At 39.2% G+C, this 60948-nt stretch overlaps 7 protein-coding genes, 3 long non-coding RNA genes and 1 pseudogene across 17 annotated transcripts; 4 read left to right on the top strand and 7 right to left on the bottom strand.

Annotated features, from left to right (window-relative positions):
• Positions 1 to 4526: 4526 nt before the first annotated feature.
• On the bottom strand, positions 4527 to 9717 carry LOC116200138 (magnesium-transporting ATPase, P-type 1-like). 5 transcript variants are annotated; one of them, XR_004155666.1, is made up of 9 exons: positions 9305 to 9713; positions 9073 to 9189; positions 8457 to 8683; positions 8151 to 8362; positions 7926 to 8028; positions 6991 to 7361; positions 6170 to 6668; positions 4796 to 6069; positions 4527 to 4713 (listed from the first exon to the last, which is right to left on the bottom strand). XR_004155666.1 is itself a non-coding variant. In XM_031530854.1 (9 exons), exons 1-9 carry the CDS (start codon positions 9480 to 9482, stop codon positions 4915 to 4917), a joined length of 2781 nt encoding a protein of 926 aa, XP_031386714.1. In that variant the 5' UTR covers positions 9483 to 9717; the 3' UTR covers positions 4681 to 4914. The 5 variants fall into 5 exon arrangements, 4 of the variants coding, with proteins under 4 accessions (XP_031386714.1, XP_031386713.1, XP_031386715.1 ...); XM_031530854.1 differs by having other exon boundaries at positions 4681 to 6069; positions 6170 to 6255; positions 6337 to 6668; positions 9305 to 9717; XM_031530853.1 differs by having other exon boundaries at positions 4681 to 6069.
• Positions 9718 to 15387: 5670 nt separating this feature from the next.
• Positions 15388 to 16112, bottom strand: LOC116200358 (annotated as a pseudogene).
• Positions 16113 to 18223: 2111 nt separating this feature from the next.
• Positions 18224 to 25819, bottom strand: LOC116198647 (pleiotropic drug resistance protein 1-like). The gene is made up of 24 exons (XM_031528845.1): positions 25434 to 25819; positions 24983 to 25103; positions 24772 to 24860; positions 24549 to 24633; positions 24141 to 24300; positions 23973 to 24049; positions 23783 to 23836; positions 23589 to 23679; positions 23198 to 23499; positions 22820 to 23101; positions 22399 to 22715; positions 22148 to 22308; positions 21949 to 22052; positions 21696 to 21852; positions 21532 to 21609; positions 21276 to 21436; positions 20699 to 21031; positions 20267 to 20557; positions 20085 to 20168; positions 19854 to 19987; positions 19550 to 19777; positions 19281 to 19452; positions 18824 to 19078; positions 18224 to 18707 (listed from the first exon to the last, which is right to left on the bottom strand). Exons 1-24 carry the CDS (start codon positions 25769 to 25771, stop codon positions 18450 to 18452), a joined length of 4332 nt encoding a protein of 1443 aa, XP_031384705.1. The 5' UTR covers positions 25772 to 25819; the 3' UTR covers positions 18224 to 18449.
• A 2158-nt stretch (positions 25820 to 27977) lies between these two features.
• LOC116199183 lies at positions 27978 to 29675 on the bottom strand. The gene is made up of 2 exons (XR_004155485.1): positions 28669 to 29675; positions 27978 to 28530 (listed from the first exon to the last, which is right to left on the bottom strand). It is a non-coding gene; the product is annotated as an uncharacterized LOC116199183 (long non-coding RNA).
• A 4393-nt stretch (positions 29676 to 34068) lies between these two features.
• Positions 34069 to 35650, top strand: LOC116201197. The gene is made up of 3 exons (XM_031532335.1): positions 34069 to 34133; positions 34235 to 34281; positions 34876 to 35650. Exons 1-3 carry the CDS (start codon positions 34121 to 34123, stop codon positions 35296 to 35298), a joined length of 483 nt encoding a protein of 160 aa, XP_031388195.1. The 5' UTR covers positions 34069 to 34120; the 3' UTR covers positions 35299 to 35650.
• Positions 35651 to 38230: 2580 nt separating this feature from the next.
• LOC116198819 lies at positions 38231 to 39678 on the top strand. The gene is made up of 2 exons (XR_004155388.1): positions 38231 to 38534; positions 39091 to 39678. It is a non-coding gene; the product is annotated as an uncharacterized LOC116198819 (long non-coding RNA).
• A 1930-nt stretch (positions 39679 to 41608) lies between these two features.
• LOC116199295 lies at positions 41609 to 43547 on the top strand. Its single transcript, XR_004155514.1, has 3 exons — positions 41609 to 41853; positions 42735 to 42855; positions 43173 to 43547. It is a non-coding gene; the product is annotated as an uncharacterized LOC116199295 (long non-coding RNA).
• A 4494-nt stretch (positions 43548 to 48041) lies between these two features.
• On the top strand, positions 48042 to 50031 carry LOC116200085 (cyclin-D3-3-like). Its single transcript, XM_031530770.1, has 4 exons — positions 48042 to 48690; positions 48790 to 48991; positions 49091 to 49227; positions 49583 to 50031. The coding sequence occupies exons 1-4, from the start codon at positions 48229 to 48231 to the stop codon at positions 49862 to 49864; spliced, it is 1083 nt and encodes a 360-aa protein (XP_031386630.1). The 5' UTR covers positions 48042 to 48228; the 3' UTR covers positions 49865 to 50031.
• A 1022-nt stretch (positions 50032 to 51053) lies between these two features.
• Positions 51054 to 55500, bottom strand: LOC116200088 (ADP-ribosylation factor 1-like). 4 transcript variants are annotated; one of them, XM_031530773.1, is made up of 7 exons: positions 55258 to 55500; positions 54638 to 54708; positions 54243 to 54362; positions 53995 to 54113; positions 53777 to 53858; positions 53116 to 53186; positions 51054 to 52562 (listed from the first exon to the last, which is right to left on the bottom strand). In XM_031530773.1, exons 1-6 carry the CDS (start codon positions 55403 to 55405, stop codon positions 53163 to 53165), a joined length of 564 nt encoding a protein of 187 aa, XP_031386633.1. In that variant the 5' UTR covers positions 55406 to 55500; the 3' UTR covers positions 51054 to 52562; positions 53116 to 53162. The 4 variants fall into 4 exon arrangements, with proteins under 4 accessions (XP_031386633.1, XP_031386632.1, XP_031386636.1 ...); XM_031530772.1 differs by having other exon boundaries at positions 51054 to 53186; XM_031530776.1 differs by lacking the exons at positions 51054 to 52562; positions 53116 to 53186 and adding an exon at positions 53354 to 53634 and having other exon boundaries at positions 55258 to 55499.
• Positions 55501 to 55767: 267 nt separating this feature from the next.
• Positions 55768 to 56534, bottom strand: LOC116200089. The gene is made up of 2 exons (XM_031530777.1): positions 56305 to 56534; positions 55768 to 56206 (listed from the first exon to the last, which is right to left on the bottom strand). The coding sequence occupies exons 1-2, from the start codon at positions 56323 to 56325 to the stop codon at positions 55976 to 55978; spliced, it is 252 nt and encodes an 83-aa protein (XP_031386637.1). The 5' UTR covers positions 56326 to 56534; the 3' UTR covers positions 55768 to 55975.
• A 225-nt stretch (positions 56535 to 56759) lies between these two features.
• LOC116200087 (microtubule-associated protein RP/EB family member 1C) lies at positions 56760 to 59034 on the bottom strand. Its single transcript, XM_031530771.1, has 6 exons — positions 58794 to 59034; positions 58546 to 58701; positions 58340 to 58446; positions 57571 to 57784; positions 57383 to 57496; positions 56760 to 57299 (listed from the first exon to the last, which is right to left on the bottom strand). The coding sequence occupies exons 1-6, from the start codon at positions 58899 to 58901 to the stop codon at positions 57021 to 57023; spliced, it is 978 nt and encodes a 325-aa protein (XP_031386631.1). The 5' UTR covers positions 58902 to 59034; the 3' UTR covers positions 56760 to 57020.
• Between the last annotated feature and the right edge of the window lie 1914 nt (positions 59035 to 60948).

Below are 60948 nucleotides of genomic sequence, written 5' to 3'. Positions count from 1 at the left end.
ATTTTTAAAATTTTAAATTTAAAACTATATAAATATAGATTTGTGGAATTAGTCATTATTCTTGATTTTTTAGCTTTTTTATAAAAGGAATTTTTTAATTTTTATTTTTAAAAGCTTTTATATATATAAATATATATTTGTGAGATTGTCATTATTTTCTTGATGTTTATAACTTTTTAGAAGACGAAGTTCTTAATTTTTTTAAACATATAGATATAAATATAAATATAAATTTATGAGAACAATTGTTATTTTTCAATTTTTTACTTTCATAATTAAAGATATTTTATGAAAAGATCTCTATAAAACAAATCACGAAAGATCATATTTGTTTTTCAAAAAGTAAATCAGATCATATATTCTTTTATAGATATAAATATGATGTGTTATCTATATATAAATAGTGGACATACCGATTTGGCTATGAAAGATATTACCACCACTAGATGCGAGTTCTTCGATTTTTCGTATGCACACAGCCTTATTTTGGTACGCCTTCCATTAGACATGAATGTGAGTTCTTCCATTATTTGCTTTTCTAACATGTAGACTTTTGTAAAATTTTTTGATTCTCCAATTTATGTATATAGTTAATGTGAGATACGATGTATTACCATGATGTAACCTGGTTGGAATTCGTTTTATGCATCTCATCTCAAATTTGCAGACATGAGTTTTTCAATTTTTTATCTCTTTCATTTGTACTAATGTACTAATTTTTTTCGTTATCTTACTTGTAAAATAATATTATCATTAGTCTTACATGTATAATAGTAATATACTATATTGTTATTGCTTTTAAAATATTATTTTTAACAACTTATAACAATATTTTGTATAATTAAAATATAAACGAATCATGTTCTTTCCCGTATAACACACGGGCACTACGACTAGTATATATATATATATGAAAGTAAGTATATGGTGGGCTCAATCAGATGGCCATATAATGATCCACTGCTGAATGTAATTTTCTGTATTTTTTGAGTTGTTTTTCGTTTTTTTGAATTTTTAAAATATAAAATATAGATTTGTGGGGTTGTTCATGATTTTCTCGATTTTTTGAGCTTTCTTTAAAAGATAATTTCTTTTTAAATTTTACGATTTTAAAATATGTAGATATAGATTTGTAGGATCATTCCTTATTTTCTCGTTATTTTGGCCTTTTTTTAGATTACACATTGATTTTTTTTAATTTTTTAAAATATATACATATATATATTTAGGACCGGTCGTTAACTTCTTGGGTATTGAGCGTTTCTTAGAAAAACAAACTTTTTATCTTTTAAAACATATATAAATTCCTTAGAAAAATGATTTTTTTTGTTTTTTTGTTTTTTATATATAGATATAGGATCAATCATTATTTTTCTCCTTTTTGAATTTCTTAAAATTATGTATTAGAAAAATAAGGGTACTTTCAACTTTTCAAACACATCCTATAAATAAATTGGTAATTACAAAATTGAACTTTCACTCGAATAGTATAAAATATAAGATACAAGATTTTATGAAAAGATCCAAATAAAACAAATAATGTAAGATCATATTTGCTTTTAAAAAAAAAATGCAACTTAGGTCATATTTTCTTAGATATGATGTATTATATATTTATTTTTATAAGTCAAATCAGATCATGTCTTTTTTTTTTTTACAGATAGAGATATGATGTATTATCTATATTGTATTTTATACGATATGCTATAAATAGTGGATGTATCACATATAAACTATGATCAATCTTATCTTACAAATATTGTTGTCACTATAATTCTTCAATTTTTACACGCACACGAGTTAATGTTAGTACATCTACAGTTAGACTTCTGGAGGTGAGTTCTTTAACTTTTGGTTTTTTCTCACACATAAACTTTTATAGAATTTTAGGGTTCTCCAATTTTGTGTATGTAACTCTTAATATAAGACACAATATAACACCATATGAATCTTGATAATGTTGAAGATAAAAATTCATCCTGCCATAGTTAGAATTTTTCTTTTTAATTTTTTATGCTTAAACTTGACAATGTTAGATTTTTCAAGATATATATTGAGTTCTCTTCTTTTATTATGTAATTTTTTTCCCTATCTATACGAGCTCAAATTCAGAAGTTTGTGTGTGCTCCCCGGGACCAGTTGAAAGCCCTTTTACATTGGAATCGACCCATATACAAATAGTGGATTCCGATGAAGGGAATTTGGTGTAGCGGCACAAGTCGCTGGCCGGAATCATGAGGTTTCGGATTCGATCATCGTTAGTGGGACTTTCGTGTCCCTTTATTTAACTTTGCTATTTTATTCTTGTACTAAATCATAGACTTCTTATATATATATATATATACATATATATATATATGGGAAAATGGCACCATACATCATACTTTGATAAACAATTTCACCCCACATCATACTTTCAAAAATTTTCATGACATATTACGATTTTTTTTAAATTTTCACTGCATATCATATTGTTACTTTTCCATGCAAAATTGGATTGAATGGTAACATTACGACATTTTTAGAGACACTATTGCATAAAAAAAACTTGAGGGATTTAAACAAAATTAAATGAAAAATGTTTAAATAAAAAAGGGAAAAGGAAAGGGCTGATTTGGGGGGGGGGGGGGGGGAGGTCGTGGGGCCCCGCCGACCACCCGGCACCCTCGCCATCAGTCAACCCCCAATTGGGGTCGCCGGCCTGGTCTGAGCCAGACGGCGACCCCAATTGGGGGTCAATTGCCGGCAGGGGTGCCGTGGCTGGCGAGGCCCCACGACCTCCCCTTCCGATCAGCCCATTCCTTTTCTTTTTTGTTTTTTTTAAACATTTTTCATTTAATTTTGTTTAAATCCCTCAAGTTTTCTTTTGCGTAATAGTGTCCCTAAAAATGTCATAACATTACTATTCAATCCAATTTTAGACAGAAAAGTAACGATATGATATGCGGCGAAAATTAAAAAAAAAATCGTGATGTATCGTGAAATTTTTTGAAAATATGATGTGGGGTAAAATTATTTCTCAAATTGTGATGTATGGTGTCATTTTTCCTTGATTCCCTATTATCGCACTTAGAGAAGGATGCATATGCACTTCAGTTGCTTATAACCTAAAAAAGATGGTTCAGTACTCAGTTATAAATATAGTTGACTCCACGACCAATATAAGTACTTAATAAAGCGTACTCCCTCGCATATCAATGAGGACTATGCAAGTTTGATTCTCATAGCGGAATTATGTGTACTTTTTTATTAGCTATTAGAATTTTCATTTCATTATACTAGGTTCATGAGTGTCTGTTATAACTAAAAAAATAAGATCGTTACGAAACCTAGGTAAAAAATGGCTTGGCTTAGTGCATATATTCAACACTGAATTTTGAAGTAATGCTTACGTTGACCTCTAGCAATTCCCCGGCAAACATTTATGGTGTGTTTGGATTCAGAGTTAAAAATAACTTTAATTTTGATTTTGATTTTGATTGTGAAAAATGACAAATGAGATGTGATTATAAATTTGACTTGGAAAAAGTGTGTTTTTGTTGTATAGTGTGTTGAGTTAAAGTTAAAGTTAAAATTTTTGACTTGAGAAATATGTATTTTTGTTATGTAATTTGTTGAGTTAAAGTTAAAGTTAAAGTTAAAATTAAGATTAAGTGTTTGAAAATCCAAACAGGATTTTAAATCTTGTGAAGGCTTTCGACCTCTAGTAGGCTTTTGACACTGTGTGTTTCATCCTTTACTTTTTCCTTTGTAGTGCTCACGATGATGTGCTGTATTTTTCTATTATTATAATATTCTCTTGTACGTTTTATCTTGTACTCGTTATTATTTTCAATGAAAAATCATTGATTGTTGAGTTAAAAAAAAATAAATCTAAATCCTATATAGGGTTGCTTTATATTGTAAGTCAATCGTGACGGAGCTGGAGGCAACGTGAAAGGTCGATCTGTAAGCCCACCAAACCCCATTGACGTTTACTTCTAATACGGCCAGTTCTTTTCTTCACAAAAAAGGACACTTTTGTCCCAAAGCCTTTCCTCAAGGGTTGGTGAGTCAGTTCACGGGATCGGAAAAAGTCGATCGTGCTTTCCCAGGACATGCACGTGGCTAGCATTTCAAAGTTTGAGTTAATTGCGTTATATAGTCTAATATTTGAAAGAATTCTTAATTTTTATCCAAATTTAATTATTTACCTGATATATCTCAACGTTTACGTGTTGGTTTCATATATAGCCCGACATTAACTTTTCGTCCAAAATTGACGGAATTGCACACGTGGCACGTTAATTTTGTAACACATACAATATTAAAGTGCCACGTGTGCAATTCCGTCAATTTTGGACGAAAAGTTAGCATCGGGCTAGATGTTAAACAAATACGTTAACGTTGAGATATCTCAAGTAAAAAATCAAGTTTGGGTTAGAAATAAAAATTCCTTCAAACGTTAGACTATATAGTGCAATTATCCCTTAAAGTTTATGGTAGAACTCAACTCGAGTTTTCAATAAGAGTTTGCTTGGATCCCGAGTCAGAAAGGTATTTTATTAAACAACGTAATAATCCTCCATAACCCTCCCGCGTCCGTACCGGAAAAAAAGCTACAAATATTTCTTGTTCCTGTTGAGATGTGGAGTGCATGTAATTTCGGACAAAATGGATCGGAGTTAGCTCCTGACAGAGTTGAAGAAGACAGAATCTATGCTCCGTTTTATTCTGCACAAATGCAAATGCATTATTTGCAATAACAAATGTGAACTCTAGCAAACATCCTACGAAAATGTGTTGATGAATCTACCTGAAAGAACCCAAAATTGTCGACAAATTTGAGCCCAAACTCGTAGTCGATGTACAACTGGAGAACAAAATCGTTAACTGTACTGACTTCCCCAGGGACTTCATTGGTCCAAAGAAATACTATAGCCACCTTTTGTATACGAGGATGTAAAGCCTCTTGATCACCTGCCCTATCGTAAAATATCCCAAAAATAACACGACCAAGAATCCGAAATACGACAACGGGACCGTGCCAAACCCCATCACACTCCCTATAATTGTAAATTGGATCGCTATCCCGATTGAGGAAATCACCACCGTGGACAGAATCACGGGCCAGGCAGCTACCTCCTGGATAAAGGGGATTTTCTCAGTTCGGATCAAGTGGATGATTAAAGTTTGCATCAGGAGGCCCTCGATGAACCAACCCGATCGAAAGAAGACGTCCTGGGAGACCTGGTCAGCATTGTAATAGAACCAGAGGAACATGAGGGTCGCCACATCGCACAGTGTGCAGAGCGGTCCGTTCCACAGTATGAAGATCGGGAGGTCCTTCTGTGACCACTTCTGCGGTTTCTTGATGTAGTCCTCCTCCATCTTGTCCCATGGGATTGCAATCTGACCGATGCTGTACAGAAAATTTTGGGCGAGAAGCTGCCTTGGCGTTAGGGGCTCAAACTGGAGGAACAAGGTTGCAATCAGGAGGGACAGGACACTCCCAACATTCGCAATCACGGACAATTTTATGTACTTCATGGTGTTTCCAAACGTTGCCCGTCCCCGTTCTACCCCCGTGACCAGCACGTTAAGGTCCTTCTCAAGCAATATGATGTCAGATAAGTCCTTGGCTACGGAGGCTCCAGAGTCGACAGAGATGCCCACATTCGCTGCGTCAAGGGCTAGGGAGTCATTAATCCCATCCCCCAAAAAGCCAACAATGTGGTTCCCAACCATTTGCAGGGACTGCACAACACGGAGCTTCTGGGACGGGGTGAGGCGGGCAAGTACTGTGGCACGATGGACCGTCTCATGGAAGGACTCTTGGTCCATGAGCTCAAGCTCTGGACCAGTGATCACATGGGTTGTCCTGATCCCGACTTCCCTGCAGACCTTTATCGCGAGGGAGAGGGAGTCGCCAGTCAACACTTTGGCCTTCACACCCTTCTCAGCTAACCGCCATAGTGCTTGCTTGGCGGTGTCCTTGGGTGGGTCGTAGAATGTGATTAGGCCAAGGAACACCATGTCCGACTCAGAGTCTACGGTCCCATCCTCATTCTTCCTTTTATTGTTTGGCTGCTGAAATAAAGAAAGCAAACCGACTCCTCAGCATTGTTAAATACTAAATGGACAGTCATACTGTTATCTCACTAAGAAGAGAGAGAATTTTGATACGTACCATAGCTATTTTCTTTATTGCAACTCCTATAATGCGTAGTCCCTCATTGCTTATTTCTTCACTCAAATTTAGAATCCGCTGGCACTCTTCGAAAGAAAATGGAATAATCCCACCATTATCGAAACTATCAATATATGAACAGACTTTCAACACTTCTTCAAGCGCACCTTTAGTTACCATGAACCTCTCGAGAGATTTCTTATTCCTCCCTGTTGCAGCAGATTCTGTTTCTATGATGACTGATACCCTTCTTCTTATGAAATCGAAGGGGATCTCATTTACTTTTGCCCACTTGGAAGGCTGGAACCTGAACCCATTTGTGTAGACGTGTGCCAATATTGCATCATCAAGCGGATACTTCTGCTCCATCTTAAAATAAGAGTTTAGAAATGCAAACCGTAAGACCTCTTCCCTTTGAGTACCCCAACTGTCGAGATGGTCTACCATTATTGCCTGGTTCATGGTGAGTGTACCAGTCTTGTCGATACACAAAATATCCCTAAAGAACAAGCAAAAGAAAAGCGAGAAATTTAATAAAAACTATCCAAACAGATCCAGAACTATAAAATGAAAAACTGTAAATTATCAGTTCCAGATGTTCAAAGAAATCGACCAGATGGCGGACTTGATGCATCCCATGATGTAATGTGGTCAGGTTTTATCTGGCTCCATGTTTTTATGGGGTGTTCCATGATTAGCCAGGAGTCTCTCACAGTTTATGTAAACAGTTTTATCAGTTAATGATTATATTCTTGACGGTGTTCATGCATTTGTCCTAAAAAAGATAATATATCTCATTAATAGCGTAGTATCAAGCTTACATGGATCCCATATCTCTTATTGCAGTCAAGCTTTTTACCACGCACCGATCCTTCGCCATAGCAAGCGCCCCTTTAGCAAGGCATGTGTTGACGATGAGGGGAAGCATCTGAGGGGTGAGGGCACATGCAACTGAGATCCCGAACAGGAAGCTCTCACTTAGGTTGCGTGATGTTAAAAATACGGTCAAGATGATAATAGTGACGACTACTAACATGACCCCAACAAGGACATAAGATATTCGCCTGACACCCTTCTCGAAGTCGTTTGGAGGTTTTTGCTTTCCAAGGCTTGAGAACACTGTGCTCATGTAAGTCTTGGACCCGGTTGAAACAACTAAGCCGGTCCCACAACCAGATACCACGTTTGTTCCCTATACCGGATTAAATTAAAGTCTCAGCTTCTTAACTTTCAGCAAAGAAGTCACATAAGAAGTTGCCACCATAGAAAGTATCATAAGCAATTCAAAGACTCAGAACACATAAATGTTGGGTAACAATCCTGCTGGATAGCCTTGTGACATGATTAACCAAACTGTGCAGCATTTATATGTGTTATGCTTCCGTTTATGCTAAAAGCTTGAACAAGTTTATGAAGGTATATGATAATGTAGCCATATAGGTCAAGAGGTGCTGGCAGTCCATCTGATGTGTCAGTCAGGGCATTCTCAAATAACTTAAGGGAGAAACAAGAATAAACAAAATAAAAGTTACAAAGTCAAAAGCAAAACCAACTCTCTGATGCCATGGAAGGATATACTTAGTTTACATTAGCCAAAATGGCGCGGTGCTTATAATGTTGCTCAGCCTACTTTAACAACATGCACACTATCCAAAAGGCAGGATAAGGGAACTGAATTGGGACAGCTGCTGCTAATTTCTGAACTAGTTTAAAAGAGGACGTTTTTGAAAGTTGAAACTCACTGAATAAGTCATACCATGAAGCAGATATTCCTTAAATCGAGCAAGGGGGTACTGTCGTCTTCTTGTATATCAGCTGTTTTCTCCGTTGTTACGGACTCCCCTGTTAAGGAGGCCTGGCTGTGGGATAAACAGACATAGTTTCAATATTAGCCGTAAAGAGCAACACAAGAAAGAAAACTAAGAAACTAGAATTTCTCCTTTATCCATCTTGCACAAAATTCTGCATTCACTATACATACCTCACAACAAGGTGCGTTGAAGATAATAGCCTCACATCGCCAGGAAAAAGATCCCCTGGTTCAAAAATCACGATATCTCCAGGAACAATGTCCTTCTGATCAACTTGAACCACTAATTCTGTCTGAACTACTCTGCCAGCACATCTCTGAACTTTAATGGGGCATCTTACAAATTCCGAGAGTTTCATAGCTGCTTTTGAACTGCTGTATTCCTGATAGAAATCAGTACAGGCCCATTTTTTAAATAATGAAAATCGTAGATATTACCGATTCACTAGGATATGTCAGAGTAGAAATACCAATTACCTGATAGAATCGAAGGGACACACTTATGAATACAAGTACGAGCATAATGCACCCATTCGGGTTATCGCTAGTTATGTACGAAAGCACTGACAAGACAATCAGGATTATGTTGAATGGGTGGAAGAATGCACTCCACAGAAGATGCCACCAGCTGAGAAAAGTGTTGTCAAGAGGTGCATTGGGGCCATTTTCTTTCAATCTCCTCTCTGCTTCAGCGAAACTCAGGCCTGGTCCAAAGCATCAAAACAGTCGAGGCTATATTAGTATCCTCAGGTAAAAATGTACAGTTATGGCATCAGCTAGAGGTTTAAGGATGTGATTTCCTTTGATTCTCAGATTTCAAAGAACAACCTCATGTAACGTCATAATCTCTTCATAAGGGCCTGCCTAATTTCACAAACTCAAGCCTTTGCCCTCATAGGTTTGCATTCATTGCATTACCCCAATGAAAAGGACGACCTAATATAGGCACTTCATCGAACAGATTCATTGCCCCATCGGGTGACAGTGGTAGTTGTCCTATAACCGGATCCCAGGTGCCACTACCGAAAATCAACCGACCAACTCTCAAGATATTCATTCCACATTGGTACAACTTGACAAACATCTAACTTACCCCTTTCTGTTGACTGAACATACTCGAACACCAAGTCTCTATTCGACTTTGCCAGGGCATACAGCCACGAGTAGACTTTCTCCTCCGCCTCCGACCTCGAACCCCCATCGATCTTCCCTGAAAAACCCCAGGAAGATCACAAAAACACATTGTCAGCGAACCACCCAGAACTCCAATCCTGATGCCCGGAAATACAGAACCAATCTCGAAGCCAAAAAGTCATGGACGGCACCTCTGGACATGAACTGGCGCAAGAACCCGAACACCGAACCGAGGAACCCGGCCTCCCCGTTCTCGACATCCCGTGAAGGGTGGTCGACGAGGTGGTGGCGGATGCCGTTGGAGGATTCGGCTAAGCCGAGATTGGTGTTATTGTGGGAGGGGAGGAGGGAGTTTTTGGGTCTTCCCATAAGAGCAAGAAGAACCAACTGTCGGGGGAAGCTGTTCTGATCATATAGAGAGAGACATATATGATAGTGCTGATGAATGGGGGAGTCGGCCGATCAAGCACAGGGAAAGAAATGGTAAAAGGGTTCATTTTTTTGGTGGATTGATGAAGGGGAAGTAGCAGATTTGACAAGAAGGTATAGAGAGAGAGAGAAGGGAATAATTAAGTGGGTTTCGCGGGCTGCTCTTACTTCATCTCCTCCACAGCTCACTTTCTCTCTCTAGCCCCTGGTTTCAACTAACAGACTTCCGACGACGGTTAGGTGTCAGGGGAAGAAGAAGAAGAAGACCGGAGGGAGAGAGAAGGAGGCCTGCCTGCACTTTAAAAAACGGTTGCTTTACTTGCCGCTGTCGTCTCGCTGACCCTTTTGACTTCCCGAATTGGTAAAACGACACGTCGTTGGCTACAAGAAGAAATGGTTGCCCTCGAAGCTTGAGTTTGAGCAGTTAAACCCCCAAAGTTTAGTACGAGTTGTAATTCTCCCCTCATATTTAGAATACGACTGGCAACTGGCCTTGGTAACCTATCTTATTTGGTAAATTAACTCATCCTACTTCAGTCGATGTAGTTTAATAAGCCCTTGTACTTTCATTCTCTATTCGTGTAATTGAATCCTCATAAGAAACTTGATTTACTAAACTCTATATTAAGAGATCGGGAAGATCATATTTTTGCACAATTTCGGAAGATGAAGGAGGAAAAAAAAACTGATTATAAGTGAAAGAAAGCTCTTGGATTGGCCTAAATAAGCCTGTAATCAATTAGAGCCAAAGAATAACCTACTAATTAAGGTATACTATAGTCTAACGTGAAGGGAGTTTAATGGCATAAAAATTTAATTTAACAGTCGAGACGGTGGTACTTTTTGGCAACTGAATAGGGTTCGATTTGGGTATGGCAATTAATATGCCAAAGTAACATGAAGTAGGATGCCGCTAATCGTCACAATTCAATTTTAGAACATAAGTTGCAACTCGTTCTAATTATGAGGGGTCGATTTTGAAAAGTTAAACTTCGAAGTAGATATATAGGAAAATGATAAAATTTGTTGAAACTAAAAGCATCTAACGGCATCTGCTAAATGCCTTTCGGGTTAGAAATGCCCGAGATGTATAAGGTCAACTCTGTAAAGAGAATAATACAAGTTCCAATTTCAAAAAATACACTTATTAAGAGAGCGAATAATTTCAAGTGTTCCATCCCATTGCAAGGTAATATCTTCGGTAATTTTTTTATTTTTTTTAAAAAAAAAGCCCTTACGTTTGCTGATAGTCGTAGGATAGCACTTTCCCCGGTAAAAGGAGTGCTCATGGCAGATAGTTTTCGGCATCATATATTTGGAATTCTCATCAAGAAATTAACGAGCAATGCCGTCGGTCAACATAGATTAAAGATGATCAACCGTAGTTCGGGATATGTAGATGCTATCGAACAATTTTTCTTTAGGATGAGTTAATTTACTAAATAACCTCAACATTGGGTTAAGGTCCAATTTGACAGTTTTTCGTACCGAGCTGCTCATCTGATGTGCGCAGGAGAAAGATCCATTTACAAGATCGACTTCCAGAATCTATTTGAAGGAAAGGAGAAACTCATCAGTTCAAAAGTTCTAATCGAAGAAGTAGATATGCGTAACGTACAATAAATACACGATCCGATTAATTGAATGCGAACATACTAGTCGAAAACATTTTGAGGATAAGATCAAATATATATATATATATAAAGTGTGATTGGACCACGATCCCCGCATCCGAAGTTATTATATTATCTTGCAATGCCGCTGAAGAATACTAATTCATTGGACTGCATTAATTAATTTGGGGTATACATTATTATATATACATATTACTTTCATATCCAGATCGTTGTAGGACCCATACGCTATATAAAGAAAATTTTCACGGTAGGAGGGGAACGCAAATCCTCAATTTTTCCTTGTTATATTGGAAATCTATGTCGTCAATGAAAGGAGAGCGGGGAAAGAATTTGTGTATACATTAACCTAATTTCCTTGAGAATTAAACTCAACATATCATCATAATCATTAAGAATTTCCTTGAGAATTAGACTCAACATATCGTCATAATCATTAAGAAAGGAGACTTGATGTAGTGGCATATTATGCGAAACCATAAAATCTTGGATTCAATTCTCAACGGTGGGACATCGGAATCCCTTTAGTTAACTTTTACTATTCTTGTATTAGGCCATTTGCTTATCGAAAAAAGATATGATATTCATAACCTGAAGTACAAAACGTGTGTATATACATGAAAATTTTAATTGTTCTACACTGGATTTATATATATGTAATAACAAACTCTCGAGCCGGCATATTACGCCGTTGCCTCATCAAAATTAAAATCGTCTTCTCTCACGCTGTAACGTCGTTGGAATTTAATAGATATTATTTTTGGATAAGTGGTAATTCCATTAATGAGATAAGATTATACATAGAAGAACACCCGCCCAAAGAATAGCCCAAAACAATAGGTCAAAACCAGACTCAGTAGCTGCACGGGCAGATTACTACCTTTTTTTTTTTATATAGTTAAAATGGTGGGCAGATGACAATATTTCCGCCTTCCACTACGCAATTTTCGGATTCTCGTGTTCAGCTGTGAACATATCAGACAAACTGAACAATCAGTGCAAGTACTGGCCCCGTAAGCGTAGCACAAACTGAACAACCATCATAAGTACTAGTTCCGTCAACGTAGAACCAACAGGGGCCTAGTATAATTTACAGGAGTCTGAGATGACCCTAAGTCCAAGTCAAAGAGCCCACCCTAACATATGTCATTGGGAGATTTGAATTCGAGACTTGGGGGTCTCCATGTCACATGGGAGTGAACTTGAAATCATTAAGACTGAGTTTGAAAAGTTAGACTGATTTTAGAATTATGATTTTGATTTTAACTCAATTCACTACACAACAAAAATACACGTTTCCCAAGTCAAATTTATAATACCATCTCATTTGTCTTTTTCCACAATCAAAATCAAAATCAAAATCAAAATCAAAATCATGATTTTAAAATCACACTAACAAATCAAACGCAGCCTAAGTTATCACCCCTGATGGTAGGTGGATTACTACCTATATAGACCAAAACAAAGTAAAAAAAAATGGGAAAACGAAAATCTAGTCCTCACTCATCGTTACCTAATTAATATTGAATTCTCCATCTACAAAGTCTTTTTCCAATAAAAATATATATGAAATTAAATGAAATAAAAGAAAAAGTTAGATAAGTATATGAAGTTAAAATAAAAAAAATTAAATAAGTAATATTCTCTAGACCATAAGATTTACAACATTTATCCATCAAAAAAATTAAAAGATTTATTTGACATTTCCATATAAAATACGTACGGATATTCATATAATATCTATTAATAAAAATTGTTCAAGGCGATAACCTTTCGAAGGCAATGTTGTCTTTTTATGTTATTTTATTTTTTCAGTATTTTGTTTGGTAATTTTCTTGTCTATATGCTGCGGGTAACGCCCTCTTCCTACCTACTAAATCCGTATTCCCGAAACTTTGGTCTGATTATATTTTTAGTCAAAGGAATTGCGCATTCCCCCTTGCCAGCAAATTTTATGGGTGCAAATGGACTGCTCCTGGCAATCCCTCTTCAAGGAAGTATCAACAAACCTTTGTCATTTTTCTAGTAAGTGTCAAGTTCATTTTCACAATTCCTATATATTATCTCTCATAGTCATGTTATCGATCATTAATTAGGTGGGCTCATCATGTGTGTCCAAGATTCCCAAAGTGGGCGGAAAGTTCGACTAAGAGGTATCGTCTCACTTTGTGTGTAATCTGCACATTTTTGCGCCCTTTACACAAAATGTGTCTCTTCGATGGGAGGGGTGCTCTTGGGTCTTATAAACGCACCAAGATCCTCATCTCTTTCAAATATGGGATATTGAGTGGTCTTTGGCCCACATGATGAGTAGTCGACCTCATCAATCGTGTTTGTGACCGCCTTTGTGTATGGATCGATATTATGCCCCCATATTACTTAAGCAAACTTTTTTGCTGCGATGAGTCCTCATTGATCATAGGCACGTTCCATATGTCAAACAAACAGTGCAACCTTTTGAAGGACTCATTTCGAAATAAGGGCATTCATGTGTATTGGGCGCCCGACGGATGTCACGATTTATCAATTCTCACCTTTTGAGCCATGTTATCCGTTTCTTCCCCAGCACATTTCGATCCATCTCATCAATTAGAAAACCAGCTTAGCTGTTTTACTCACAGTATCGGGGTCACCTCCTTGGTCTCTGCTGAATTATGGGGCGTGGCTACAGGATTGGCGCTAGCATGGTTGTTTGGGTTCAGGAAGATTGCACTCAGAGGTCACAAAACAGATGCTGGAACGTGAATCCGTGTGGAGAATATTCACATCTTCAGAAAAGAAAACGCTTGTATTATATATGGACTGGTTAGTCAGAAGAGCAACTAATGAGTCCATTGAGAGAGTCCATGTTTTTTATTCTGCTCCTAATGGTTTGGACCATCTTTTGTTAGGTGATATTATTGGAGAATATTTATCCCATCTTTGTATTGTTTAATAAAAAATCTTCGAGATTGAACTTATATATTGAACATCATACACATATCAAAGTATAGAAAACTATGACCTATAGGCCAAGCGTAGCTCATGTGATAGGCTTTCTAGGATCTCCTAAATGAGCAAGAGAAGATCAAATCTTCTTGCCATTGAATATTTTCATCCATCCACGGATGGAACAGCGCCAGCAAACCAACTAAAAGATTTGTGCAAGTGGAGCTAGCAAGTCAATCGATTGTACCAGCTGAAGCAGATGATTCCATCAAAAGAGTTATATTAAAGCAGCTAGATTACTATCAAATAAGATATAGCGCAATACTGCATGCATTTGACTAATAACTAAGAGGTTTCAGGTTCGATACTCATTCTGGGATTACTTGTACCCATTTATTAACTATTTGGTATTTCTATTTCACTGTACTAAATTCATCTACCTCTCTCAAAAAAAAAAAAACAGCTACATTACCAAAGGAACTACTGAGTCATGTTGGAGGCTTGATGCATTATTTATATTAGACAAGAAGCCATGTAAACCTACATTATTATGGGAACCCTTAAGTCGTGCTAGTGTTAGATTTGATCATCCCCGTTAAGGAGATTCCAGAAGCTCAATTAGAGATTGAGCCGATTCCATGAGCGAGGCCCTTAGATGGGGCCACAAGTGTAGCCTTCATTGATTAGTCGAATAATCTTAGGTCCCATGTACTTGGAATTGAATGGAATGGAATGAGGTTATAATTCTTTCACTCCATATCTTCATATATGTTGTTATTCATAAGAGTTAGAAGGACCATTCCATTTAAAGGACATTTTTCTTTCAACTTGATAATATGCACTTTTTTTAGCTTTCCAATGTCGTGTGTCTAGGAGGATCCGATTATTCTGATTTTGTAATCTTCGTTTTCTTGAGCTTTTTACCATGCACTCATGTCATCTATTATTTGCTTAGGAAAACTTAGGGAATGCTCATTCTACTGTTTCTACTAAGTTTTGTATAAAAATATAATTTCTTTTAATTTCTTGTATTTGAAACTATGTCTATATAAAATGCTATCTTGGTAAATAAGTTATTTTACTTAAATACATTCTTCATATTGTCAAATTCAACTCTAAAATCACTATTTTTTTCTCAATACAACGGCATTTCACTATTTGAAATGCATTCCATTCCTTTCTATTTCATTCTAGAGGACCTTATATATAAGTAATTTTATGTACTTGAAATGATTGTAGACTCACTAAAAGTAGCATGAATATGTTGTTCTCAATCCTTTTTTTCAGGTAAGTTTTTTCTTGGTAAGGCTTCTCAATCCTTTTTCCTTTTTTTTTTCCCTTGCAAACATTGGACGGAGGGAAAAGCGATACAAGAAAACTAAACTGAGCTCTTGCCCGATGTTCCCTTGCGGACCAACCAAATGGAACGTCTCAGAATGGGCGGCCCCTCCAGTGACTTTACTGAAGTTTGCCCTGAGGTACATGAGCACATCGCCGTGTGCCCGACCTGCAGCTGGCTCCAGCATGTCCAGCTTCCCTGTGCCCATGACCACTAAGCTCATCAGCCACAGGGCCGCCACATCAGCCTCCAAAGGCCGCCTCTTCACCGCATATCCCACCCTCCTCCCGTTGCAATACATGACCCAGAGTGGAAGGTCAAAGCATAGTGAAGAAGATGGTTCATTAGTACTCTACAACATATAATTAATGCAATCCTCGTTATCACTACAGCTACGGTTCATTAACGATACACTCGAGAACGGTATGGAGGATCCCTCCTTGCATTTCATTCGCTAGAACATTCGAGGGGACTGCCATCTCAAGGAGGAGGACCGGGTCTGTGGATCTCGGGTCTTTCTGTACGCAGAAGATCAGTTTCCCCCCGCCTGCTGCGAAATATCGTGCCGGTGACCATAGTGGACGAAACATTGCGCATACAAATGTGGTGGCTCGCTCTCTTATAAATAGCAGTTTCTTCTTCTTCATGAAGTCCATCCCATAAGTCCATCGCATAATTATAAAGTAGAATAATTGTTTCGCTCCATTTATCCCGAGAAGGGAGGAATTAATGAATCAAAAATTTGCTCATGCTAAAAGATTATAGAAAACATAGTATTTGAATATTTCAGAATTTCCTTTCTAAGATTCTTTATATTGAACTTGTTTTTGTGCAAACTATATTAAGTATTTTCATATTATCGGCGGCGTTTTTGTTTTTCTCAATTTCAGTGAGTGGAAATATTCATGCGAGGTTTGTGGGGCCAAATTAATTCATTTTCTTTTACAATTATTAATTTCATCATTTTTTGTTAATGTATTTATATATAGGTTATTATCTTAAAAAAAGGTGAGTGAAGAGACACTCAACCAGGAGTCAATGAAGTACTCTAAAATCCTACGTGGCAAGTTCTCATCGAACGAATTGTGGCCTATTATTGCACAAGTCTGGGGAGTCAAAATTAAATATTTATAATAGATAAACAAGGTTAATTTTATATTCAACAATAAATTTATCTATATTTAATTTCAAAGAGATTCAATCACGTGAAAAAAGCTAAGAATCTATGACTAATGATTTTAAGCACATGGAAATGTATCTAAATTAGGATATTTAAAATAATAATGTAAAAATAATTTTCTAAATAGAGTGATATTTTAAGTTACATTAGTTATTCTATAAACTTTATTAACTATTGTTTTAGTTTAAATTATTGATTAATATATTAATTGAATTTTATATATTTTGGACTAAGTTTTTTTTTGTCACTATTGAGGATATTGATACCTTATATAATAAATGAAATCATTTTCCACTGCCAAGCTTGGTAAATTTAACTAATGTTCATGATAAGATAATTTAAAAAATTCAGGAGCCATTAAATTAAATAGAAGCTGAGGGCAACTATTCATTAAATTAAGATAATCTTACTTCTCCCACAATTTTCTGCTACCTACCTCGTTTCTCTCTCACACCCTTCCTTAAATTAACCGCACGTAGGAAGGCATTTGGTTATTGGCCGAAAAGAGACAAATTTGTTTTAAATTTTGCCATAATATTTTCCATAATTTGTATAAATTATTTAAAATTTTATTATGTAGCAGTCTCATGAAATATATCGGAAGATAAAATAAGGGGCTCAGTAAATGCCTGAAATTTTGTTGCTTAAGTAGAAGACACATTAGTTTGTAAATTCGGAGCATAGCGCGGGCAAACATATGTTGAACACATATTTGAAACCTCTATATATAGAACTTCATATACATACCAATGTATTGAAAACTATGACCTAGTCCAAGGCGTATGCAGGGCATAGGCTAGCTCAGTCTGTTCCGTGTTCATCTTTTAGAATGTCCTCAACAGTCGAGCAGGAGAAGATCAGAACTTCTGGGTTCTTGCATTGGAATGTTTTCATCCATGCATGGAACAGCCAGCAGATAAACTAAAAGATTATTTGTCCGAGTGGAGCTAGCAGTGAATTGATTGTAGCAGCCGAGACCGATGAATTCCAAACAAGAGATTTCTTAAACGTGCTGACTGGATTACTAATTAATGGAATCGCGGAGACATGCCGGAGCATTATCCATCTCAGAAGCTAGCCATGTGAAGCAGCATTATTAAAGGAACCATTTAGCCATGTCATAGCATTAGAGTTGATCGTCTCTGCTTGTTGAGGAGATTCAAGAAGCTAGCGCGGCTTTAGATCGGGCTTTTAGTCTTTGAGACGAGGAACCGGAAACTATAGATGATCGGGCTCTTATCAATGGTTTGCTTCTTCTTTTTAACCTCTTCTAGTTGGTATAATTTGTGGGAGTCTGATGATGAGCGATCATCGGCTTATTTATTAAATATTAAAAAGAAAAAAATATATATTTGAAAATTTGTAGCCACGCATTAAACCAAACAATCTACAACAAGAGGTTTAAAAGATCTTCGAATTAGGGTACAAAATAAAGAGGAGCACCCGACTTAGTAACGTCAGTCCACAACGAAGACAGAGTTGCCCGAAGAGATCAAACCTAAGCAAGAATATTTTGGCTTCTATAAGCACCCGACTTAGCAATACTAATCCACAACGGAGTTTCCATGTGATAGTACTAGATGCCACCAAAGTAGAGGGAGAGAGCTGAATGTCAATTAATACTTCCACAGAGCATTTGAGTTCATATATTGATACAAGATGACATTAGAGAAATCGAATTCAATGACTGGGCATGAACAAAGCTTGCCATTGCTTGTCCAGTATATTCATCATGTTTTCATCTATTTTCCCAAGTAATATTTGCATAACTCCGGAAACTATTACAGCGCTAGACTAATTCCCTATCTAACAGCTAGATTTTTTTCTTATCTCTGCCGGAAATTGAACACCTTAGTCGATATCACGAAAGATGATGCGAACAGAATGGTAAATCCGACAACCACAGCTGCAGCCACTCCGACAAAAACATGCCTGTATCCGAGATAATCTCTAACATAGTCCTGCACAGTTTGGCCATTGTCGAGGGGGGCCTTTATATCACTGAACTGCGATGCGACCAGACCGTACAAGGACCAAGAGACGGGGCATGTCCAATAGTACCATCTCCACCAAATCGGGATCCTCTGATAATCAAAAAAGGAGATTCGAGAATCAAAATTATCTCAAGATTATTGAAAGGAAAAACTACATACAGGAAGAAAAAAGAAAATATACTGATGTGGTTTCGTGGGGGAGTTACCGTTCGTGGGATGATGAATCCAGCGAAGAGGTTCCACCACCCGTAGAAGAAGCTGGAGACAATGGCAGCGATATGGGGATTCGGTGTCACGGCCACGGTCATCATGCCAAAGAAGGTGAAGTAGAGCAATGTGAAGTACATGAAGAAGAGGTACCAAAAGAACTTGGCTCCTATCCACTCAAATCCAATCATGGCATACACTATCAACACATATGTAACTACTTGAGCGAGGATGTATGGGATTTCAATCAGAACCTGCAAGCATGATGAGTTTGATTTCATCAGTCGAAATGTAAAATTCATATGAGATTGGACAAATCCTCACTGATCACTCTCCAGCTCAATTTCCTCTTTCTTAAAGGTGCAGAATATCTTTTTATTTAGGTGTCAGTTTCCATTTATCATGCCCATTCAATTGATCCTATGGACGAGGCAAGGAATTTCTATTCATTTTTACCTGTGCTAGAGCATATGGCACGGGTGAGTACATTCCTGCGGCTCGTTCCCTATAGAAGACTGTCCATTCAACCGCCACCACAGGCTGCACTGAATAGCAGTTCAGGACACCAAGGAAGATAACAGCAGTGTACATTGAACCCATCGCATTGGTGAGATCTTGCGGCGTCTTCCTGACAATGAATATATGGTAGAGTTCCGTTAATAAGAGCATGGAACTTAGTTGGCGAGACTAGAGAGTGTGAGAAAATTTTGCCCGTAGCAGCTTACTTTTGGGTTCCAAGGTCCCAGAACATCGTCCCAAACATAAGAGCGGTGAGGGTCGTGAAGAGAAACTGAACAGCTTTGTAAGGCGGGTTCCTCCAGTAAGACCAGCTCTGCTTCCACAGACAGGCCATGAACTGTGTGAACATTGACTGCGGATATTGTGTAGGGAAGTAGAGGTCCTTCGAACCGGGAGCAGGCACACTCAGTTCGTTAATTAATGCCTTGTTCCTCCTGAAAAATATGTTAAATTCGTGTCTTCAGCCTGAAAAAATGTATAATTAGGATAAATTCGAACAGGAGAATTCACCTGTACAAATCTGATTGTTTATACAAATCGGCAAAGTCGACTCCCAGAGCCATCTCTTGTGCTGAGGTCGTAACTTCGAGCATCCATGTTGCTGGGTTATACCTGTCTTTAATTTTGCTAACCCCTTCAATTCCCTGTGGCATAAAAATGACCACGATAAATGATTCACCCAGTCTCAGAAGTAAAGGACTTTTGCTGTTTGTTGGTTTTAGGTCGATGACATCTTCGTACCTCGAAGTACTTTATTAGCTGGCTACAGTGACGACCCAATGGACCAACGTATATTTCTTGCCCTCCTTGCTTCATTAAGAAAAGCTGCAATCCAATATAAAACAAGTCCAACTAGACTCAATAATTCGTTATACAAATGTTTCATTGCGATAATTAAATGGAGAAATGTCTTTCTTTCTTACCTCATCAAAGGCTTCAAAGATGTCGATACTCGGCTGATGGATCGTGCAGACGACCGTTCTTCCCGTGTCCACGGTGTTTCTGACAGTTCTCATTACAATGGCAGCAGCTCTGGCATCAAGTCCTGAGGTGGGCTCATCCATGAAGATTATGGATGGGTTTGCCACTAATTCGACAGCTATCGTAAGCCTTTTCCTTTGTTCTGTTGAGAGACTATCCACACTGGGTAGTCCAACCAATGCATTTCTCACTGGATTAAGCTCCACAAGCTCCATTACTTCCTCTATAAACATCTGCAATAACCGATTTCAGGTTCAGTCTAATATTAGTATTAGTACTTCCTCCCCATTTGCCACCCAGTGGAAAAAGTTTAAGACCTGTCAGATGAAGAAGAGAGTTAAAACTGAATCGGGATTGGTGGATCAAGTACAAACCTTCCGGGTCTTGCTGTTGACGTCGGATGGAAGACGAAGCCAGCTAGAGTAAAGCAGTGATTCATAGACTGTCACATGAGGGGAATGGATGTCGTTCTGCTCACAGTAACCAGCAATTCGAGCGAAAGTTTCCTGCTTTTTCGGATACCCAGAAATGCTGATGTTGCCCTCTATGTATCCTCCAGTCTTTCTACCGGCCAAAACGTCCAAAAGGGTAGTCTTACCGGCACCACTGACGCCCATCAAAGCCGTTAGAACTCCTGGCCTGAAAGCACCACTCACTCCTTTCAGGAGCACCAGCTTGTCCTCCATAACACCCTCACCCCTCATTTCCTGCACAAAGAATTCGTTGGAAGAGTAAGTTTCCGAGTCCGGTGGGTGACTTTAAAAAAAGTCACTTTCTTCATGAGTGACTCGAGAATAATGGAAACCACTTGTTTTCCTTCCACTTTGTCAAAATTTGTTTTCCTGGGGGAAAGTAACTTATAGTTTCACGGAATCAATTTTGGCCAGGATTCAAGGTATACTTTAGCTATGCTATTGATGTATTTGACAGAAGTTCGGCCATCCAGATTACCTCAGGCATATCAACGGAGTATTTGATTTCATCGAAGGTTATGCAGTGCTGCTCGAAGGGGAGAACCATTCCTCTTCTCCCGTTTACATTTGAAGCTGTTGTGGGCATGGTAGATGAAGAGCTCGACGAATGTCTGCTCACTCTCCTCTCTTCCCGATTTTCTGTATTTTATAAGAAAATTGGGAAATAGTTTATTGGTCATCAAATAGGCTAGAAAGCTAAGGCCGCATCTGACCCCAACTGTGACTAGGCATACCTCCTCGAGCTGACAAGCCAGTCACTCCTCCGGCGGTTTCAGTATTATCAGACTTAGCTGCCTGTGAATTTCTGAATGCTGCAAAATTTTGTTGGCATTATCTTACTGCCGGAGATCTTCACTAAATAGTACTAAAATGGGAGAAATCTGGTGATATAGCTTACGTTTAAGATAAGCGAGAGCGATCGAAAAGCCGAAGTTGAAAATTATCACAAATCCGAACAAAGCCCCAACTCCAATCCAGTACCAGTAGGCATGGGGGAAGAAGCCGCGTGCTTTGAGGACTTGGATGCCTAATGGTTCGGTTGAGTTCGGAGGTATCTAAGGCATACAATTAATATCAACCACACATACTCGATTAGTCAGATAATTTGTTATCCAGAAAACGAAAAAACTGAAAAGAAGAGCTGTACTAACATGGCTCCAACTCTTCCCCAAGAACTCGTTCACAACAATCGCGTTTTGCCCATACATCATGGGCGATAACCAGTAGCCCCACATCCACCATCTCTTCATTTGCTCTAGTGTTTCGATAGAGGGAGGAAAAGTTAAGGCATGAATCCTAGAAAGAAGTTCGGCTTCATGGAATCGAAACTGTAAAGCTTGGGGCCAGTACCTCGGGAGAGGACCACTCCACCTAGAGTAAAGAGAGTGATCAAAGCAAAGGTAGAAAATGTGTTGGCAACAGTGACGTTCCTTCCCATTGCTGCAACAAATCGCAACAGCGCTGAAGCCATCTGATTGACAAGTATTAGTAGAAGATACTGCTTGAACAACCTGCAAATTGATTAAGACATGCATTTTTGTTTCATCCGTTTTAAGAGAATAGAGATGTAATAATCAAATTTATGTTTGTAACTTCCTCACCTTCCAACATCGGGATCGAACCCAATCACGTAGTAAGTAATGAAAACCCAGACACTCACTTCCATGAATGCGATGGGGATCTTCAGGATCCACGTTGGAAGAGCATAAGACCATGCAGGGAAAAAGAGTAGATCCCTTTGCTTGTAGAAGACGTGTAGTTTTGCAAGCGTCATTGAGAGCTCGGACATGCCATTGAACATGATCACTGTGACCGATAAGAACAGAGCTCCAGTGTAAACCCCTCCATCGAGTATAGTGTTTCGGTGCATATTGGTCTTCAGGAAAACAGTCATCCCAATAAATGCCATAATCGCAAGCTAAGAAGCAGCAAGACAAAGTCAAATTAATTGTTAATATATCATGTTCTCATCCACCAGCTTTGGGATGGAAATATAAATGAGATCTTTGGGTTGCTTCTTACTTGGATGAGGTTGAAGATGTAAACAAATGAGTTCCTCTTCATCAGCAAGTACTCTCTTGAAATGTTTGCCTTCAGGAGTTCTTTCTTCCCGACGCCGTATCTTCGGGTCGCCAGAGCAGCATGGTGGTTCTTGCTCCGGTCGTATGGAACTGACAGCTCATCCCGGAGCTTTCTTCCCACATGGAACGACTGGAATGCCTCAACAAATTCCTGAACTGTAATGAAATGGTAAGGCTTGTCCTTTCGGGCCCAATACTGCTGTTGATCCTTCCTGGATGTCACCTATTTTAAAAAATGCAGAGCATATCGGAATCTTGGCATAATAACTCTGCCACCTTTATCACAAGAAACACAAGAAAAGGACGTGTATCAGCTTACTTCCTGCAAAAAATCGGCTACTCCTTTCCTCTCAGGGCACTGGAATCCCATGGACTCAAAGAAATCTAGGACCAGCTCCCTTGGGCCCTGATACACTATCCGATCATCCGATAATAGGATAATATCATCGAACAGATCGTACGTCTCGGGAGCAGGCTGGAGCAGAGATATTACAGCAGTCCTGTTGAGGATGTGAACCATATGTTTGAGCGAGTTGATGATCTGGTAGGTCGTGGAGCTGTCGAGCCCAGTTGATATCTCATCCATAAACAGCGCCTTTGCCGGTCCCACAAGCATTTCGCCTACAAAGGACCCAGCAAATGTTTACAATATGTATCTCACGAGTTCAACAGTAACGGGAACTAGTTTTCTTGTTTTTGTCCATTCTTACCTGTGGTAAGACGCTTTCTTTGTCCACCTGAAATACCCCGCAGCATATCGCCCCCGACCATAGTATCTGCACACACCTCCAATCCAAGAATCTGTGGAAGGACAAAGCAGTGGTGCAGAAAAAAAGAAATAGTCTTAGTTCGTTTTAAGTTGGCACGGCATGGAAATACATCACTCCCTATTTTCGGGTGTTACCTTGAGTACATAATCTGTAATCACATTGGTCTCTTGGCCTTCTGTTGCTGCTGCCTGTGGTATTGGACATGGTAAATATGAATATCCAGTGGAGACCAAGATTATGGAAGATGTACTTACTGAATAAAATCCTATAAGTTCGACTCTTTTTCTTTCAAGATTCCCCCTAAAAAAAAGAGTGCTTAATTACCTTCATGAAAATATCGATGTCAGGGTCGGGTTTTATATTGGCTGCCTTCTCTCTCCTAGACAACTCTACCAACATATCTGCAACAGCCAAAGAAGCAACAATTGAGAAAATCAGAATATCCTCACCATCGTCAAGAAAAATATAACACTGAGACAGGATGAAACAAACCGTAACGGGTCCCGACACCCTGACATCGAGCCGAGAAGGCCAGAGTCTCTCTGACAGTCATCTCTTCGATGTGGAGGTCGTGTTGGCTGATGTATGCAGCTGATCTCTGGGGCACAAACTCATTCATAGCATGCCCATTGTATGTCACCGTTCCAGAAGTCTGAGCAACATAAAGTATTCAAATTTAAAATGAATGATAAGTTGAAACCTGTTTTAACTTTTTTGCAAATTTATTTTCCTTCTGCAGTTCTCCGTGTTTGAAAGCCACTTCCAGGCTTTCTATTTATTACAAGACGCTAGTGATGAGCCAACTTCTTATACAACCAAGTTCTTTTACTTAGTCGGTTGCCAAAGTGCGAAGATCCTGTGGTTTCCGAGTTTGATGAATCTTGGTAAACAATAGTAAACCTTTAATTCAGAGTCGAGCTTCCCCACCAAAGCCAACAAGAGAGTCGTCTTTCCTGAACTAGGAGGACCCAGTAGTAGGGTCATTCTGCAAATTATAGGAGTTAGATAATATTAATTAAAAAAAAAAAGGAAATCATCAAAACCATATATATATATATATATATATATATATATATATAGCTGAATTCAAGATAACAACTTTTCATTGGATTTTCTTCTTCACCTTCCAGGTTTGATGATTCCACTAACATCTTGAAGGATTGTTATCTGCTTCTTTTTACTAGAAAGTATGTGCAGGAAATTCAAGAATCCCTGGAACAATGCATCCAACGAGAAGAATTAGCTAGCTAGGTACGGTACATCTCATAACACCAAGCTTGTCGGCATGATCACTGCATGTCGGTGCTCTGGCTTGAAATAATCTATTTTCATACCTCAACTATGTTAAGGATGAAGTTGAAGAAAGTGGGCAAAGCTCTGCTTCCGACATGGGCCTCCGCCTCCACATTCAGATGCTCATATCGGACCTCGATGGTTGGAAGATTGATCCCGACTCTGAAAACACAAAGAAAACAACAAGGACCGATTAAGGGTCGAAATTAGACCAAAGTACCTCGTTAATTCCTGCAACCATTAGCATGAACTTTACAAAAAACTGAGCAAAACTTATGACTTGACCGTAAAATCCACCAGTAAACTTACGGTTAGCTAAAAACTAACTAACTGGAAGTCGGATCATCAGCTCCCCGTGCCCCTAATTTTCCTACCCTTGCATGTAATCTTAGGCCATGGACCTTGTTTATAGCCGAAAATATATTTTTGTACAAACATATAAGGCTAGAGTGATTGTTCCAACAATATTTCCGGAAGGAAAGACAATCTTACCTGTCGAGACGGTCCTTGAGCTTCAACAGGAACCTCTCATTGTCCTCCACTGCAACATTGATGAGCCTCTCGATGAGGGTGCGCCGCTCGTGGAACCCCAGGTGGCTTATATCGATCACATTCCCTACCCCATGGGAGGTCGTTAGGATCCCCTTCCTGAGACGGTCGAAGGTCGGGAGCTTCTCGAGGGCAGCCCACCTGAGGGCCTCCTCGTCGTCCTCAGTCCTTGAGGATGACATCGAGAACACGTCCATCCTGGTGTTGTCCCTCCATACCGAGGAGCTGCCGGCCCTGCGCAGGCTGTTGCTCGCCTTGTATATGTCCCCACCTTGATCCATTTCCAGGACCTCCCTAGACTAGAGTCTGGACTGGAACAATGTGGTGTGGTTGTGGGAGATTGTTGAGGGAATGAGAGAGAGGACCAGAGTGAGGCTTTATAGGCGCGAAAAGTTGCGCCGTTCCATCTGTAAATTTGATGTGTCCAAATTAATATTCCCTTCCATTTTATTGTTTTCCCTTTTATGTCTATATTTTCTTCTTGAGCGTTTCAGTTTTGGCATCGAGCTCGTAATGCCGCACCTCTTCCGAGACCACGACCTTTTATCGTGACCTCTGCTCGCTGCATACCCTTGATCGTCTATGGTCCGTATGGCATTTCCTACTGACCAGACCAGGGAAATTTTATATATATATATTTTTTTTACTTTTGGGGAATCCTATCAATACATTTTTTTTCCCTCTTTTGGGAGGCATTTATTATGAAGGAATCCATGGATGCCCAGTCATCTGCTTGAGGCATTTATAATGAAGGAATCCATGTATGGCCAGTCAACTGCTTGTAATTGTAATCTGGTCATAATTTTCCCAAATCCACCGTATTACCATATGAGTACTTGGTTGAAACAAATTACTGACTATCTATGTAAATCCACGCTACCACTCAGGCAATTACCATATTTTACTGCCCGTCGCTGCCTCCTGATGATAGCCCACTATTGACCCCTCCCCGACACATGCCCAAATCACTGACCTCAGGTGCCAATCGGATCTAGTGCTGCCCATTTCGCTCTTTTGCATCGTCGTCGATCTCATGCACGTACATAGACGATGATGATGATGATATCTGATTGAATTGTTGAAGTATCCTCAGTTTTCATATTGGGCATGAAAGACACGACGACTGTCTCTTCAATCTTTAGAGCCGGATTAATCTGCTCACATTATTCTGGACCGAATGTACGTATTTGTTGCTTTGTCCAAGTGGTTTCGCTTTAGCTTGAATTGCTCCATCTGATCAGTCGTTGGGAGATAATCTAGCTAGTGGCTGCCCATTTCACACTTGGATTGTTGCTTTATACCTAACTGGTTTTTGAAAATGGTTAAAAAATGATTGTCGGGTGCTCTGGCCTGAATGTGTCCTATGTCTTATCTTACTCGATTAATTCATCTTGTGTAGTGTAGGTGTAGGTGTGATTAAACGTCAGCTACCCTTTATAAGGTCAAATATATATATATATATATATGTAAAAGAATATGTCAATCTCTCTCTATATTTTTAGTTGTTAGAGGCCACTTTACTCCCTCGTTGCTCCAAATGGCCTCCGTCGTTACTTACTGCTGCAATCTGCTTCCCTTGCGGTTCCAGATCCATTAATTAACCAACGGTGTTTTTGAAAGTCCCGAAGCCATAAATAAATGAGTGGACCGTTGGGCCCCTCAACCAATTGACCAATTCTTCAACTGGGAGAAAAAGAGAGAAAATCTTCCATGGACCGGGCCCACTCCAAGCCTTTTTTTTCAACCCCTGATTGAAAAGCCTTTATGGGCCCAATTAGTAAGTTGGACTGGCCCGCCCTACATGGATCAAGCACTCTCCTGCCCCACTTCCTCAACCCAACTGAACAGGGAAGCCCGGCCCAGGCCTATGGAAAGAGATGGATGCCCCAGTCTGCAGCTCTCCATCTCCTGCCTTTCACGGACGAGAGAAAGAAAAACCCTGATTCGAGGCCGTATATAATTTGTTATTATATTTGTAATGAAAATAATTAATATAGAGTTACGAGGATGGTTACTTTGTTAATTCAAATCTTTTCATCTTGTTGTGAAAGCTAAGCTGAGCTCAACATCTAAACTATTTCGGCAGTTCTACACGCTCTCACCGTCGCCGTTAAGTAGCACTCTGACCATAATTATTTTCGGTTTGCATCTCTTCTGGTATTTTACCTGATCCGCAATTTCAGTTGGCATCTTGCCAACTTCAATTCGGCGATCCATAACCATTCCAGATTACCACTTGATCACCTGGTATATTGTAGGTTTCGCATTGCTAGCTCTTAATTAATAATTCCTCCAAGTCTAGATTCTCTTCTTAGAATTCGACAAACTGTATATAGACCAGAAGTCAAGAAGCCACTCAGTCCGAAGTTGTGTTTTTCTTTTTTCCGCAAATCAGGTGATGTCTTAGCCTTATTAAATCTCATCCATGGCATTAACCACTACTACATGCATACCAAGAGAACCGGTCACAAAAGAGAGAACTGGATCAGAACAAAACAAAACTAATTATTAATCATCAATTCATTCATGAAAGTTGCAGGTAAGGAACTTTGTCTGTGTTTATTCCTATTCCTAAAACATACTTGAGTTCCAAAGTTCACATGAAAAATTTCAAGAAGAAATGCCCTCTCTCTCTCTCTCTCTCTCTCTCTCTCTCTCTCTCGATGTCCGCAAGGTGACAGGAGGAGGACAGGAGACAGCCCTCTCCCTGCCTTCTTCATCTTCCAGCTTTTTGGACCAAAGGGTTCTCTAACCATATATATGAATATCTGCAGCAGCTCTGCCCCATTTCATTTCTTGTACATAGAGAGAGAGAGAGAGAGAGAGAGAGAGAGAGAGAGAGGGCTCGCAGAGGGGAAGGGGAGAAGAAAAACGAATCCTCTTTTCCTTGTTATGGAAAGATTTGCTGCTGCTGCTGCTGTCCTGTTGCCTTGCTTCTCTCTGACCGAGCCAGAGCCTCAGCCCTCATCCTCAGCCTGCGCTCAGTGGTGTGGAACAGCTAGCTAGCTCTGCTCTTCTTCTTCTTCTTCTTCTTCTTCTTCTATATATACAGAGAGAAAGGAAGTCGATGAAACTGTGGCAATCGATAACTGAAAGAAAAGGGAGCAAAAAAAAAAAAACAAAGGAAGAAAGAAAGAAATAGTGAGGAGTGTTAAGAGTAGAGATTCAAAAGACTCACAGAAAAAGAACATCAATATGGCAGCTGCGGACAGACTCTGGACCAGGCTCGATGAACTGATGAGGGAAGGACTCCTTGAGAGTCGGGGAGGATATCGCGGTGAGGAATCTCGGCAAGGTGAGGCAGACCATCGCCTCACTTGCCACCATCACCAGCTTTCTTTTCCTGGTCTTCGTCCCCGGCGGGGGTGACGCGACGTTGTGGCCCCAATCGAGATGTTCCTCGTAGCCTGGATGGTGAGATCGGCCGTCGCGAGCTGGCCCAAAGTCTTTCTCCTCGGCTTGCTCCGCTGCATTCCACGATGCAGCTCAGCAGGAGATGCTGTTTAACACCCGGGACTGGATAGTGCAGGAGCTTCGTGCCGTGGAGAATGGGTTCGAGGCCCTCGGTGATGCCGCCGGCAAGGATGGGACTCAGACAGCTGAGAGACTTGCGTCTGCATATTTATGTCTCTCAGGTCGGAACAACCTGCGAATCGGGCTCGCCCAGGCTTATATGCTCATCATACAGGTCACTACTGTGCTGCTGTATTTCATTGTGGTGAGGAAACCCGCTTTCAAGGCATGCTTACGATGAAGCTGTGACGATCGAAGCTATGTGGAGGAGAGGCGAGATCAATGATGTTCGAGTGGTTTATTTCGTTGAACTTTCTTTCTTATCATCATCATTATTAATTTCAGTGAACATTGTCGGGGTAGTATTATCCTTCTGTTGTTGTTATCCTTCCTAAGGAATTGAATGGCAGAGTACTGAACATCTTCTCTTTGATGCATGCCACACTGCCTTTGCACATTACTTAAAGGACAAGCTAAACAAATGCCCTTTCACACAAAAAAAAAAAGACAAATAATTTTTCACCAAAAAAAGAAAATTTATTTTAGGGTACAACTGAACACTACTGCTGCCTTTATTATTTACCATTTTTGGCTTCCAAAAAAGATATCTGCTATTGGATTATAATATAACATTTGTCTTGGTAAAAATATGTAATGACAACATTGTAACTTGTTAATTTTCTCCATCCCCCTCGGCTAAGTAACATCAGACTTTGTCATTAGTAAATATGTACGTTGATTAATCATCGACATCCTTACAGAGAAAGATCCCCAAAAAAAATGATGAAATCTTTAATCTAAAAATTTTGGAGACAGAACCCATGGCCCATGGGACCCTAGGCGTATACTTTATATGCGATTAGTTTTATGTCATACTTTTTTTTTCTTTTGACGAATATTTATGTCATAATTTGGTCGGCTGAGAATGCCATAAAATTTTCGGAAGAACAAAATTCAAAAGTGTGGGGCTATCTCAACTCCTATATTAGCTAATCCACCCATTAATTTATAAGTGGGTTCTGACAAAAATATCCTTAATCATTTATTTATCCTATATATATTCCCACAAATCTTAATTTGTTACATTTCTTTCCATGACCATTAGAGCATACATCCTGCCCAAGGAACCTCACATTACCAGATAAAAAATAAAATCTCAGGTAGACGTTATAAGTCGTAAACTATTCGAAGAGTCATTCAAAACCTGTATCACTTCTGACTACGGCTCAGGAAGATTATAATGTGAATGATCATATGCAATTCCACAATGAAATTATGAAATAAAATCTAAAGCGTGAGAAAACTTTAATTGGTGTTCTTTCATCATGATATGGTGAAGAAGAGAACTAAGGTAAACAAAACAAAGAAGAGAATAGCGATCCAAATTTTAAGAAAATTTTGAACTTTTCCAATAGGAAAAAAATCAAAGAAGAGAACTAAGGTAAACGAAACATGTTACACAGGCATGTTTGCTCACAAAATCAAATTTAACTTAATTTAACTTTACTTTATTATTAATTTAACAACACAATCATTATTTTTTTCTTCAAATTTTCTTATACTTTTTCTTATCTATTATTACAATTAATTATTTAATATTAAATTCTATCGACTATTCAACACAATTTTCTTAATTCAACAACACAATCATTATTTTTTTTATCTTCTTCTTCAAATTCTCTCACATACTTTTATAATTACTTTTGTCTTCATCTCCTCATATCAAACTAAATCAAATGAAATCAAACTTGACTTCGTTACCAAACAAATACTTATTAAGGATAAAATTGACAGAAAAACGAGAATTAGGACAGGATCAAAAATTAACTTTTCTTCAATAAAAATGTGAGTAAAAGAGTGAATATAGAAAAGCAATAAAAAATACAGAACGAAGATCGACTAGTCAGCCCCTAATGCAACAAGAGTGAATATTGAAAGTTTTGTTCAACCAGCAAAATCAGAAAGATTTTCTTTTTTTTTTGGATACAGAAGAGACCGATAAACCTAATACGATGAAATAAAAAGCATAATAGCTAACCAACATGAGTTGGTTCAAGCGGTTCAACGTTTGATTCGCTTAAACATCGGATTCACGCTGGTAGAGCTTTACCCCTTAGTGGACCGATCCAGACTGTATTAGTCGGGGTCCAGTTGAGCTTTTGGATACCAGAGTTCACATAGAAAAAAAATCTTAATAGCTAATAAAGGGTCCAAATAGTCCCACCGCGTATCAAACCGGCAACTTCTTGGTTGTTAAGCGAAGACGTGTACCACCGCGCTACATCTCTTTGATAATCAAACATAAAATTTAGAATATATACGTGTGTGTGTGTGTGTTTTGGATTTATAGGGAAACAAAGAAATGCATAGAGCTTTGCTAAGTTGTCTTAGCCACGTTCGCTCCATGAACTTTCCACTTACCTCCACCGACGCTCTTAGCACATTTTCTTGCCCTCTGAGCACTCCCTCATACACCTCACAAATCTTCTGATCAACATCAAAACCGGAAAGAGATCGATAGAAAAAGACTCAGTGGGTGTGTCCCGACTGATGTCATCGGCTCTCTTGTTATTGGCATGGTCCAAGCATGGTGATGCGCTGCTAAATCCAGGACTACTCATATCTCCATCGCTTCCCCCGCCACCTACGACCTACCACCACGAGATCTGGCTTTAGCCTTGGCACAGCTGTGGTTATCGTCATATTGGTGTGCGCATTCCTCTTCATGGTCTTGACCTCCATCTACATCCACTGGTGCTCTGACTCCCCTGCTAACTCCACCACCAGTGCCTCAACTATAGCTGCTAGGCGCCGTATTGCCTTCACATCCCTCTTTGCAGGCTACTATTACGTGCAGAGGGAAGGCTTTTGTGCTGCCATGATCAGCATGTTACCGATATTATCATACTCGGCCCTGAAAGATCTGAAATGAGGAAGACAGAATCCGAGTGCCCGATCTACCTCGGGGAACTCACTGATGACGACTTGCTTCGGCTACTGCCCAAGTGCGAGCATGTGTTTCATAGTGAGTGCTTTGATGTGTGGCTGGCGTCACACCTTGGCATGCCCCATCTGTAGAACCAACCTCTTGCCAGAAGAACTGTGATAGCCCGATAACATGCGGTTGTTCGAGTCTGCTTGTCGTTTGTGTCAAAGAGTTGGCTTATTTTGGCGACCCGGACGTGGAGCTTACACCTTATTATTGATATTTTTCGTAGATGTTATATCATAGATACATGTAGTGTAGCTATATTATAAGATCTCGTTTATATTAAAGTAGATGGAGGCAACCGAAAACATCAATTTTAAATCAAGTCAATACAATCAATAATATTTTATTTCATCGGAGACCAGTAAAAAATGTTCAATCTCAAGAAATTTGTCAGCTGGTTCATGCAGAGCATTCCAATGAAAGGATTTGACATAGTTCAAGATGATTATTATTATTATTATTTTCACTTGCAACAGAGATGTACGAGTCCGATATAGAAAAATACGTGCCAGACTAGGTAATGGAATATTATCACCACTTGTAAAGCAAGAAGACCCTCTCTAACACGAGAAAAACTAAATAAATTTGGGCTTCAGCCCCTCATTAACCAAAAAAGAAAAACTAAATAAATAATCTTTGAAAGAGTTTTTTCATAATTTAATGTTCATATTCTCGGAAAAAAAAAAGGACCGTTCTTTTTGCTCGAAAATAAATATTTTTCGTCATGAACTATCTTCACACAGGTCATCAAGAAACTTTAGCAAATGATCAAACTATATTTCTATGATATAAACCATTTGATTTATTTGACTTGTTTGCCCAAATGTATTCCATATGGGCGAAAAAATAATAATCAGAGAAATGGAGTGTAATGTATTGGCGCATGCTTTCGCATAATAATCTAGAAATTCCAAATATTATTCTCTCGTGGGACTATATTTGTCGATTTATAAGGTTTTCTATTTCCTTGTAACTGAAAAAAGAAAATTAATAATCTACAAGCTCGAATCTAGATTAGTCAAAGACCACAGAACTTCCGAATACCAAGTGGTGGTGCATACCAATAAAAATTGGGAAAAAGACTTTTTTGGTTCTAGAAGTTTAGCCTTCAGTCAATTTTGATCATCTAAGTTTTAAAAGTGCCAAATTAGTCCTACATGTTTGCTCCGTAAGGAAGTTTTGTTCCATTTCGTTACTTATAGGGGAAAAAATGTCTCTTTTTTTTTCTCAAAACATATAGGACCACATTTTAATTAAAAGTCAATTTATATGATCAAAAATGTCTTTTTGAAAATTTATAGGACCAAAATTATCTTATAGAGAAACGTATAGGATTGATTCGGTAGTTTTAAATCTTATATGATCAAAATTAACTGAATGCCAAACTTATAGACCAAAAATATCTTTTTCCAAACAAAAATTATAATCTACAGGCCAAGCTGACACTAAAAAGTTAAACAAATTTTTCAACCGAAAAAAAAAAGTTAAACAAATTTAAAAAGAAATCTCAAAATTAAGTCGCATATTATCCTCCTAATTATATAATTCAAAGCTAGCCAAACTTAAAAAACTACACTAAATAGTACACGGAGAAAAAGGCAAAACTTCAGTAAATGGCATAACTTAAATTTACGAAAGCCTTGTGAGGTCAAGAGCAACTGTTTCATTCTTCATTGAAACACATCAAAGCATGTGCGTGTATGTATATTGATTGTGCTTAAAGGCCAACCCACATCCCTGCAAACATATCATATGCCTTTCACGTAAAGCACTATGTGCATACATTTATGCGAGTCTCTCTCCTTCTTATCAGTGCAATTACTACAGATTCATGTCCACTAAATTTTCATCCTCGGCAGACATATTTGGTTGGCAAAGACCATTTTTCCCAAACTATAATAACGCCATTAACGGCCACCATGTCTCTATCTCCCCTGTCTCCTGTCAATCCCTTCTTTGGTCATCTTCAAATTCCAACTGTGTATGGCCCCATATGCATTAGGGTTACATACATTGACGTGTGTGTATATATATATTTGTAACACATATACATAAGGACATATAGTGTAGGGCAACTATATTATCATTATCGGTTAATCAAAAGAGGACTAGAGAGATATCACGAATGGAGCCAACAGGTTCACAATTCCCATTTGTTTGGGGATATACATATCTATGCATATATACATCTCTCATTTGTTATGACTTCACTTATTACATTTATCAGCTTCGTTTGCAGATCATCAAGTCCCAAGTATCGATGAGCTACACAAGCGCATCTCCGCGGTGAACTTTCCAACTGCTTGCTAATATGTTCAGATTCAAGTTTGCTATCGAACTTTTGGTTTCTGGGTTCTTTTTCCCTAATTAATCCTTTTTCTTTCTTTAATTAGTCTTAGTCTTAAATGAAGTGTTTGAAGATATTTTTGAGGGCATTTCTATTGCCGATAAAAGGTTGCGCGACTTATATAAATGTAAACGTCTTCCTAGCAGATGACGTGAGTAGGCACTAGTGTACAAGCTCAATAAATTAGACGACCGTGAAAACAATGAGCACGATCGGTTTAAAGCCCAAAATCTAATTAATTAAGTAGACCAGACACTAAGCTTGATGTGAAAGAAAATGAATTATGTTGAGATTTAGAATCCCACATGAAAAAGTTAAGAGTAATTAAATTTATTTATGCTCGGGCGTGCGGAAGTATAACTCGCTCTGATATCATGTAAAATTTCCACTTGAGCCTATAAGCGATTGGATCCATTTTTTCCAACCCAAAAGCTCGAACTGATGGATTGTGGAACTCAATCTCATATAAACCTATTTAATTACTCTTAACTTTTCCATGTGAGATTCTAAATCTCAACATATTACATATGCAGATTGAGCAGAAAACACCAAGAAAGAGACATCTTGGAGCATTGATTAGTGTTTCAGAAGAGGAGTTGAAGATCCGGGATGAGCTCGAGGAAGATGTGGAAAGAAATCTAGAAGAAGAGATTAAAGATCAAATATACCATCTTTCTCTCAGGCTTAGCCGGCTTTATCAACACCGGAAGGAAATAATTAACGCAAGGGGAGGCCACGATCTCCACCCAGAAAGGTCGTTTTGCGAGGTGAACATAAGCATCAAGATGGAAGGAGGGATGAAGATACAAATTAAAGAGACCAAGAAACCGGAATCTCAAGACATTAGAGCCCGGCCCCATCATCGGGTGGCAGCTCCTGTGTCGGCAGCATCCCGTTCTGTGGCTTCTACATCAGGGAAAAGTTTCAATTGGGTAAGAACTCTTCGATCATCATGATATGATATTACAAGAGGAGATTCTCATTAGCGGTCTATATATGATCGGGGAAGCACCGATATAAGGACGTGAATATGAATATTAGTACTCCAAACTTGGATTGGAGAAAACAAAGAGATGATTTGTATATTAGAGCATGTTCACTATTCGTGTACTTCTTGGCTTGTCGTAAGTTATTACGTATATTATGGCCCTTGGGTGACATCATATTTATATATACGAATAATGGCCAGAGATTTACATCTAGGTCGTAAGTTGTAAGTTTATGGTGTGATGAATACGTCTGAAATGTGTTATTTCTCTATTTTCTTAATGGGTGTATTTCTCTATTAGCTTCAAGTTATTGAATCGATGCATGTAATTATTCATCCGTGCTATACTTTCTTCCCTTTTCCTTTCGGTTGCAATCATATATTTCTCTCCGGTTGTATCACCAACCTATGTTTAGGGCTAATAACAAAAAACAAAAACAAAAAAAATGGAGCACAAACTTTTTACATTTTAACAATTCTAACACGAACTTTTTTTCTTTAACCTAAAAATATACAAACTTTCGATTCGATAACAATTCTAGTACGGCATCAATTTTTTTGTTAATTTGAACGGAAATTGCTAATGTATAGGTTCAGTGGCGTCCTCCGTGGTGCCAGCGACCCCAATGGGAGGGGTGGCCGGCGATGAGGCTCCCACCGCTAGCCACCGCCCCTCCTCTTCGATTTTGGTTTTTGCCTTTTTTTTAATTTCTTTTGTTATTTTTCTGAAATAATTTTATTATAAAGAAAATATGGTGGGTCTCACTCGATCTACAAGTCAGCAATTTCCGTCCAAATTAATGGAAAAGCTTACGCGATGCTAAAATAGTTATCAAATCGAAAGTTTATGTATTTTTAGTTTAAGGAAAAAGGCTCGTACTATAATTGTTAAAATGTGAAAAGTTTATATTTTTTATTAGCCCTAACTAAATTTTTAATAATAAATGGGTAAGTCTATAGTTTATGAGTCTTTTTAAAATTATATGAGAGACCCATAAAACCTAATAATTAAATAAGAATAAACATTGAAGTATCAGGAGTTCCAATAATCAGAACCTTTTAATTTTATATCAAAGGCAAGTATCATTGTATTGAATTTATTTCTGGTCTAGCTTAATTAATTAGCCATACCATGTTTCGTGCATGTTTATTAAATGAAAGTTGAGAAAGGTTGTGTAGTCAAGTGTCACACATCCATCTGGTAATTTCTTTTTAGTAATTTATTGTCTGGTAATTTAGAGAATCCAAATTCAATTCATATTAATAGGATTAATTATACTTTTTATTTTTTGTAACTAAATTCCGGAGTCTGATTTGCAAAAAAAAAATAAAAAGTTGAACATATGAAAGAAATTCTATTGGCACAACTTTTTTTTTCCCCTGAATACGTGTTAGCTCCCCCTTTTTCTCGTGAGAGTCAAATAATACCCTTCTCTATCTCCTTTCACTTTTTTCTTTGTAATAAAGAATTATATAGGCAGTTGCGATTTCGAAATTTATACTTAAATCATCATAGAGAAAAGAGAACCTAATCGTGTACACCAAAAAAAAGAGAACCTAATCCACAAGGGAAAAAAGAAGATTATTACCAAATGAACCAACAGGTTTGATCGACCCTGCATTTCACTGGGAAAAAAATTTCGACAGGTCACCCGAAAAGAAATTTATATATCTAAATTTAGCTCATCGGAGAGGTCCTATGAGTTATGACTCCACAAAAGAACCAAACCACTAAGAAGACATGTCCTCCTCCCACATGATTATTAGATCCATAGCGGCTGGTTTGGATTATGGAATATATACCGGGGTGTATTATGGAGGGTTAGTATACAACTTTGTATAATAACTATTTATGACTCTCTCTGTTATAATTAATCACCAACTTAAGCGATCCTCAAAAGAGCAATTAAAGACCTTGAGTTGAGGACAATAACCAAAAGAAAAAGAAATTTAACCCGAGAAAAATTAACAAAATTAAAGAGAAACTGAGAGACAAATAGAAAGATAATAATTTTATACAGAAATCAAGGAGTTTGGTCTAATAATTAAGGAAAAGTTTATGTATCAACCTGATCCCAATTCGAAATCTCTTGGAATCACCGGATTGCATTTGGCGTGATTATCCACTTAGTACATCGTTGGGGATTTATGGAACTCATGGATAAATCGGGTGAAACTTGAATATCCTGGGTCAGTAAGAGGGAGAAAAAAAAAAAGGTTTTATACGGAAGTTTCCCATTGCAGCCTGAAAAAGAGAAAAGCATAACATCATGCGCTTCCAGTTTCAACAATCTCCATGAAGTACTTCTGTTTTAGGTGAAAAAAACAGAAGCTTTATTGAATTGAGAGAAATCCTAAGATATATGTTGTGTATGTATATATATGTATACACACACATATATATATATATATATCTGCAGAGAACAAATTTAAAGTGGTACATATCATATATGGTGATTCCTCTCCCGCCCATTACTAAGTTAGATACAGAAAAAAGTGACCACGCGTAAATGTGGATCTTATCAATTCCGTACGTCGTTGTCTTGTATACATTTGGATTAGATTCCAGTAATAGACACATGAAAAATCACCTAATGCACAGGAAAATCGTGATTCTGAATGCGATTAGTTGGTTGAAGGGAAAATGACAATAGTAGTCCTAATAGTTTGCCTTTTTTTACATTGAGTCCTAAAAATTTCACTTCAGGAAATCAAGTCTTAAAACGTTTGGAAAAGTGTCAGCGGTGGTCCTATCCATCCCTTGCCGTCACCGACCCACCAACATGGAGTTAACACCGTTAATTTGGTCCACGTGGCCGTTAAATGTTGACGTGGCACGTCATGATTGGTCAAAAGTGGATTCAAGACTTTCAACCCGGCTCGTGAAACCCGAAAGCTCCCTCCCAGAATCGGGTCGATTCGGGTCCGAATGTCTCCTTCTTCACCTGACTCCCTCCCCATGCCCGAAACCCTAGCGCTGCTCCTCTCCTCCATGCAATCCAATGTCGCCCCTACAAATCACTGATCACGGGCTTTGCGATAATATCTCTTATCGATAATATCTCGGTTGCCTTTGCCCGGGGCCAGGCTTCAGAGCAGGAGCAGACGACGAAGTAGCAGCTGTGGGAAAGGAAAATAAGAAAATCTCCCTGATTAGACTGAGCAGCTCCTCCAATGGCAATGGCAGTGGTGGGGCCGCTGAGAGTAAGTTCAAAAGGGACAGCCTTTACTTCTTCTTCTTGTTCAGAGTTTTCTATGTTCTTCACTTCTTCTTCTTGTTCTATGTTTTCTTTTTCTTTTTTTTTTTGGGTGGGGGAATTAAATTGTGTCGTTGGGTATTTGAGACGAAGAAGAAGTACAGAGAAGTGAGGGATGAGTGTGTTAACGAGGGATTGACAAATTGAGGAAAATTGGGAGGATGTTGTTCGATTTCGAGGAATTTAGGGTTTCAATTGCTTTGTTTGATTTCAGGGAATTTGGGAATTAGGATTCTCGGTATGAATTAGGGAAAGAGCAGGAATCCGATTTTGTTGTTGGTAAATTCTCCAGTTCGAATTCGAGGAAATGATGATCTCATCCGTCTGCTCTATAAATAGATCCCTCTGTTTTTTCTTTTATTTTTTTGGGTGAACTTCTGATTTTATTTCGGTGAACTAAAGTTCATCTTCAGTTTTTACAAAATTGATTTTGTGAGTGCTCTGCAATAAAATCTATGAGAAGGAAAGAACTTCCATTGGTTTATTGATCCTTTCTTCCATAGGGCAATCGCAGGATCATCTTCGAGCAACAAAAGCAGCGAAAACAAATAAGAGTGCTTCTTCATCACCAAAGCCGAGTCTTGAAAATCGGTAATCAGTTCCAACATCGTCAGAAGTAGAAGAAAGACATGAGCAGATCATCAGCTTCGACTGTGGCTGCGAGGGCGTGGATTGTGGCGGCGAGCATAGCTGCCGTGGAGGCCTTCAAGGACTAGGGCTTTTGTCACTAGAACTACACCCTTCGATCCCTTCACCAACTCACCAAGTCCAAAATCTCCGGTTCCTATTCCCACGCCGCTACCAAGCTCTCTGCGTCCTCTGGGGCTGTGTCTGACGCAGTGAGGGCGCATTGGAGGATGAGACGGCCGAAGGAATCTCACCTTAAGGTGATGGAGCTCAGCTGCTGGGGCCCCGAGTCAACCCGGTTTTAGGCCTCTTCAGATTCCAGAATCCTTCGTTATGTACTTTAGGCCGCTGAATCGAATCGGAGTAGGGAAAATCTTACTAGTGATGGAGAGATTATTGACATTGTTGTATTGAATTTGTCGATTAGTTATATAACTATATCTGAAGTCGACTTCCATAAAAAATGAAATTCATGTCGGAAAAGGAATTGTAAGCTTTCGTGTCCATTCCCGACGTGAGCTTTCGGGTCCATTCCTTTCAAAGCTTTCGGGAATTAGGGCTTCATGTCGGGTCGGTCTTCAATGAGATCGGGTTCCTTCAGAGCAGGATAGAATCACGAGTTTCGGGTTTCCAGACGGGTCAAGACTACCACGTCAGCATTTACGGCCATGTGGACCAAACTGAGGGCGTTAACTCCACACTGGCGGGTCGGTGACAGAAAGGGACGGAAAGTACCACTGCTGACACTTTTCCAAACGTTTTATGACTTGATTTCCCAAAGTGATACTTTTAGGACTCATTGTTAAAAAAGGACAAATTTTTACGACCATTAATGTTATTTTCCCATCAGTTGAAGTATGTCTAGTTAGTTGCTCACTGGTTATTTGACTTTTTAGACCATAACTAAATAGTTTTTTCCAGTGAAATATGAGTTATCTTCGGCCTTTTACATGTCGGTCACAAGATATTTTTAGTGAGTTCCAAACTTCTACATTGTCCGGATAAAATTCGCTTGCCCGCATTATAATTTGCACAATATCACCGATGTGGTTGGAAAGCCATTTTTTTTAGCTTTACTTAAGACCTTGTACCCATTTGACGTAACCGTCAATTTCGTAACTAATTTATACAACCATGTTGCAAGTTTGATCAATTCCAATCCAAATGAGGCATTACCAAGCATATATGTGAATGGTCAATGCCCTACCCGAATAGGGTTGGCTCATGGTATATTTATAATCTCGAGATTACATGGCAAATTCATGTACATGGTATGTGTATCTCTTAACAAGGGTAAGAATCCCCTAAATATATTCTCATATAACAAGGGCAAGAATCTCCGAAATATATTCAAATACACCCCCTCAATTTGTTGTGCCCAAAACATTGATAGATTGCGACAGTGTATTTGAAATAAGGAAACCAAGAGATTCTTGGTGAGTATGTCCATCAATTGAGCTGATGTAGGTACATAGAGAAAGGAGATCCCCTCATTGAACTGTTCCAGAACGAAATGGTAATCCACTACAATGTGACTTTTGGTGCTGAATAGGATTTGTAGCTAGATATGTGGCATTGATATTGTCACAGCACGCTATTTTCGGGCTAGGAGCATGCAGGCCAATGTCAAGCAGCAATTGTCGAATCCACAAAGTCTCTGTGACTACATAAGCTAAAACTCGATATTCGGCCTCAATCGAACTTTTAGAAATAGTCGATTGCTTCTTAGATCACCAAGAGACCAAGTTGGGTCCGACAAACACAACATAACCAGTTGTTGACCACCGAGTATCTGGACACCTGGCCTAATCAACATCAGTGTAGGCGGTGATTTGAACGTTAGATGACCGACAAAGATGAAGCCCATGAGTAGACGCACCACGAAGATACCGAAGAATCCTCTTAGCCGCCTGAAGGTGAGTCGTGCAAGGAGCGTGCATGAACTGGCTGACAAATTCACTACATAACAAATTTCAAGTCTCGTAATAGTAATGTATTGTAAAGCACCAACCATACTTCGATATTCAATTGGATCATCCAATAAATCACCATTTGTTAATGGCAGATGAGTTCGGGACGGTGAAGTTGTCTTGACCGCTACTGATTTATCAAGTCCAAAACGAGAAAGGATGTTAGAAATATACTTATGCTGAGAAAGGAATATTATGTTAGATAGGGGTGGCAATTTTTGATACGACACGATAACACGACACGAAACGACACAGAGTTAAACTGGTATGGGTTGGGATTTTTTGATAATCGGGTTCAACCCGTTCAACCCGATTATACACGATTAAACCTGTTTATTTAGACGTGTTCAATCGTGTTTTGTAATCGTGTAACCCGTTTACCCATTTATCTAACTGAATTTACTAAACTATCCTTTGAGTCTAAGTCTAACCCTAATTTCGAAAGTCTAACCCTAATTTCGAAACTATCCTTCCTCCAGTGTCCAGAAGACTGCAGTCCTCCTCTTCCTCGGTTCCTCCCATCGGCCTCCATTGTAAACCCTAACTCCATTATTCTCTCAGATTTCTCGGAATCCCGTCGAGGCTTCAACGACGATCTGCTCAAGCTCAAGCTATCAAAGAAACGGACCTCTTTTGAATCTCCCTCTCCGCCTTTCTCTTTTGTTTCTGGTAAGAATCCTACCCATTTTACGCTTCCTTGCCGATCTGCTCTGAAATGGACTCATTTGCTCTGTTTTGCAATCATTTTTGCCCGTTTAATCGATCTGTCTGCTCTATTTTGCAACCGTTTCTGTCGTTTGATTGATCTGTCTGCTCTGTTTTGCAACTGTTTATGCTCGTTTCATCGATCTGTTGCCGACCCGATTGATCTCTATCTCTCTCGAGGCAGGGATCGATCTCTATGTGTGTACTCTGTTTTGGGCTGTTCCTATCACCCCCTTTCTCTTTCTGTTATCTTTAAGTGGAAGTTGCTGGAAAGACAATTTTTTTCCAGATGAAAACGTAATGGAATGATATGTAATGGAAAAAAGGAATTCAATGAAAACGTAATGCATTTATAGAATTGATTCAATAAGCAATGGAATGATTAATTCGTTGTAATTCAGGAAAAAAATGAAGATTAATAATGCATCTCACTCGGTTTTTTTAATCCTATTCTGATAGTTCGAAAAACAAGTCTCGACCTCTTCATGCTTTGAGGTTGCTGTGCTTGGGCTTCCATCATCGAGAGTAATTCCAGCTGCTCTGCTTGTTTGCTGAGGAATTTGGGGAGTAATTACAGAAGGAAAGCTTTTTGTTTTACAGAAGGAAAAGTTTTTGTTTGCTGAGTAATTCCAACTGCTCTTCTGTTCCACTTTTGTGATACTGTTTGTCTATGAAGAACCTACACCATGTTTCGCCAAGTGTTTGGCCTCTCTTCACTTTCTTTCTCTGTTATTTTGAAGCACTCATGTGCTGCCGAGATTGGCTTTATGGATTAGCCGATAAGATTACTTTTCAGAGCTGATTTCTATGGTTCTTTTGTTGAGCTCTCTCTTTTTTGAATATAGATGGCAGTGGAATTTCCGTGAATCAACTCACCGAGGATGTAATGAACCTAAATATTAGCGACGAGCCATCAACTCAAGGGTCCAATACTGTGGTTAATCGAGGGAGAGATTAGCTGGGAAGGTATTCCTGAACTTGCTCCCTTTTATAGATTTCACTTCAAGTGTTTCTCTTTGAAATGGGACTATTACGAGTGACAAAATGATATCTTGCTGCGAGCCGTTGCCGCTGGTTCTATGCGTACAGCTCTTAGTCCTGAGGGTGCTTCTTCTTCCACAGCCATTTCCTTTGTCAATTAAACTTTCCCTCAGTCAATGATAGGAGAGAGCAAAGAATGCATACTTATATTCCAACAGGAGATCGGAATCTTTGATTATTATTATTATTATTATTATTATTATTATTTTAATTGATCGATTAATTCGACATGGATATCCCAGCGGGCCATAATCTCCAAGTGAAGTAACAAAACTTCAATGGCATTTTCTGGTTGGTGGGGACTTTGATTGACTCTCCACAAAGTGATTTTTATTTGAGGGAACTTCCTCCGTCCGGGGCCGTGGCTGGACCGTCTACATTTTCCGGGGATGGATGGGTCATAGGTCGGTTTGCTAGCCGCTACTTGGATTGGCTCGTTGTTGAATGTTATCTTATATTCTAGGCGTGTTTTTAGGCATTGAACAAACTGGAATGTTATTGATTGTTATGGCATTGAACATTTGAACAGGAATGCTGTAAATGTGTTTTTGGGCATTGAACTGGAATGTTATTGACTGTTTTAGCATTGAACATGAATGTTAAAGATGTGTTTTTCATTTTTGGGCTTTCACTTTCGACAATGACCAATGAGGTCGCCTCTGTTTTTCCTTCTCAGATAAACGTGTCCCGTGTCATGTTAACAGGTCGTGTAAACGGGTTGAACGGATAAACGGATTGAACGGATAAACGGGTCGTGTTAACGTGTACGAGTAAACGGGTTGACGGATAAACGGGTCGTGTTAACGTGTACGAGTACACGGGTTCAACGGATACACGGGTAGGGCTGGCGTGTACGGGTAAACAGGTTGAACGAATAAACGGGTCGTGTTATCCGGTATCGGTTATAATCGTGTCGTGTATATGTATACCTATTATGACACGTTACGATAAACAGGTTTAATCGTGTCGTGTACGGGTTGACACGGATATAAACGTGTCGTGTACGGGTTTGCAAAATCTGACCCGTTTAATAATCGTGTCGTGTATGGGTTATGACTTTGATGACACGAACCCGTTTAGACACAACACGTATAAACACGACACGACACGACACGAATTGCCAGCCCTAATGTTAGAGGAACAAGTGGCATGAATGCCAACGAAAAAGTGCAAAGGACGAAAGTCCTTCATCACAAATTCATCCGATAAAATCTTAATTAAACGTTCAAGAAGAGTGGGAGAACTGCCCATAACAATTATACCATCTCCATAAAGAAGAAGTAAGATTGTATGAGGACCATTACGATAAATGAATAAAGACAAATCAACTAGACTAGAAGTGAATCGTAATGTTGAGAGAAAAGTACTAAACTTGGTGAACCAAGCTTGTTGAGCTTGCTTAATACCACGTAGGATTTATGGAGACAACATATGTGATTTGGAAACAGTGGATGGACAATCCTGGAGGCATTTTTGACATCCAATTGACGTATAGACCAAGAATAAGAATGAGCAAGTAAAAGAACTAGACGGACAGTAGATGTCTTTACTATCATAAAGGTCTCATGAAAGTCTATTCCGGATATTTGCCGAAACCCCTGAGCAACAAGATGAGACTTATATCGCTCTATGGACCCATCAACACGATACATAATCATGTACTTCCAAGTGCTTCCAATCACATTTACCTGAGAATTCGAAGGAACTAAACTCCAAGTACCATTCTGAATAAGTGCATCGAATCAATCGGCCATGGCTTGACGCCAATTAGGATCCTTAATTGCCTGCGAATAGCATATGGGTTTGGTGACAGAATTACATAAGGAAGCAAATAAAGAAAATTTGGGATTAGGCCTGTGAATGCCTGATTTAGTAGGAGTAGTCATATGATACTGATTAATAAGTGTAGAGAGACCCAAATAGTTGAATCTCGGGATAATGAGGTCTACATAGAGAGTGATGGAGATTTGGTCGATCAGATTTATCGAGTCGGACATATTGAACAGAGGCGAGCTGTGCAAAGGAAGATTGGGCCGATTCATTTTAGGCCTCTGTACTAGTAGATGGAGCAAAGGAGAGTTCTGCAAGCTGGCCTGATGAGGGCCCAAGCTGATTATGTACAAAAGTTTGAGTTGGGCTGGGCAATTGATGATTGAGCCGATTTGAAGAGCGCACGGATCGCCTATGAACTAGGCCGAAATGAATTATAGGCATGACACGGACCTTGGACTGAGTGTTGGGTTGAACAGAGGAAGGAATGGCTAAAATGAGTTTCTGAAATGGGAAACAAGCTTCGTTGAACTTAACAAGGTTGGAGGTATAAACTTTGTTTTGATGGGATCAAAACATCGATAGCCCTAAGAAGACACATTCTTTGGAGCGTAGTTCCAATTTATGAGAAACATAGGGAGTTAAGTTTGGAAAACACGCACACCCGAACACCTTAGGAAACCGTAATCGGGAATTTTGTTAAACAATTTTTCAAAAAGAGACCGATTTTTAAGACAAGGAGAGGGCAAACAGTTGATCGTGTAAACCGCAGTTAAAGCCGCATCTACCAAAAATTTTGGAGGTGATTGACTTTGAATTAACAAAGTGCGAACCATATCAACAATATGTCTATGTTTATGTTTCACAAAACCATTTTGTTGTGGTGTGTATGGAGACGACATCCAAAGAGAAATCTCTGATTCACGAAATGGAAATTTACCTAAAATGGCCTATGGTTTACCCGTTTTGTCAAATCTATCCCATGGTTTACTTTTTACATCAAACCTATCCCGGCATTATTTTTTCCGTCGACATCTAACAGCCGTACTGACGTGGCGCCCACGTGATAAGTGTGGCCCACTATCTCTCCACGTGCCATGTCAACACGGCCGTTAAATGTTGACGGAAAAAATAACGCCGTGATATATTTGATGCAAAAAGTAAATCATGGGATAAATTTGACAAAAAAAATATATGATAGATTTGACAAAACGGGTAAACCATTAGCTATTTTAGGTAAAAACCCCTTCACGAAATAAATTACAACATCTGAAAAATCTTGATTTTTCGATTAAGGAAATTCTCAACTTGCATTTTAAATGTGCAGAAATTGTGGAACTCATCATATTTACATTTTAATGGGAAAATCCATGTATATTCAGAAAAATCATCGACGAAAATGACATAATATTTAAATTCCATATTTCCTCGGCATGTATTATTTCCAAAGGAAAGGAAGATAAATGTTCGACGCTCGAAATTGGTAAACGAGCAGACTTTCCCAAGTTACAGGACATGCAAAAATCCTTAAATGAGGAAAATTTAGAAATCAAAATACAATATCTAATAATTCCATAAGGGCTTTATTTGGGTGGCCGAGACGGCGGTGCCAAATTGCAGAAGAGTGGGTGGTGGCAACAAGAGCAGTGGGATGATGCAGATTGATTGGATATAGGGATCCATCAGTATGGCTACAGAGCAATGTCCTCCCTGAGTCATCGTCCTTAACAAGGAAACCATAGTGAGTAAAAATGACATAACAATTGTTGTCTTTGCATAAACTTTGAATGGACACAAGATTATAATGAAGATCGAGGACATAAAGGGCATCTTTAAGCTGTAGAGTAGTGTTTGAGGCAGGAATTATCACAGAACCAATGCTTTTAATGGGCAGTAATGATCCATCACCGATAATAACACCATCGGAACCGTTATATGGAGTCGAGTAAGAAAGAATATCTTCGGTGTTGACCATGTGGGACAAAGCACTGGAGTCAAGATAAGCATCATGAGTTGATGGATCATGCAGATTGAGTACAGCTAAGGACTTTTGATAACTCGGAGAAGGATTGTGATTGTACAACTCATAGCACTGGATGGCAATATGGCCTGGACTGTTACAGACTTGGCAAATCACAATAGCAGGGCCAGGTCTCAAAATTCCATCAGTAGCAAATGGAGGATTATTAAATGATTTGACCAAACCCGAAGGTTGGAAAGGTGCTACTCTGCCCATAGGAGACTGAACGAAGCCTCCTCGACCATAAGCATCTCGTCCACCCGCACCGTGACCACTGGATGTTTGATTTGTCCAGTTATTAATGCCCCAATTGTTGTTGTTGTTGCCCCACTGGTTGTTGTCGCGACCGCCATGACCTCTACAACCATTGCCACCCTCTTAGCAACACCCTCTCGACCATGTTGAGAGTGTGCCTGAAGCGCCATTGTCGAATTGACAGCTAAGATTGAGTTGGACTCCGGATAGAGGGAGAGGGATTAGGTGGAGAGGAAAGAGGAGAGTTGGTGTTAACGTTTTCTTTTTCTAATGCCATGAGAGATGAGACGACTGAGAGAAGATTTTGGGCAAGCTAATTTGAATTGTATTAGAGCTTTGATACCATGTGAATGGTTAATACCCTACCTGTATAGGGTTGCTCATGGTATATTTATAATCTCGAGATTACATGGTATGTGTATCTCTTAACAATGGTAAGAATCCCCTAAATATATTCTAATATAACAAGGGTAAAAATCTCCGAAATATATTCAATGATTAATTTTTTCTCAGACGGTAACGAGTCTCACTCGTTTATTCTCGAACTTCAATGTAATTGTCACGATATCATTTCAAGCCATCTGCCTAGTATCCTATCAAACATAATTTTTGAAAGTTTGATTGGTTAACATTTTATTTTCGAGACTCACTCGAATTACGTGATTATTCAAAATTATTATTATTATACAATTAGAAAAGGTAAAAAGAAAAAGAAAATGTAAACCATTTATATTTTTTAAGGGAAATTCTAATATAATTTCATATCACCGTGACACGGTAAGTACTTTCGTTCAAATGTTTAATATTTTAATTAAAGTATTTAGTACTTTTGTCATTTGTGATAGATTATACAAAATAGTAAATATGTCAATCGTAATACCAAACACTTGAATTGAAGTATTAAAAAAAGCATTGAAAGTATAAGAAAAAATACTTATACTAATTATAATTATTAAAAATATTAAACGCTTGAACTGAAAGTACTAACGTGTCTCACTATAATAGAGAGTAATAGTAGCGTAACCCTTTTTCTAATTGCTTTGGGAGGTTAAAAAGATCAGGCGTGAAGGTCTTCTTGGAGAGAGAGATAAATCAATGTAAGCCTCTCTCTCTCTCTCTCTCTCTCTTGCGGGAGAGCATAACGCACAGACATGGATCCGAGTGCGAGCTAGCTAAGCTAAGAACCTCTGTCCTTAGTCCTTACACTTCCCATGCTACAATGAGAAGATCCTTCTTCTCACTGGACGGAGAGGATGTCTCTGCTGGAAGACGAAGAACATTGTGCTCTGTACTGTGAAGAACAGACCTTTGATGAAGATTTCTCCCTTAATAACAATGACTCCCCTGCCATAAAGGACTCACCTTTACCTTCTTCTTCCCCTCTGCAAGAACACGACCCCTTCATTGATAGCTGTGAATTAGCGACCCTGATTTCGAAGGAAAACGGGACCCACCTGTGTTATGACAATCTAGTCTCTGATGGGTCCTTGGCTGATGCGAGAAGGGAAGCTGTGGGTTGGGTCTTGAGTGTGAATGCCCGCTATGGCTTCTCCGCCTTTACCGCTGCTCTGGCTGTGAACTACTTTGACCGGTTCCTGCTGAGCGTTAGGTTGCAGAATAACAAGCCGTGGGCGACCCAGCTCACGGCTGTCGCTTGCCTCTCCCTGGCCGCAAAAATCCAGGAGACACGGGTCCCTCTCCTGTTAGACCTCCAGGTATGCCGATGTCTTCACAGGAGTGTTCGATGAAACGCCTCAGTGAAATTTGGTTTTGGTTCTGAGGATGTGATTTTTCGGGTTCTTGTTGAATTCCAGGTGGAGGAGTCGAGGTATGTGTTTGAGGCCAAGACCATACAGAGAATGGAGCTCTTGGTGCTGTCATCTCTGGAGTGGAGGATGAACCCTGTGACCCCGTTTGCCTTCTTTCATCCCATCTCCAGGAGGCTCTGCTTGAAGCCGATCCTGCAAAGGGAGTTCCTTCTGAGGTGTGAGAGTCTGCTTCTCTCTCTCATTGCAGGTTTGCAGCCAAAAGCAGCTCTTTTTGGATTTGTTGGCACTCAATGCTGGTCCTCCTTCCGGTTTTGTTAATGGTTGAGCTTTGGTTTATTGTTAACAGATGCGAGACTCGGGATTTACCTTCCTTCTGTTATTGCCTCTGCTACAATGCTGTATGTTGTTAAGGAAGCTGATCCTGATTTTAGTGTTTCCGAGTACCATGACCAGCTCATGAATGTAGTGGAGAAGACAATTGAGGTTTGCAAATTCTTCCTTGCACTGTTTATTCGGTTTGCGGCCGTATTCTAGTGATGGAATCAAACCTCGAGGGCCAAGTAAGAGTTGGAGTTACATGATATTAGCAAATATTACAAGAAGCCTAAGAGATTGCAGAGGAGTGTCCTTTCAAGCCATCCCATTTATATCCTTGATCATCTGATTATTGGTGACGAATGTAATGAGACAATGTCTCCTAAGTTTAATATATAAATGAAGAATTTGAAGGGAACTTGCAAGTTGCTTCCAAGTTTTCCACTAGTGTAAGGGGTTAGGATTGCCTTGCTTTCTCAGCAATTGATATCCTGTGGCTTTCCTCTGCTTGGCATTGGCACAGGGCAAAGTAATCGAGTGCTATGAGCTTATTCGGGAAATATCGAGTGGGAGAGGAAGCAGCCTCAATAGCAAACACTTCAACGGCCACAAGCGCAGGATTCTTTCAGTACCAAGTAGCCCAATTGGTGTCGAATGTGCTTCCTTCAGTTGCGACAGTTCAAGTGAGTCATGGGTTGTGGAATCATCCTTGCTAACTTCACCCGACAACGACAAGTATGGTTTCAAGAGGAAAAGAGAAAACCCAGCATCAGTTGACCACTCATCATGTTGCCTGAGAAAGTAGAGACTCTTCCGATCTTTTCCCCGCGAAAATTGTGCAAATCATTTGGAAGGAATTGACCCTTAATCCCCCTATGTGTATTTTCCTTGTTCCAGCTATGGTTAATAGTGAATGGATGAGATAAAATTATATTGACGCTGATCATTAATTCTGCTTCTCTCGTTTCCATATTTCCTTTCGAGATCATTGCTTTAATATCAGACTAGTTTTGGCCACAAAGCCAAGATAAACTATTGAAATCATTTTCGCTGTCAATATCATCAAACTTGGAGATACCGACCGAATGGAAATCGCATCATACTGTTCGGGATGCATTCTTTTCTACACAGATTAGACTTCTGCATTTCCATTCAGGTTAAACAAACCAATATTCTGGTGTCCCATTCAAGTGATGGGTGATGGCAGTTGCATTGTGGAAATTTTGCTTCTGGGAGATGATTAATTAAAACCATCAAACCACTCCTATAGACATATAGAAGTTTTTTTCAAAGCCAGAGGGATATGAATTGTTTATGAGAAAAGCAGAGCAGGTGAAAGCTGTTCCACCAAAGTCAAAGACAGCATCAGAAATCTTTGTTGAAGACAGACAGAATTGTTGCTGACTGACAATGGATCCCTTCAACTAAGATTAAACTACAAAGTGCTCATTAAGGTATTATCTTGGTGTCTTTATCCTAGTTTAAGAAGGTTTAGTTTTTCGTAATCTAATCATAATTTACTCAAATTCACATTCAAAGTTCTTGAAACTTGAGCCAGGCCTCCCCCTGTTCCTCTGTTTGAAAATAGCAAAAGAATCTTTATAGTGAGTGAATGCCTTGACCAAACCCTTCACAATGGACATGGTGATTACAATGCATGCTAATAATATATAAGGGATAGCTCTGTCAATTGCATGAACAGCTCATGAATGAGATCCTGACTATGGTCGGATCCATCAGAATTGTTGATTGACAAATATAAGTTGAAAACGAGATTAAATCGTATACCGTGCTCTGTTGCTTTTCACTCAGAATCTGATACAATGTGCTGCGGAGCCCACGACACCTTTTTTTTTTTTTTTCTTGGGCATTTTCTTTCACGTTTGAAATAGAAGCTCGCATATTCCACCCCGATATCGAATTCCACATTGATCTAACAGCCCTCATGAACTGTTTATGCAATGACCTGTAGAATTTTCCATTAATATAATATGTTTTGAACGGATGAACCTCTTCTGATTCTCTTTTAGAAAATGGTTACAACATGAGAGAAGTACATACTGTATGCAAAAGATACGAGGTAGGTGTTGTCGAGATGCCTGCCTTTGATTACAGATCAATTGGTCCGGTGAAAGACATCCTAGATTATCCTCTAATAAAATGATACAAGCTGTCCATTTGAATGGTGCGAGAAAAGCTAGGACCACAACTATGATCTGAGGATTTCTACCAATCAAGAACAATAAAGGAGAAGTGGACGAATTCAGTATCTGAGTGATTGTTCAGTCATAAATTAGTTTCATCTAACACAACAAAAATAACTAAAACAATTAGTAATGATCGCTACAACCCAAAGAAATAATTTTGCCCAATTCCAAAAGCAGAGAATGTGAGGGAAAGGCATGCAGCAGTGATTGCAGCCAGCTATTATACCAAATTACTATATACTTATGAGAGCTGTAAATTTTTGACCAAGTTTATAAACAATTGGGCCAATCTCTTATAAACTTGTGGTTTTCTTTTGAATTTTTCTATGTGGGACAAATATTTCACATCATGGTGTGGTTAATGGGTGTTGGAAGTAGGGACAATCTGAACTTATCCCACATCGGAAATATAGGAGACATTCCACAAGTTTATATAAAATTTGAGTCTGGCAACCTATTAGTTTAAATTTTTAGATTATATATGAGCTCAAGTCTTCATAGGCTCGTTTCTATTACAAAACTTGAGAGCTCATATATGAGCTCCAAGGATCTCTCATTGCTGTGAAAGCGCCAAAATGAATATTCAGCTCTTTCAAAAACCGTTGGCCTCATGAGAAAATTAGAGAAACTTTAAACAAAATTAATAAGAACTAAACTAACTATAACTAAGTATCTTATCGCATGTGTAGACGTACCTTTCGTCTAGTTATGATAATACATAACTGATTTGGCGTTTTGAATATTGACACGATAGACATATCAATTAGATAGTTATTGGATCATTGGAGTTCAGGGCCATGACATATAAATTCTGATGATATTAGACTGACATGATTGTAGGTCACTTGATAAGACCCACAAAATCATAAGATACCCTGTAACTCGATTCCTAATGAGCTACAACATTTTAATATAGATATCTCCGAGAGATTGGACACTTTCAAGGGTACAGGAAAACTGCCACTCAGATGGATCGACATGGGAGGTAAGAAAACAAAGAGGGTGAATTGTACAAACATGTTAAAGCAGCTGTTGGGACCTCTTATTACCTTTTTTTTTTTTTCCTCCCTCTTTTGGGCTTGAATTCCTCATAAGTTCTTGGACATGAATTGTCCAAAGAAAAACTTAAGTTACTAACCATGAGATATAATGTAGTTGACAAATTATAGATCATGTGGATGAATTTTATCAATAGCAAATCGAGATACGCTAAAAGTATCTACAAGCCCATGCAAGCCGACACCCGAGCGGGATTGTCTCAATCAATAAATTGAGGATGCCACGTGCTCTCCAGATCTACAGAGAAAAAGCCTTTTGGTACTGGTTTGTTTTGTTGTGGGTGAATTATGGAGCAAAGTCATAAGATGGGTGAAAATTTTGCAGACATACTCTGCCTGTGAAAGCAACTCACATTCAAAACATGCAATCCTCTTGTCTCATCAAATCAATTGGAGAGCAAAAAAGCCAAGGCTTGGCAATCAAACAAAGTTGTCCCTATTGGCAAAAGCCCCATTTTCCAGGAAACCTAGTAATGGTGACAAGCCAACTACTGTCTAGAATTGTTTCATACTATTTGCTATTGTAAAAAGGCAACTCCTAAGGCCATATTGGGGTCAAAGATGGGTGATATTTCAATAAAATCTCATTGGAGTAGCAGTGACAAGCCTAAACTTTTGGATCCTAATGTAATTACGGTTCAAATTGGACATTTCTCAGTAGAGTTTTGGCTAACATGGTTACATCCAATTGGGATATTGCTACACCACTCACCCCACCCCCGACCCCTTTCATTTATCAAAAAGATAACACTCCTTAGGCCATAGGAAAGAAAAGAAATGGCAACTCTCACCGTGGAAAGGTGGGGGAAATAGGGATTTATGATCACCCAGCTGTTAGTCATAATGGGGTGGTTGATGTTACCTGTAACCGTTCGAATAAAGACTATTAGAATGATTGAGGTTGATTACCCTCGATTGATTCAATTCTTAAAAAGTTAATTATAAGTTCATTACAAGGAAAAATAATCAGAGACAAAGGAGGAGAGGATAGACGAAGTGCGATCTACCTGCTTACTGATAGATAATCACTTGATAGGTAAAGCAGATAAAAATTGATAAAAATAGATATACATGTAGACACACGTATGTCTAATTATAGGAGATCTGTGTGATCATTTGGAAATTGTAATGCATGAAGCCACAAACAGAGGAAATAGAATACTCAAGTCTCTCTATAGCTATCAACTCAAAAAAAAAAAAAAAAAAGAAGTCTCTCAATAGCTCACTAAGCAACTTCTTTAGTTATACAATAAATATATGCATAAGATTGCCCACCCATGGACGGCTTTGGTAGGTCGAGCAGATTACGCCTGCCATCGATCAAGAAAAACCAATTTTGCATGTAAATGCGGAAGCCCGAGGATTATTTAGAGAGTGATCTTCAAGAGTATATATATTTAGAGAGAGGGAGAGAGATGATGATGAAAGAAAGTGAAGAGATTAAGCCTTTGCCTTGGAAGAAATGTTGCTTGATAGCCAATCCAAACCTTCATACAGTCCTTGACCAGAAGTGGCACAAGTAGCTTGTATGTACCTTCAATTTTATTCATCACCAATTGCAACATTAATACATAAAAACAGTCTATTACTTTACTAAAAATAAAAATCTGGCACTAAAAATAAAAATCTAGCTACAAGAAACGGTCGAATTCTAAAGGAAGATTATTTACCAGCGGCGTTGACGAAGTGAGTGGAGGCCGAGCTTGTCGGTGATCTCAGAAACAGTCATTGCATTGGGGAGGTCTTGCTTATTGGCAAACACAAGCAGAGTTGCATCACGCAGTTCATCCTAAATAGAAGAAGGTAAAGGAATTCGGATAAATTCACTAGATTAAGTTTAACTGTCGATTTCCCTATCAGCCCAGCTCTCTGCAGTATTAATCACCGAGTATATGAAAAGTGATATTAGAGGCATCACCTCACTCAACATGCGATGGAGCTCATCCCGGGCTTCGGCAATCCTATCTCGGTCATTGCTGTCCACCACGAAGATCAGCCCTTGCGTGTTCTGAAAGTAGTGCCTCCATAGAGGTCGAATCTGCATCATAATTAATGAATGAACCCCACTTTCAGTCCATTGGGCTCGTCCAGCCAGTATGTGACTTTTTCTAACATGTATGCCATTCAGGTAAACTAGCATGCCATTGTATTGTGATTCGGCACATCTACGAAAAACTTATTAACAGTTCGAATGGAATATCCAAGAAGGGAACAAAAAGGACAAAAGTCTCGTTCATTTGAATCAGGAGATCAAGACAAAGGCAGAAAACTTATACGTATAGAGGAGAGGATGATGAAGAGTACACAACACACCTTGTCTTGTCCTCCTACATCCCACACAGTGAAGCTCACATTCTTGTACTCTACTGTTTCCACATTGAATCCTGTTTTTTGGCAATGGAAAGTACCACGCATTACCGTTGATTAGAGACTGTTGTTTCTTGAAGCAATTCCTGAACACGGTGTTAAAGTCGGGTATTTGCAAGCACAGTTGATCTAAAGTGGTCTTTGGAAAGTGAGTTCCCGGCTTTTGAACTATCAAGGCTCGAAGTAAGACTTGATTGCTTTGGGTCATGTCTAGCCTTAAGGCAATAAATGAATGTGATCTTGAGCTACGGATCAAAGGATAAAATCAAGGAACTCGATCGGTTCAAACAGATATTGGTGTGAACCTCATAAACTTGATCCCTAGGGTAAGTTGATCAGTCATGAGAATGCAAAGGAAGAAAGTATATGATCATCCATCTAATAATCTCCATATTCATACACGCAAGCCTCTCAAATGACTTAATCAGCAAAATTTGGTTGAAATCATCTCTAGTGATTTTTTTAGCAAATTCTTGTCCTACGGCATATTGTTCATGTTAGTATGAAACAAAACCAGGCAGAGAGAAACATGGAATCAGGAAACAGGATGTACTAGCAGGTAGTACCGATAGTCGGAATGGTAGTGACGATTTCACCGAGCTTCAACTTGTACAATATGGTAGTTTTCCCGGCAGCATCGAGACCTACCATTAGAATCCTCATTTCTTTCTTCGAGAAAAACATCTTCATGAATCGAGATATCGTCAGCCCCATTATACCGTTTCTCCTCCCTATAGATACAAAAGAGCGAAGGGACACCCGCTGTTCTTGCAACGAAAGATGGGAGGTGAAGGATGAAGATCACTTCAATCGTATGCATCTTCATTGAAAGAGGAAAAATAAAGGGGAGAGAACAAGATTCGTGATGACAATCCTAGAGGAATAAAGTTCATGCTGCTTTATTTCCACTCTGTGGAAATTGGAAGTGGTTCTGATTCTCTGCTTTTTGCCAGTTGAGTGAGGAATTGATGCGACTCGAAGGGATCGAAGCAGACGCATAAATCTGTCTTTGCCATGAAGCACTGCGAATCGGATATATGAAATTTGTTTTAACCAAAGTCCCGATTTATTCGGTATTCTATTTGACCATTGGATGTTTTATAAGCCAATTCGGTGCCAGAAGCATATACATCGTCTGTGGAGGGGCCAACGTCTCATTGCTCATCATTACATGTATTAAACCGTATCTAACAAATTAAGTAAATTACAATACTTGAAGAATACAATCAAATCGGAAGAAGGTAAAAGGGAAGAGAAGACAGGAATCAGAATGCAGAACTACAATCATTTCCCTGATATGGCGTCCTTGGCGGACCGGAGGGAGGACGCGGCTGACGCAGCGGCAGCCGCCAAGACCCCACCGCTGGTCTTAGCAGTAGAGGGGGTGTTGTGCGGCTGGTGAACCACCTGCACGTCCCTCAGCTGTTGTCCTTGCCTCGCCGATGACCGATGATCCACTGCATCTATCACTATGTTCACTTGGCCGCCTCCTGCTGCATTATTCGTGCCGGTCTCCTGAAAAAAGGTTACGAAAATATAGTCACCTATTAAAGATCAGATGGAGCGATGCATTCAGTCGTATAAGCATATCGGTTCAGTGTACTGATATTTACCGTTTTCGATGACGGGTCCATGGTGAAGGTTCAACTTCAAGCAGCGAATTGCTGATTTGTTAGGCCATGGGTGGCCCGGTGAGCTTTTAAAGGGCGTTGGGTCGATTAGTTAGGCGCAGGAGAAGGGGAACTGCAGACATGGTCAATCTTCCACTTGTGGAAGAGAGAGAAGAGTGACTGATGATAAGATCAAACAGATAACGATGGCGTTTTCAGATTCAACTGAGTCCAGAAAATCTTCGGAGCCTCACATCACAGTTAACTTTACCGGACCCGATCCCGATCCATCGCGAAACCCAAAAGTTCCCAGTCCAGCATCAATTTAAAACAGACCATTATATCGAAACAAAGAAACTGCAGAGGAAAATGCAGGAATTCATCCTTAAGGCTGAGAACCACAAGCTGCTACTACTGCACTAAAAATCGACTGAACCATGTCATCGGTACTCCACAAATTCAGAAAACAAATCTCAAGTGCAGTTCCGACGAATCTCAAGTACATTGTAATAGTATAATATCCCCCATTAATGTTATTGAAATCTCTGAAGAGCACATGACCTGATTCAGTCATACAAGAAACGCCTGTAAGTCTACGAGCTAAGCAAGCAGTTATATTTTTCACTAGCTTCCTCGGCTAGACCTCGAAAATACTGGGGTTATATATAGTCTGAGGGTATGTAGGGAAACAGCGGGCACGAAAGGGAGAACATGAGGGATCAGTAAGTCATGAGGGGTGACCCACTGCAGCGGACATCAGAAGCATCTGAAAGTCTCATCCTTGGGGAAGATGTTGTAGCAGAAGCAGCTTCCACGTCGTGGTTCACGATCACCTTTCTTTTCTGGGTCTCGGAACTCTGTCTCTCTTCAGGAACCTCCTCAATCGGGCTCAGCAGGTCAGCTTCCTTCTGGGGAAAGGATATCATAGCCTGTGCTTCCGCTACAATGGATGCGTCATCATCTGCTGCATACAGAATCTTCTTTATTGCTCCAACAATCTGGCAAAAACACCCAGTTATCATTTTAGAACAAAATTGCATAAGAATAACAAATGCTCGGGGTTTCAGTTAAGTAAAAATACCGGGAGACTTTCAACTTGTGGGCACTGGCACACGATCTCAATGTCTCTTAACTTCGCAAAATAGAAGTCCCTCTCCTTCTCGAGACTATCCACCGACAGCTTCAACTCTGTGATCTGCAATATCATAAGCATTAGGATTATTCGTAAAATAACTTTTATTTTACCAATCAACAGTGAATCAGAAGTACCTGTTCATCATACGCTGGCACAGTGTAGGCTGGTTTTGGGGCCTTCGGAGGCGGATTTGTGGAGCTTACAGGGGCATCACTCCTACGAGCATTGTGGGCTGGCTGAGATTTGAGAGCAGCAGTAGAACTCCTCACCGAAGACTGTGATGCAGCAGCTTTCTTGCTAGCTTCTTTACCTCCCTTACAAGCTTCTCTCCTTTCAAGAGGATTGTAACTGACCGGAAGCACAGAAAATTGTCAGTTGCATTGCCCACAACAGTTCAGCACTTGTAACATATGTCAAGATATTACAAATTGGATGTATTGCACGAGTACTACAATCATCAAAGCTCTGACAAAAATCTCTGAACACTAATTTCATAACAAAGAGATAACAAAGAGAAAAATAAATAAATAAATAAATAAATGCACACTATTCATGAAGATGTTACATGTCGTATTTACCAGTTCATTTCAACCTCAGAGTCCCTAGAATCAATAATTATTTACTCAATTAGACCTTTACTTGAACAAACCACTTATAAATCTGCTAATCTCAGGGTCAATTTTGATGGGACGAGGCTCTGACTAGAATTCCATTTTGTTGCCACAAGGATAAGAATCGCATTTTCATGATGGACAATCATATCGATTTTTGATAATCCATTTTAGGCTAAAATTGTCATCATACTCATTAGCAAGGACAGCACAGAGCAACTATTGAAGGCTATTGCCTCAAATACAGAGACAAAAGTTCGACATCCAAAAATTACGTTATGCTGAGAATCACCTGTGGTTGACGCCTCCATTGATGGAATCACAGTAGCGCTTCATCCACTGCATGAACTCCAAATTATCCAGCGGCCTCCCCTTCACCAGCTTGTTCACTTCGATGTGCTGCTCTCACCACAAACCAAGGCGGCATACGAAATCAATTAAGAACCAGCACGCACACGAAATCCAAGTCAAATCAGAAGGAAATGAATAGGCCATCACCTTAGTGATCTTGAGCTTGTTGAACACGTCCTGGAGGACCTTGTAGTTCTGAATCATCTCGTACTCGCTCTTCGCGTCGAAGTTCACCTTGTGCATCGGCACGATCCCAGGGTGCACCACGTCCATCAGTTGGCACTGGACTGCACCAGAACACGCCTGAAGAACAACAAAAACATAAATATCTCAGTGAATTCCGTCGATGAACTGATCAGGCGAAGGTCTGTGCCGTTCGGGCAAATAATACGAACCTCTTCCACCTTGGAGAGGTTGAGTTGCAGAGTAGAGTTGATCCAGGCGAGGATCTCAGATCTGCCGACGAAGTAAGCCCCGTCCATCATCCCGATGTTCGTCGCCATCCCGAAGCTCTTCTCGTTCGTCTCTGGTTCTAGAGAGAGAGAGAGAGAGAGAGATCTGCCTTCGGTTTCTAGAGAGAGAGAGGGGCAAGGCGAGTTTGAAATAAGAGAAGGGAGCGGCAACTTTTTGTAATTCAAAAAATGAGGTCCAACGTCTCTGAGGAGCTCTCTATAGCACAGCCAAGCAACCAACGGGCGCTGATCTTGAGGGATTTGGGCTTAGGAATTGGGCCCATGGGCCCATAGTCATTGCTGCAGGCTTTACTTAACTCCCTGTGGGCCCAATATCACTATTCATGTTGTGGGCCCAGTTCCTGTCACCTCTTTGTGGTGATGATCTTCCCAGGACCAATCCCGAAAAGAGCTCGCGAGTCGTGAACATGAATAATCACAGCCATTGGTTATTGTGCGTCCCATCACAACTTATTCAAATGTGTGCCACGGTCAATCTCGATGGTTGTGGTTGCCAAAGTCCCATCTATATGGAATGAAAAGCATGATCAGTTGGTTAACTATCAGTGGACAGACTTTACTTACAGTGAAGAGATCAAAATATAATGGAAATGTTTGGTGGCCGGCGTAAACCAACGCCCTAGTAGGATTATTAGGCTGAGGAAATGTTATCAACTCTCCCGGGAAAAAAATTTATAAAAAATAATTCCTTGCAGTTCTATTGTACCCTTCAACGAATTATGGGTTGTTTCTTCATGGATCTTATTCATTTATCTCATTGCATGCATAATTAATATGGAAGCATGCTATAGCTAATTAATCTAGCTCGAAGATTGAGTTCAACCTTTACCCGGAGGAAAGGGTGTCGACAAATGTATTTGGTTGAAGAAAAATTACTACCTATCGGAAATTCTCTGATGATGATACATATATAGTGATATATGATGCCGACCATGTAGACATATATAAGCCGGCAGGCAAGTGAATAAATCTTACACTAAAGCGACGCCCTTGGTATGTATGTGTGTATATATACTGTTCTGTTTGATTTCGCAATTAAAATCACAAAAATTTTAACTTTAATTTTAACTCAACACACTACACAATAAAAATACACATTTCCCAAGTCAAAAATTTTAACTTTAACTTTAACTCAACACACTATACAATCATTTGTCCATTTTCACAATCAAAATCAAAGTTACTTTAATTTTGAAACTAAACGTACTATTAGAGGTTCGTGATATTGGTAACCAGCATGTATACTTTATGAAAAATGAATAATTTGTCATATTAATATATTCTCAAAAAAAAGTGGGGTAGGTGACATTTCGTGATGGGAGTTGATGCTTGCCAATTCAACTTTATGATTACAACCCCCACTCTTGATTTAAGATGATTGGTCTTGAGATGCTCATGTTGTCTATATAAATAAATATATATATATATATAGGACTATGTTTATTTGCATTTATTAGTCCTTCTATATTATGAGAAGGGGGGGAAAAATCCTCGAACAGTTGAAGTGCTTAATTAACGGTTGATTGTCGCTGTCCAGAAAATTGATAGGAGGACCAATAATCACATCAGAACCGAGCAGCCACAAATTTAATAAAATCACAAAACAATTAGACCGAAAGAGAAATTGAAACCACTCAATTAGATTTATAAGTCATGACGTACCATATATATTAAAAACTTCAGCTGGTACATAGTTTCTATGTACCAATTAAATATTGTTCAAACATGTATCGAACGAATGTCGGTTTTTTCAACCGATATTATTAAGTATGCGATGTGACTGAAAATTCTAATGGTGTTCTTAAAATATCTCGTAACGACCCTGCCGTCCTATGCACATGTAACATATCAACTGCTTGGGCAGCTGGTAGCCAGGGGTGGTTTATCCCATTAATAATTATCATTATTTGATTTTTTTAATGATTTTGCCTTTGGTATAAGTTTGATTTTCTTCTTATCATTGTGAAAATTTGTCTTAGTGAGAGAGAAGCAAATTAGTTGGTCTTGACCTACTTAGCTTTTTGTTCAGTTTTCCTGACGCACGAAGTTAGTTAATTTCTATCTTCTACATGAAATC

Source organism: Punica granatum, chromosome 3 (assembly GCF_007655135.1).
Source record: "Punica granatum isolate Tunisia-2019 chromosome 3, ASM765513v2, whole genome shotgun sequence".
In the NCBI taxonomy this organism is placed as follows: Eukaryota; Viridiplantae; Streptophyta; class Magnoliopsida; order Myrtales; family Lythraceae; genus Punica; species Punica granatum.
The sequence above is the reverse complement of the archived record's forward strand: the minus strand, read 5'-3'. Positions and strand labels throughout refer to the sequence as shown.

Bases quoted from the DNA above. Each gene is read 5' to 3' on its own strand.
- LOC116200138 (XM_031530853.1), bottom strand. From the start codon at position 9,482: ATGGGAAGACCCAAAAACTCCCTCCTCCCCTCCCACAATAACACCAAT. The intron at 7,362-7,925 runs GTATGACTTATT...AATCCGGTATAG, and splicing joins TAAGGAATATCTGCTTCATG to GGAACAAACGTGGTATCTGG. The intron at 6,070-6,169 runs GTACGTATCAAA...TCTTTATTTCAG, and splicing joins CAATAAAGAAAATAGCTATG to CAGCCAAACAATAAAAGGAA.
- LOC116198647 (XM_031528845.1), bottom strand. From the start codon at position 25,771: ATGGATCAAGGTGGGGACATATACAAGGCGAGCAACAGCCTGCGCAGG. The intron at 23,680-23,782 runs GTAACACCCGAA...GTCCTTCCACAG, and splicing joins TTACAGATTATGTACTCAAG to ATTCTTGGATTGGAGGTGTG. The intron at 22,053-22,147 runs GTACTGGCCCCA...TCGAAACACTAG, and splicing joins TGGAGTGGTCCTCTCCCGAG to AGCAAATGAAGAGATGGTGG.
- LOC116201197 (XM_031532335.1), top strand. The intron at 34,282-34,875 runs GTGAACTTTCCA...TTACATATGCAG, and splicing joins TACACAAGCGCATCTCCGCG to ATTGAGCAGAAAACACCAAG.
- LOC116200085 (XM_031530770.1), top strand. From the start codon at position 48,229: ATGTCTCTGCTGGAAGACGAAGAACATTGTGCTCTGTACTGTGAAGAA. The intron at 48,992-49,090 runs GTTTGCAGCCAA...TATTGTTAACAG, and splicing joins GCTTCTCTCTCTCATTGCAG to ATGCGAGACTCGGGATTTAC. The intron at 49,228-49,582 runs GTTTGCAAATTC...GCATTGGCACAG, and splicing joins TAGTGGAGAAGACAATTGAG to GGCAAAGTAATCGAGTGCTA.
- LOC116200088 (XM_031530772.1), bottom strand. From the start codon at position 55,405: ATGGGGCTGACGATATCTCGATTCATGAAGATGTTTTTCTCGAAGAAA. The intron at 54,363-54,637 runs GTGTGTTGTGTA...ATTATGATGCAG, and splicing joins ATGTAGGAGGACAAGACAAG to ATTCGACCTCTATGGAGGCA. The intron at 53,859-53,994 runs GTAAATAATCTT...ATAAAATTGAAG, and splicing joins TCACTTCGTCAACGCCGCTG to GTACATACAAGCTACTTGTG.
- LOC116200089 (XM_031530777.1), bottom strand. From the start codon at position 56,325: ATGGACCCGTCATCGAAAACG. The intron at 56,207-56,304 runs GTAAATATCAGT...ACCTTTTTTCAG, and splicing joins TGGACCCGTCATCGAAAACG to GAGACCGGCACGAATAATGC.
- LOC116200087 (XM_031530771.1), bottom strand. From the start codon at position 58,901: ATGGCGACGAACATCGGGATGATGGACGGGGCTTACTTCGTCGGCAGA. The intron at 58,702-58,793 runs GTTCGTATTATT...GTTGTTCTTCAG, and splicing joins ACCTCTCCAAGGTGGAAGAG to GCGTGTTCTGGTGCAGTCCA. The intron at 57,300-57,382 runs GTATTTTTACTT...TGTTTTTGCCAG, and splicing joins CACAAGTTGAAAGTCTCCCG to ATTGTTGGAGCAATAAAGAA.